The 63,829-nt window shown below is 37.6% G+C and overlaps 3 protein-coding genes and 2 pseudogenes across 5 annotated transcripts; 2 read left to right on the forward strand and 3 right to left on the reverse strand.

The window, feature by feature from the left end:
* The first annotated feature begins 11,478 nt into the window (after positions 1-11,478).
* Positions 11,479-12,994, forward strand: LOC148936252 (uncharacterized; annotated as a pseudogene).
* Positions 12,995-24,365: 11,371 nt separating this feature from the next.
* On the reverse strand, positions 24,366-59,303 carry LOC148936253 (uncharacterized). 3 transcript variants are annotated; one of them, XM_089078658.1, is made up of 3 exons: positions 58,004-59,303; positions 56,277-56,775; positions 55,637-56,061 (listed from the first exon to the last, which is right to left on the reverse strand). In XM_089078658.1, exon 1 carries the CDS (start codon positions 58,776-58,778, stop codon positions 58,221-58,223), a length of 558 nt encoding a protein of 185 aa, XP_088934784.1. In that variant the 5' UTR covers positions 58,779-59,303; the 3' UTR covers positions 55,637-56,061; positions 56,277-56,775; positions 58,004-58,220. The 3 variants fall into 3 exon arrangements, with proteins under 3 accessions (XP_088934787.1, XP_088934784.1, XP_088934786.1); XM_089078661.1 differs by lacking the exons at positions 55,637-56,061; positions 56,277-56,775 and adding an exon at positions 24,366-24,743; XM_089078660.1 differs by lacking the exon at positions 56,277-56,775.
* LOC148936254 (uncharacterized) lies at positions 33,348-41,333 on the reverse strand. Its single transcript, XM_089078657.1, has 2 exons — positions 41,070-41,333; positions 33,348-35,435 (listed from the first exon to the last, which is right to left on the reverse strand). Exons 1-2 carry the CDS (start codon positions 41,087-41,089, stop codon positions 33,677-33,679), a joined length of 1,779 nt encoding a protein of 592 aa, XP_088934783.1. The 5' UTR covers positions 41,090-41,333; the 3' UTR covers positions 33,348-33,676.
* On the reverse strand, positions 36,070-41,071 carry LOC148936255 (uncharacterized). Its single transcript, XM_089078662.1, is given in 3 exon segments — positions 36,070-36,075; positions 36,240-36,482; positions 36,816-41,071. Coding segments are annotated over 3 exon segments (4,446 nt in total). The 5' UTR covers positions 41,013-41,071.
* Positions 43,730-45,412, forward strand: LOC148936256 (uncharacterized; annotated as a pseudogene).
* Positions 59,304-63,829: the final 4,526 nt, after the last annotated feature.

Consider the following 63,829-nt stretch of genomic DNA (forward strand, 5'->3'; position numbering starts at 1 on the left):
TATTATATATGTCATATTATAATATTGTTTCCCACCTTGTTCACTTTATGTTTTCACTTATTTATCCTTATTTAATTTTAATAAAATATTACAATTTTATATTTACATTTTAACATGCTCGCGCATATGTCAAAAAAGATGTGTAAACCATGGTGTAAACCAGCACTTGGAATTAGTTGAACATTTCGATCCGATTTCAAAGACGCCTATAGTTCCCTTACCATCGCTCGAGTCTCAGAGGCCGAGTTGCCGAACGGCTGTGTCTCAGGAGCGTCGCCCTGTGGAAAACATACTCGTACCTTTTATCTAAACTTTTATCTAAACTAAAAACTTTTATCTAAAATGTTTTTCCATTTTTTTATATTTTTTGAGATATTTGACATATTACGTTTGAAAAAAGAACACCCATAAATAAAGAACAATATTGAAAGATATTTATTAGATTCGGAAAAATAAACGGAGACCGACTGGATTTGAACTGGGGATCCCTCGTTTACTAATCTGACACTTAGTCTGCACGACTACGACGGCTCCTCTCTGTTAGCTGTTTATATTCAGAATCTCTTTCATGACCGCTTACGGTCACCCAAATAAGAAGGGAGGGTGTGCGTCACGACGGGGCCCGACCACGAACCAGTCGTGAAAACTCGTAATTATTTTGCGAAAAAATACCACCTCAGCCAGGAATCGAACCTGGATCTCCTGCTTACCGGGCAGGCATCTTATCCTTTCGACTAACGAGGCATGTGATGATGTTTATCGCAAATAACGTGTTTAGAATAACACGTCAACAATACTACAATGATACACACACACACACATATATATATATATATATATATATATATATATATATATTACAATATACATATATACATGTATTCTTTCGAATCCCCACGACCGGTACTCTAGAGAGATGATAGTCCTATTCTCTCGATGGATGCAGGTCGGACTGCAGCGGCGACACCCTCCAACGCCATTGGCAAATATACAAATAATCCTCTTGGAGCACGACAGGAGAGATTGCATCAAGCATGGCTCGAGCCCCCGAATAAGAAGGGAGAGATCTAATTCTTACAATATAATATATTAATAATAGAAAATTCGACGTGTTGTTTATTTATAAAAATAAAAATAATTTAGCAAAGAAGATAGTTTGAGGCGAAAAGCGTACGCATGTTTTTTACAGGGCGACACTCCTGGGAGTCAATCATGTAACTTTACGTGAAATTTTTCATTTTTCATTTTTTACTTTTTATTTTTCATTTTTCACACCTTGACATTTCACGTGAAATTTTTCATGTACAGCGATTATGTATGTAGTTTGGATGCGTGGAAAGTGAAATCATGAAACATAGTTTCATAGATTTTATAGATGAAAATTATTTTATTATAGTACAGTATTACATCTTTTAATAACCAATTATATATGTACTACGTACACTTAATCCTAACGCAGCCCTAATCTTCTCTAATTCCGAAGCATATTTAATTCCCTAGATTTCCATCTTTCTGCCACCAAGGTACATGGCGAAAAGTTCACATGAAAAATTTCACATTTTTATGTTTGAGAGAATTAAATATATGATTCCGCAAAATCATACATGATCGTAAATTCACGTGAAACTTTTCACTTTTCATGTTTCCGCTCTAGGAGAAAAGTTATATGATCGACTCCCTGAGGCACAGCCGTTCGGCGACTCGGCTGAGACTCGAGTGGTAGGGAAATTGTAGACGTTGCCTTCGAAATCGGACCGAAATTTTCAACTAATTCCGAGCGCTTGTGTAAACAGATTGCTGAACAGATTATTTAAACAGTGCTAATCCATAGAAATTAAAATTATATCGTTCAGAGGATTTCATTGGTACCAACATTATCCCTTCCATTTTACGGGAAATATCGTATAACCGCCAATGTCCACGATCGTAGACATTGAACTACATAGCTATGTCCACGAAATTGGTCGGTAGATAACACGTGGCTATGTCCACGATTTTGGTTTTGGTTTCCGTACTACGTCCGCGAAGTGTCGATACAAATCTTCAACTAATGTAAAATATATCTGTAACAAATATGTAAAAAATAAAAAATATATAAAATAAATTTATAATATACATACGTTGCGTTAATTATGTTTGCCTCTTTCGAGTTTATTCAAATTTTTATATATTGTGTTTCATTAACAATTATGTAATAAAAGATCATTGTCTGAATACATTGTTAAAACAATCAGTTTTGAAATTAATTCATAGAAACAACGATATTCATTAAACACCGAGTAACAATGACAATACATCAATAATGATTTATATACAAATAATGATTTCCTATTTAACAATATAACTAGTACAACATGCATTATATGTATATCAGAGATATACTATTGAGTAGAAAATTATTAATATTAATGTGATATCACTGATACTTAATGTTTAGCAAATAATAATCCTTTATAATTTTAAATATTAATGTGTGTGTGTGTGTGTGTGTGTGTGTGTGTGTGTGTGTGTGTGTGTGTGTGTGTGTGTGTATCTATTACTTATTTGATTATAATTATATGTTTTGACGTTATTATATAACCCAAACAGCATAAAGTCGATTATTAATCGACTATAAGTCGGCAGAAGAAGTCTAAAGTTGACTTAGTTAGACTAAATATCAACTTATACCGATTAATAATCGACAGATGTTCCAACTACAGTCGGTTACAAATCAATCATATCAGTCGACTTAACGTTGACTTTATGACAACTATAAGCCGATATTTTTACATGGTTATGGCGACTAGGCTAACTTTTACATAAAAGACATTTAGTCAGCTAAACATCGACTTTACAAGTCGACTTGAAGTCAACTAAAAAAATCGACAATTAGTCGGCAAATAGTCATTTGTGCTATGTGGGAAGATACAGTTTTTTAAAATAATTTCTCAAGGTACAATTCATTAAGTAAGACACAGACATATAAAAAACATAAATATATTAACAAATGTAATGTAATATTTAAAAAATTAAAAATAATGAAATGAAATATTCTTCCCCCCTCTCTCTTTTTTTCTCTCTCTGTCTCTACTATCTTTTTATTTATCTATTTATGCATTCAAGTTTATATTTTTAAATTTATATAAATTTATTTGTATTCTTTTATACACATGCACATCCATGCACACGCATGTTATATATAAAAAAAACGTTCTTCATTTAAAATTTATATCTTTCATTTATTTCGTTGTTGTAATTATAAATGATTTTCCTTATTCTTAATCTATTTTTATCTTTTGCTAATACAATTTTTTATCTTTATTATGTAACGCTTTATGTAAGTCAGATTTTTATTAATCTTTATTTTGATCTTACAATAAAATCATGTTTATTTATAATTTGAATTGATCATTTGTTAATTTCATAAAAATAATTAATATGTCAGTATCTATCTGTTTATACTGTCTATATTTTCTATAAATGGAATGTGTATATAATTTAACCATATTGAAGGTATGCTTCAAATATCATACAAATTGAAATGATGAAAATAAAATCAACAAATTAATCGCTACTTTATACATTTGTATTTTTTATCTTTTATCATGATTATTTATTTAGATATTATATTAATAACTTTATATTAATTCTTTTATCCGTTTGATTCTATTCTTCTTTTAATTATACATTTCTTTCTGATATTCTATTTTTTTTTAACAATTTTTATTTTAATTTATGACTTTACATAATGCTTGTAATAATGCTTGTAATATTTTATATATTATTATAATATAAATGAATTTTATATTTGTTCTATTTAATTTTTACATTTTATCTTACTACTCGAGAGAATAGGACCATCATCTCTCTGGAGTACCGGTCGTGGAGATTCGAGAGAATACATGTATATACGAGGATAGTCTGAAAAGTATTGAGCCTTAACATGAAGATGATGTTACTCGTCAAAATCATTCTAATACTACAATAGTATTAGGTGTACAAAAAAGTTCTGAGCTTTAGGTTTCATACAACCGATATAACAATTTAAATTTTATATATCTTCCCACCTTTTTGCGATTTTAAAGCGTTGACATTTGGCCTTCTAAAATGCCATACGCTTTGGCGTTTGATGCACATAACCTTAAAAATCAGTAGTGTTCACGATGGCAATAACAAAAGAGCATATTCGATTTTCCATCCACTTCGCGTTTCATCTGAAGAAAAATGCTGCTGAAGCACTGCAATGATTTGTGCTGCATACGGAGAGAATGCTGTAAGTCATACTACAAAAGATGGTATCAAAAATTTTGCCAAGGAGATTTCAGTCTTGAAGATGAGGGCACATGCTGGACACCCTCAAAAGATTGAAACGGACGAATTGCAAGCACTGCTGGATATAAACTCTGCAAACTGAAAAGGAGCTTGCAGAATAGCTTGGCGTTACGCAGCAAACTATTTCCGTACGTTTACATACGATGGGAAAGGAAGGCAGATGGGTTCCGCATGAATTGTCCGAAGACAACAAAAATCGTCGGCGTGACACTGCACTCATTTTGCTTTCAAAGTTCCGGAAAAAAGATTTTCTGCACAAAATCATTACAGGCGATGAAAAGTGGATTTTTTATGATAACTCTAAACGTAGAAAATCATGGGTTGACCCTGGTCAACCTTCGACATCGACGTCAAAGCCCAATATCCACGCCAAGAAGATTCTGCTCTGTATCTGGTGGGATTGGAAAGGTGTGTTGTATTACGAGTTGTTACAACCGGGTGAAACAATCACGGCAGATCGCTACCAACAACAATTGACCAATTTGAGCGATGCATTAGAAGGAAAGAGGCCATTTACTGGCCAAGGACGTCGCAAAGTGATCTTGCTTCATGACAATGCTTGATCACATGTTGCGAAAGCGACTCAGGACCATATCTTTGCGTTAGGCTGGGAACTTTTCTCGCACGCGGCGTATAGCCCAGACATGGCGCTTTCCAATTACTACCTATTCCGGTCGCTGCAGCATCATTTGGCTGATACACATTTCGTGAGATTTGAAGAGATACGAAAATGCATTGATGACTTTACCGCTTCGAAGTCGGTGAGCTTCTATCGTGAAGGAATTCGCAAGCTACCCGAAAGATGGCAAAAGGGGAATATTTCGCTAATTAATATTTTTTTGTTTGTTTTTGAATAAAGATTGAATTTTACAAAAAAAAGCTCAGAACTTTTTTGTACACCTAATATAATTTTATTATATAACTCTATTTTATTATATAACTCTTGACCTTTGGCTTGTTTTTTATTTTCAATTCAATTCCTTTCACATCACGGTTTTTTCGATTTTACTCAGTACTGTCTTTTGACTGATACGTTTTTAATAATTGTACCGTTGGTTTTAACATCTTTGTAACGTTTCTAACTTTATTGTGCTTATATGATTTACCATGTATAGCTTGGCTTTAATGTGGTGAGTAAAGAAATTTTATACTACTTATATTATCAGAATCTGATTCCAACTATATTCGTGTGTCGCTTTGTCAGGGACAAGACGGAAAGATTTGCTCCCTCACACGACTTGGCAACCGTCGTGAGCGACACACTTTTGATTAAATCACATTAGAGTTCGGCGTCTACTGACCAATATTATTTATCACTGAAGATGCTCAATATGAGAGCCAAAACATTTGATTTTTAATAAAGAAGATTTCTTAATCAAGAAGAATTATAGCGCACTGTTTACCGCGCGTTTTCTCATTGTCCTTTGATTGTTAATTTTTTATATTGATTTATCACAATTAATTAATTTATAATTATACTTTGCAATTTTAGTATCTCTATTATTTAATAATATATTATCACGCTTTCCACGTGTTTAATACACATACACAATACACTTAAATCAATGCACATGCAAAGTAAAAAATATCGCTATTAGTTAGAGTGAGATGATGTATATTCCTTTCTTTCGTAAGATTTAGCCAAAACATGACGGATCAGAGTCTCTGATTAGCGGGTAAGAGTCGTGGCCTGTCTCTGATTATAGTGTCTCTACTACGTCACAGTCTTTTATGCACTCTAGTGAACATGTTTAATAACTTATGTGTTCCAATTAAACTTTATAACTGTGTCTTACAGTGCCTTTCTGTGTCACACTGTATAACACCAAACACTCTCCTTGTTGGATAGCACCCTATAGCTCAATAGCGCGAAGAGATAGGTAGGAATCATGGACCTAAGAATATATGGACGGAGCATATACTGGGCTAGTTAGGGCCAGGGAGGCAGTGAGATTAGCGATAAGGGGGAACTATATGCAATTGGGTCGATTCGGATTGACTCGGAAGTATTCGGCTCTCGAATCCCAGCTATTCGCTTTGGCTATTCGACTACATCAGATACGAGCAAACAAACTGGAATGGAGGTGAAAATTGATTGGTTAATTAGAACAGTGAGGGAGATAAAAGATGAAGTAGCATGTAAGAATGAAATTAAGACGATGATTGCAAAAATCATTCGGGAAGAGTTGGAAACTTTTAGGCATGAACTTGAAGAAGTGAAGAGAAATATGCAGGAGAAAACTACTGGAATAACAGGACATGGATTAGGAAGTTATAGTGCGGCAGTAAAAATAAGAAGAAAGAAAGCATCTTAATTGTCCAACCATTAAAGGAACAAGAGAGTGAAACTACCAAGAAATTGGTAAAAGAAAAAGTAGATATAAAGAAGATGGAGGTAGGAATAACAAAGCTGAGGAAAGGAAGTAAAGGTTCAGTCATTCTGGGACGTGAGAGCGAGAGAGAAATGGAAAAACTGAAAGATACAGTACGCGAGAAGTTAGGTGAAGACTTCAAGATCACAGAACCGAAAAAAATAAGACCGAAAATAAAAGTTGTAAATGTTGGAGAAGAAAAAATATAGTTGAAAGATGAAATCTTAATTGATACGATCAAGAAGCAGAATACAATCGATGGCAGAGAAGATGAAGAATTTGGCATAAAAATTGTAAAGAGAAATGTTGTTGAGGGCGATTCTTTAATACTAGAAGTAGATGAAATGACTCATGAGCTAATGCTAAGAAGAGAGAAAATAAATCGGATGGAAGAAGTGTCTTGTGTTCAATCATTACAGTGTTAAGAGATGTTTTAAATGGTAGGGTTATTATTACCATATTACCAAAAATTGTAAGCGGAAACATGTCATAAATGTATTGAGAATCACAGAGCAGGCGAGTGTAAGGCAAAAAAGATGAGATGTATAAATTGTATGCACAAGAGTAAAACATACAATTTAAAGATAAATGACGAACACGATGCTTTAAGTAAAAAATGTCTGACTTTCATCAGAGCGCTGGAGGAGAAGAAGAAGAGAACTGGTTGGGAGTCTATTAAATAGCAATCACGGAAGGAGTCAATTGTATACACGAATACGCAAAGTCTTATGGCGCACAAAGACGAAATTCAAGATTACATGAAGTGGATGAATCTGACAATCGTGGTGTTATCGGAGATCAGACCCGGAAATCGAAGATAGTGAATTAAATGTGCCGAGATATGATTTAGTTAGATGCGATGGAGAAAACAGAACACAGGAGGCATTGTGATTTATATAAGAAAGGATATCAAATATCAGGTAATAGCGAAGAAGAAGATATAATCTAACTGCTGGTGCGTTGCAGTTGAGATGAGAGATAATATATACAAAGGCGTGATTATAGTCGTGTACCATTCACTGAGTGCTTCAAATGGCGATTTTATAAAATTTCTAGAGGATATAGTGGATTTTCTAGTAATGAAAGGTCAATGCATTATGCTAGGTGACTTTAATATAGATTTAATGACGGATATGTTTTACGCAAAAAAACTAATAAACTAAATAAATGAAATGTTATGCTTGGGCATGAAGCAATATGTAGATAAGTCGACGAGAATCACAAAAAACATTGTCAAACTTTGATAGATTTAGTTTTCGCAAATACCAAGATAAACTGTAAAGTATATGATAAGCCAAAAGTATCAGATCATTCATGGATAAGCGTTGAAATTAATATAAGTAATAATAAGGTAAAATATAGAGAATTTATTAGTAGGGATTTCAGCAAATTTCAAATAAATGAATTTTTATACGAAATAAGAAAAAGATTAGAACAAAGAGATAATTTAGAGGTAAATGAAAGAGCAGAGAAGTTTGTTCAGAATATGGTAGCGGCGTTAGATATCATAGCACCAAAGAAAAAATTTAAAATCCAAAGTTATGGGAAGGGAAAAAATGATATTCGGATGATATAAGATTAGCTACAAATAAAAGAGATGAAGCATATATAAGGGCGATATATACGTGCAATGAACAAGATTAGTTGCAGTTCAAAATTGAAAAAAATAAGGTAGTTAAATTAATTAGAAATAAAAAAAGAATACTATGAAAAAATGATAAATAATAATAAAAATGATCCTGTTCTAATGTGGAAAACCTTAAAAGAAGTCATAAGAGGAGAGACTACGAGTTCAAGAGAAATTAATAATATAGATTTTGAAATATTAGAGAATGTAGGAGAATGTACTTTAGCGAATAAATTTAATATATTTTATATACAGAGTATTAAGGAAATAATAGAATCTATAAGAAAAAATGACAGTAAAAGTACAAAAATTATCTTTGTTATAGAAAGCAGGGGCATAATTGAAAATTTTGAATGCATAAATGTACAGAAATTAGAAAAAATTGTTATGGCATTGCCACAGAAGAACGAAACAGATGAGGGGATATCTAGCGATATATTGAAAATAAGTTTTCAAGTAATAAAAGATGAACTATTAAGAGTAATAAATGAATCATTAACAAATGGTATATGTCCGGAGGGATGAAAAACATCTACGATAATACCGATTCCTAAGATAGAAAAATTAAAGAAAGCCTATGAATATAGACCAATTAATATATTACCAATTTATGAGAAAGTTTTAGAATTAGTTGTAAAGGAACAAATTGAAAAGTACTTGCATAGCGATACGATATTATTGCGTAACGATATTATAACAGAACATCAGTTGGGATTTAGAAAATATCATTCGTGCGAAACAGCGATACAAAGTGTCATTGATGATTAGAAGTTGATAATTGGTGAGGGGAAAATGATAGGAGTAATATTCTTGGACTTAAAACAGGCATTTGAAACAATAGATAGAAAAAGATTACTGGGAAAATTAGATCAATATGGAATGAGAGAGATGATATTAGAGTGGTTTAAATCATATCTAAGCAATAGAACACAACAAGTTAGATTTAATAGTCAATGGTCAAAGTGTATCAAAACGGAATATGGAATTCTGCAAGGATCAGTACTAGGGCCTTTGCTGTTTATAATTTATATAAATTTAGTAGAATTTTGTCCAGAAGAATGCAATATAAAAATGTTTGCAGATGATACATTAGTATATGTAAGTAGGGAAAGTAGTACAGAATTGGAAAATGAACATGGTACTTAGCTTAGTAGAAGAGTGGATGAGTGTAAATAAGTTGAAAATGAATGCAAATAAAACAAAATACGTGATAATCAGAAATGTAAGAAAGGAGCAAAAAGGTAATATTATATTGAGATGCTCGGACGGAATTAAGTTGGAACGCGTCGAAAAAATAAAATATCTTGGCGTAATTATCAATGATAAGCTCCAATTTAAAGATCACTGTGATTATATGCTAAAGAAAATAGGAAAAAAGACTAGTTTTTTAAACAGAATAGGTAACTTCGTATCAGCGTACACTAAATGTATTGTACATAAGTCAATCATAGCACCTCACTTTGAGTACTGTGCTACGTTATTAGTTGGAATGGGAGAAACGCAATTGAGCAGATTTCAAGTAGCTTAAAACCGTGCCATGAGAGTTATTTTGCAATGCAATAGATATACCAAAATTGAGGAATGCTGCAGGCACTGTAGTTTATGTCCGTAAAGCAAGGATTATATTATAATGTGGGGGTATTTATTTTTAAAATTTTAAATAATGGCATCGATGGCGTTAAGTAATAGATTAGAAATAGTGAAAAGTGAATGTGATAGACAAACGAGACAGGCCGGAAACATTGTATTAATATTTCGTAAAACTAGAAGTGTGCAAAAGAGTCTGTTTTACGAAGGAATTAAAATGTACAATTCTTTGCCAACCGAGATAAAGTAGTGCGTAAAAATTGAATCGTTTAAGAGAATGTTGAAAGTATATGTGGTAAATAGTGTATAATAATTATGTATATGTATATGAAATAGTTGAGAAAGCTAATAAAGTTCAATCAATCTCTCTCTCTCTCTCTCTCTCTCTCTCTCTCTCTCTCTCTCTCTTTCTGAATTGCAGAGAAGACGTGTGAAACATCGTTCCGTAGAAATCTCAATTTTTTAGTGGTTCATTAGAGAGAACAATAAAGAGTTGTTTAGGTTATAGCGCCATAGACCGGGAGTAACTATGAGTGTTATCTAGCCGGGATATGTCAATTAGTGAATAGCGAGAAGTGTATTTCTTATTTGAGACATCGTAGTCTCGCAAGGCAAGTAGACATTAAACGTGGACACAAAAGTGCTGACGTGTGAAAGTGGATCGTAGATGACGTTGATATTAACAATGTCGTTAATTATCGATATGGACGATGATTATGCAGAATATCGATGCTCGGTATGTAAGAAGACAATAAAGAGCAAAGTTGTCAAATGCAAGTCTTGTGTCAAACTTTTTTACTATCCAGAATGTGTATGTAAACATAAAATTTATGAATATATATAGAAACCAAGAATATATGCAGTGTGCTGATCCATTTGAAGAGTTTATGATTGAAAGTGATCAAGAAATAAATATGAAGAAAGCGCCGACAACGGCGGGGAGCAGCAGAGATAGGGCGGATCTTCAGGATCTACAAGATTTATAGGATTGCTCACGACAATGAGCAGTGGAAATAAAATATCAGGAATGAGTGGATCATCTAGTATTGAAGTAAAGATAGATTGGCTTATAAGAACTGTGAAAGAAATCAAAGAAACAGCCTGTAAGAGAGAAATTAAAACGATTAAAGAAGTAGTTCAAGAAGAATTGGAAAATGTTAAACAAGAGTTAGAAGATTTGAAGAGAATGATTCAAAGAGTAGCAGTTGGATTAACGGGTAGAATGCAAAGAAGCTACAGTGAAGCGACTAAAGAGAAGAAAGAAAACATTATAATTGTTAAGCCGAAGATGCAATAAGAGAGTGAAGCTACAAAAAAATCGATAAAAGATAAAGTGAATATTAAGAGTATGGCATTGGGAATAACGAAATTAAAAAAAGGAAGCAAAGGAATAGTAATTATGGATTGTGAAATCGGTGAAGAAGTGGAAAAATTGAAGAAAACAATGCAAGCCAAATTAGGTGATAATTACAAAATAGTGGAGTCACATCAGACACCGAAAATAAAAATGGTTAATATAGAATAAGATGAGATGAAGTTAGACGATGATGAGCTTATAACTACAATAATAAAATAGAATAAAATGGATGCGATAAAAATGCGAATAGTTAAAGAAAATAGTTAGAAGAGAATAGTTAAAGAGAAGAAAAATAATAATAATAAAGCGAGAGGAAGAGGAAATGAAGGATCAATAATAATAGAAACAGATGAAAAAACGCATGAACTGGTGTTGAAAAAAACGAAGTTAAATATAGGATGGAAGAAATGTCCTGTGTTTAATCACGTTAGTGTTAAAAGATGTTTCAAATGTTGGGGATACTATCATATTGCAAAAAATTGTACAAGAGGCGAAACATATCATAAATGTGCAGGAAATCATAATTCGATGGACTGTACGGCAACAAAGAAGAAATGTATAAATTGTATGTTTTATATTCGGACATACAATCTGAAGATAAATGACGAACATGATACCCTTAGTATGAAATGTCCGACTTTTAAGAAAGCGATAGGAGGAGAAGAGGAGAGTTGGTTGGGAGAACACTAAATAGCAACTACAGAAGGAAGCGGAGCTAATACTATATGAATGCGCAAAGTTTAATGGCGCATAGAGATGAGATACAGCACCAGGTTTTGAAGAAATTAAATCCTGCGTTCTTGACACTATCCGAAACCAGATTGACTGAAGAAATCGAAGACAATGAAGTGAATGTGTCGGGTTATAATATAATTAGATGTAATGCTGAGAATAGAAATACAGGAGAGGTAGTTCTATATATAAGAGACGATATGAAATATGAAATAATATTAACGAAAAAATTAGAATCGAATTGTTGGTGTGTTGCGGTAGAAGTTAAAGAAAAAATGTATAAAGGGATAATAATGATAATATATCATTCACCGAGCGCATCGCATGGAGAATTTTTGAGATTTTTAGAGGACACAGTAGAGGAAGTAATAATAAAAGGAGAATGTATGATATGAGGAGACTTTAATATAGATCTTATGATAGATTCGTTCTATGCGAAGAAGTTGCAAACGACAATGTTAAATTTAGGTATGAAACAATACGTTAACAAACCGACGAGAATTGCGAAAGATAGTCAGACAGTTATAGATTTAATTTTCGCTAATAATAATGAAATAGCAGTACAGGTAATTCATGAACCTAAAATTACGGACCATGCGTGGCTAAAAGTTGAGTTGAGTGCGAATAAAGTTGAAATAAATATAGGGAATTTAGTGCTAGAAATTATAAAGAGTTCGATGTAAATGAATTTACCAGATTGGAAGGTAAGGTACAAAAAAATCAAGATATGGATGTTAGTGAGAGAGCGACAAAATTTGTCGATAGTATAGTAGATGCGTTAGACGACGGCGCCGAAAAAAATTTAGAATTCCGAAAGTATGGGATGGGAAAAAGTAGTATTCTGATGAAATAAGAGAAGTAGCGGATAGAAAGGATAAGGCATATAGGAAAGTATTGTATGATGATACGGAACAAAAGGTCGCAGTTTAAAATTGAAAAAAATGCAGTAGTAAAATTAATTAGAAAAAAGAAGAGAGAGTATTATGAAAATATGATAGATCTTAATAAAATCCCATGACTATATGGAAAACCTTAAAAGAAATAATTAGAGGCGAGTCAATAGGCGTGAAGCAAATAGAAAATATAGACTTTGAGATTCTAGATGATAAGTTAGCGAATAAATTTAATTTATATTATATACAAAATATCAATGGTATAGTAGACTCTATAAATATAAATAGGCGCGGCGACACAAGTAAGAAAATTATTTATGTTATCGAAGATAAAGGAATTATGGAAAATTTTGAGACAATAAGGTTAGAGCAGTTACAGAAAGTTGTTATGGAATTGCCAAAAAAGAAAGGTACGGAAGAGGAGATAACTATAGCGATATATTGAAAACAGTCTTTTACGTAATAAAAGAAGAATTTGTGGATATAATTAACAATTCTCTGAGAGTAGAATGCTTCCCGGAAGGTTGGAAAACTTAACGATAATACCGATACCAAAGATAGAAAAAGCCAAAAAAGCAAGCGAATACAGACCTATCAATATGTTACCAATATTTGAGAAAGTGTTAGAATTAATATTTATATAACTTTGAAATATATTTGGAAAATAATGGTATTATAACAGAACATTAATTGAGATTTAGAAAACATTATTCATGCGAAACTGCGATTCAAACTATCATCAATGATTGGAAATTAATAGTGAGCGAAAGGAAAGTGGTGGGAGTAATTTTCATGGATCTTAAGAGAGCGTTTAAGACAATAGACAGAAAAAGATTATTAGAAAAAATGTTTTATTATGAGATTAGAGGAAAGGTATTTGAATGGTTTAATCATACTTAAATAATAGAAAACAATGGGTACGATTTAATTATAAATGATCCAAACTTCTGACAACAAAATATGGAGTGCCACAAGGCTCCGTATTAGGACCTCTATTATTTATAATATACATAAATGATATAATCAAAATTTGTCCAGAGGGGTGCAATATAAAAATGTTTGCAGATGACACGCTTATATATATATAAGTGGAGAAAGTAGCGCGGATTTAGAAATAAAGATGAACACAGTATTCAATGTAGTTGAAACATGGATGAATATAAATAAGCTAAAAATGAATGCAGGAAAAACGAAATATATGATAGTTAGAGGTATAAGAAAGGAAGTGAAAGGTAATATTATATTAAATTGCTTGGATGGAACTATAATAGAGCGTATGGAAGTAATAAAATATTTGAGTATAATTATAGATGATAGACTTAAATTTGATAGTCATTGCGACTAAATGTTAAAAAAGATAGGGAAGAAAACAAGCTTCTTGAATAGAATAGATAATTCGATATCAATGTATACTAGATGTATGATATATAAGGCAATTATAGCGCCGCACTTCGAGTATTGTGCTACATTATTGATAGCAATGGGAGAAATTTATGTAATTTACAAAAAGCACAGAATCGGGCTATGAGAGTTATTTTACAATAGGTATATTAAAGTAAGGGATATGTTGCAGGCGTTACAATTTATGTCGATAAAACAGAGATTACGTAGGCATTACGATAATGTAGGCATATTTGTTTTTAAAATACTAAATAACTTATTACCGGAACAGTTAAGAGGTAAGTGTAGAGTAGTAGGAAGTGAAGGAAGAATGTCAACACGACAAGCAGACAATATTGAAATTCAATTTAGAAGAACAGGTAGTGCACAAAAAAGCATGTTTTATGAGGCATTAAAATTGTATAATGCATTACCAGCAGATGTAAGGCGATGTACAGGATTGATAAATGTTAAGTGAAAGCTAAAGAATTATGTGGTAAATGAAATAGAATAGTTACTTTTTTTACATTGTTTTGTTTTGTTTTGGCATTAATTTTAATTTTCAATTTCAATTACATCATATTATATTATTATATATTATATTATATGTTGTATTAGTTATTAGCATTAATATTTGTATTAGTTTTTGTTTTGTTTGTTAAGTAGCCGAGAAGACTAATAAAGATTAATCAATTAATCTCTCTTTCTCTCTCTCTCTCTCCCTCACTCTCTTTCTCTCTTTCCTTTCTTTCCCCCTCCCACTCTCCTTCTCCTCCTCTTCCTACTTCTCCCTCCCTTTCTGCCCTTCTTACACCTGCCTCTCTTTTTTCTCGTCCTCCAACCTAAAATTCTCCAACTTCCTTAGCCATTCCTCTCCATCCCCTCCCTTCCTCAAAATTATCTCTTCCATCTCCTGTCAACTTCCTTCCCCCTATCTTCCACACATTCTTCCACACATGCCCCCACGACTCCCTATCCCTCCCACACATCCTACACATTCTGTTCTCCTCCCTTCCCCAATATATGCCTTCCCTTACTCCCTCCCCCAGCCTGAACCTTGTCACTCTCATCCACCTGTTTTCCCCCATCCCTTTTTTAAATATCCCGGTCTCCCTTTACCTTCCCGTATCACTTATTATATTTCGATTCCCTAATCCTCCGCCACCTCTCCTCCCTTTGCAGACTTCTGTCTCTTTCCACCAAAGTACTAAAGTCCATGGAACCTTCCTTCGTTTCCTCTTCCATCATCCACATTTCCTTCCCTCTTTTCCTAAAGAATTCCCCTCTCTCTTCTTCTCAGTCTAATAGCCTTCCCCCGCTTTTATTCCTTCCCCTCATTTCCTCCCAACATTTCCTTGCCACCCCACTTTCCCTGCCACTTGCTAATCTCTCCTCAAATCCCCACGCTCTCCTTGCCGCCTAATTCTTAATTTATTTCTCTGCAATTCTTCTCTCAGATATCCTGAAGTTTTCCAATTCACCCCCAACAGTCACCTTAAATACCTTTCCCGCAATCTTTCAATTCCCTCCCTCTCCCTCCATCCCCAAACCTCCATCCTGTACGAAATCATCGCCCACACCAATGCGTCGAATAACCACATCCTTTTCCCCCAGTCCTCTCCGAACCTCCTCTTTCCAATCCCCCACACTTGCCCCACACACCCGCTCTCTATTTACTTTACCCCTGATTTGCGCCTCCTTACCTCCATTTTTTGGAATACGTATCCCAGGTATTTATAAGTCTTAATCTCACCGCTCTTCCCTCCTAATATCAATTTATCTTCTTTCTTTTCCCTCTTCCCTTCCGAAACCTCAAAATTTTCGGCTTTCCCACGTTCACAATCAAACACTTCCCCTCCATATATCCTTCCAGCCTCGCCATCATTGACCCCATCCCCTCCTCCTCCTCTGATAACAACACCAGATCGTCTGCGTACGAGAGAGTACACTTTCTCATCCTTCAGCCTCACCCTTCCCTAGTCCCTCTTTCTCATGTCCTCCACATCCGCTATCAGCAGATTAAACATTTTACCCCGGACTCAACGGGCAGCTCTGCTTCACTCCCCTGCCCGTCCAGAACGCCTTACTTATTTTGTCCCCTATTCTTACCCTATTCCTTGTTTCCCGAAATACATCCTCGCACCTTCTCACCAGTTCTTCCCTCACCCCTCTCTTTCTCATCTCTCTGCCCAGAATCTCCCTAGCCACAGAATCAAACGCAGCCTTCAGGTCAATAAAAAACGCCATCAATTTCCCTTTTCCCCTTAACTGTCTGTTCATCAGGTAATTAAGCGCATTATTTATTCCCTTCCTGAAAAAACCCGTTTGATTCTGCAGAATCAGGTTTTTCTCTTCCACCTTTCTCTCTATTCTTTTCCCTAATATTATGACGTAGATCTTATATAGCGCTGGCGCCAGAGTCACCCCTCTAATCCTCCATCTCCTCTCTCTCTCCCCTTTTTTTTACTGGAACTATTATCCCGTCATTCCAATCTTTTAGCCATTCTGTCCCTACTCTTCCCCACCCTCTTGCATAATCCCCATACCCAATTCATCAACTTTTTCCCTCCATACTTCCACACTTCCCCCGGGATCCCATTCACTCTTACTGCCTTGTCCTCCTTCAACTTTCTCACTGCCCTCACTATCTCTTCTCTCGATATTTCTGACTCGTCATCCCCCTCCCCTCTATCCCTCCTAATCCCACTCACTACTCTGCTCACCACTCCTCCTAACAATCCCTTAACAGGAGTTGACAAAATACTGAAATTGGGCACGGACGCTCGCGAGCGCCCGCGAGTTGTGTACATCTCAGAAGCATATCTAATATATTTTTAGTACCTTGATAAAGTTCCGCATTTCCAAATGAAACTTAATTTATGGATTAATTAATTTCAATCTCGACAGTTTGCATTTTTCAAAGTTATTATTTGTTGCCATGCACATTCAAGATAAGCAATAGAAATGAAGTATATATAAATTCACTTCAATTATTACATAATGAATTCGATTGATTGTCGGTTTAGGGAAATGCATGTTTTAGAAGAAGACTTATTTATTTTTATAACACCTTTTATTATTGATATTAATATTGTTCCCGCAAATATACAATTAGAATTAATAGATTTAAAATGCTCTTAAAAATCGTTTTTTTATACAATGACTGACATCGTACAATTTTATTCATATATATCTCAAGAACGTTTTCCTCGACTACATGCTTGTGCTGCAAAAATAATGAGTATGTTCGGTTTTATATATTCATGTGAACAATTACTTTCTATTATGAAATTAAATAAATCGCAGTTACGCGAACAGTTAACAGATTCACATTTGAATTTTGCAATAATTCGTTTAAGTTGCCAAAACGATAACACCTGATATATCGTATATAATATCGGAAAACTATGAATCAAATACTAATTAAATGTTATAAAAGTTGTTTATTTAATATTATTGTAAGAATTGTTTATTTAAAATATAGATAGTTATTAATTTATGCTAATTCTGGGTCTGAATTTGTGCAACACAATATTTTTTTACTCCTTGAACAGCACGTTCATTGAACAGACCTGCTATCCCCTCTTCTCACTTTATTGCGCCTAGCCGCCTAACGTTAGCCCCAGCGTGCTCGATTGTTGTCCGCGGGCATTGGGCCGCGAGCAATGCCCACTTGCCGACCCCTGCCTTAAAGTACCCAACCCAATCCTTCATCACAATTTCCTCATTTATTTCCCCTTCCTCTTCCTCTCCTTGTTTATCACCTCCCATACCTGCCCTTCAGGCTTTGCCTGCTTCGCTATCTTCAGCCATTTCTCGCTCTCTTCCCTCTTCTTCTTTTCGCATAATTTATTATACCTTCTCCTCCATTTTTTATATCTCTCGCTCTCTCCTTTACCCTTCTTCCACCTTTTATGTGCCTCCCTAACCCTTTTTTTATACTTCCTGCATTCCTCATCTCACCATCCCCCTTTTCCCTTCCCGCTCCTGTCTATCTCTCAGCACTCCCTTTATCCCTTCTAAGCCTTTCCCAACTTATTTTCCCTTCTTTCTCTCCATCTTTCAAAAGCATTTCGATTTTCTCTTTAAAGAGCCCCTTACCTTCCTCCGTCCATTTCCACCTAATTCTCTCCCCATCCCTTCTTTCCCTTGTCCCTCTACCACCTTTTATCCAAACCGCCACCGGGAAATGATCCGAATCCACTCTCTCCTCTTTAGCCTCTCTACCTCCTCTTACACTTCCCTATTCCTTATTACATAATCTAATAATCCGAATCCCCCCGCCTTCTAGAATATGTCCAAGCTCCCTCCCTATCCTCCTTCCCGCATCCATTGAAAATATACCACCCTACTTCTCCCAACTTGCCTATCAGCTACCTACCCTCTTTACTTATCTTCCTATTTATCGATCTTCTTCCCTTCTCCCCCTCTCCTCTCTCCTCTCCCTTCCACCATCCCCCCATCGCTCCTGCTTCTCGCGTTAAAATCCCCCTTCCACTTGTCCTTATTCCCATTGTAATCCTCCGTCCATGTACTCATTCTTTCTCCCATTTCTCCTCCAAGTCCCCGTTCACATAGACCTCCACAATTCTCCACTCCTTTCCCCCCAACCTTATTACCTTCGACATCAGACTCCATTTCAGACTCCATTTCCACCTTCTCTACAATCTCGATCCCCCTCCTCACCCCCATCACCATCGCCCTACTTTTTTGCTCCTCCTCTTTGCCAATTGTACCTCCCAATTATATCCCTTCGGCAGCTTTCCTTTCACTTTCCCCCATCCCTTCTCCTCCATCTACGTCTCCGATAGACATATCATATCCCAGTCCGTTAAACCGCTCCAGAAATCCCCATCCTTATTCTTCTCTATATCCATCACATTCCAGAATACCACTTTACAACATACAACACAATCCTCACCTCTATTCCCCTCTTTTCCTCCGCATCTCTCCTCTTCCCTTCCACTTCTCTCCCCATCGCTTCCCCCATCCATACGCCTCCGCCTCTTCCTCCATCCATCTAACCCTTCGCTCCACTATGTCCTCTTTCCCCCTTTCCCCGAATTCCTCTTCTTCTTCTCCTGATCACCTCTTTTTCTTTCTGCTCTATCTTTCAATATCTCTTCCCTCTCATTCCAGAACTACCACTTTCCTTCTATTAGGTGTAATAAAAAAGTTCTGAACTTTTTTTTATAAAATTCAATCTTTATTCAAAAACAAACAAAAAAATATTAATCAGCGAAATATTCCCCGTTTGCATCAACGACCTTTTGCCATCTTTCGGTAGCTTGCTAATTTCTTGACGATGAAAGCTCATCGGCTTCGAAGCGATAGTCATCAATACATTTTCGTATCTCTTCAAATCTCACGAAATGTGTATCAGCCAAATGATGCTGCAGCGACCGGAATAGGTAGTAATCGGAAGGCGCCATGTCTGAGCTATACGCCGCGTGCGGGAGAAGTTCCCAACCTAACGCAAAGATATGGTCCTGAGTCGCTTTCTCAACATGTGGTCGAGCAGTGTCATGAAGCAAGATCACTTTACGACGTCCTTGGCCAGTAAATGGCCTCTTTCCTTCTAATGCATCGCTTAAATTGGTCAATTGTTGTTGGTAGCGATCTGCCGTGATTGTTTCACCCGGTTGTAACAACTCGTAATACAACACACCTTTCCAATCCCACCAGATACAGAGCAGAATCTTCTTGGCGTGGATATTGGGCTTTGACGTCGATGTCGAAGGTTGACCAGGGTCAACCCATGATTTTCTACGTTTAGAGTTATCATAAAGAATCCACTTTTCATCGCCTGTAATGATTTTTGTGCAGAAAATCTTTTTTCCGGAACTTTGAAAGCAAAGTGAGTGCAGTGTCACGCCGACGATTTTTGTTGTCTTCGGACAATTCATGCGGAACTCATCTGCCTTCCTTCTAAATCTTTCCCATATGTAAACGTACGGAAATGGTTTGCTGCGTAACGCCAAGCTGTTCTGCAAGCTCCTTTTCAGTTTGCGCAAAGTTTATATCCAGCAGTGCTTGCAATTCGTCCGTTTCAATCTTTTGAGGGCGCGCCCTCATCTTCAAGACTGAAATCTCCTTGGCGAAATTTTTGATACCATCTTTTACATGTAGTATGACTTACAGCGTTCTCTCCATATGCAGCACAAATCATTGCAGTGGCTTCAGCAGCATTTTTCTTCAGATGAAACGCGAAGTGGATGGAAAATCGAATATGCTCTTTTGTTATTGCCATCGTGAACACTACTGATTTTTGAGGTTATATGCATCAAACGCCAAACCGTATGGCATTTTAGAAGGCCAAATGTCAACGCTTTAAAACCGCAAAAGGGCGGGAAGATATATAAAATTTAAATTGTTATTTCGGTTGTATGAAATCTAAAGCTTAGAACTTTTTTGTACACCTAATATTTAATATTTTATTTTATAATATATTTAATATATTTTATTTTAATACTATTTAATTATGAGTAAATTCTCTTTCTTTCTCTCTCCTTTTCCCTATTTTAATTTTTAATATATACTTTATAATTTATTTGAAGTTTTGTACAAATTTATAAAATAACTTCATTTTTTTATAAATATTTTTTAAAATGTAACTTTTACAAACTTTAAGATTAAATATTATTTGCTTTTACAGAAAAAGTTTACATTTTATTATCTTTAAAAATAGATGTAGATAATAATAATAATAATAAAAGTAACAATACAGAATATTTCATATAGATTCTTTTTAATAAGAATTCTTAGTTTGAGAATCATTGGTTCGTATATATATATATATATATATAAAACAGTCTACATGTAAAACCGAATATATCCGAATATATCCGAAGAACACCGGTAGTAGCCGAAGTGCATGTAATCCCCCTTACCGCTAATCTCACCTATTCCGCGCAACAAGCTCCATTTATATATTTTTAGATCCATGGGTCTCTTTCACCAATCTTCGGTTAAGCTAACTGACGGTTAACTCGATCATCACGATTGCCAACAACTGAGAACTAAACTGTTTATTGTAGATAAGTGTTAAAATTTTTATTTAAGCGAATGATTGTTTAATAATTTTTATTTACATTAATTATCGGATATTACTTACAATTTCATCTATCTAAGATATCTACAATACGAAAAAAATATTAGGTTAAAGAACACACTACTTTCTGAGCATTGGAATTATAGTTGGCACTCTTGTGGGTTAACCGTCAGTTAACTTAACCGAAAATTGATAAAAGAGACCCTAATGCCCATTTCCTCCAACCTGGTTCAATTCAGAGTTCCTGTAATTCAATTTTGAACGCAGTTTAATCTTCGATCAACTTTGTTTTCCTTCAACTTTATCTTGGTTCCGATCAACTGAATAATATCTAATGTCTGCTAATTCCAACTAAATTTCTATCAAGTAATGTAATTAATGAGCATAACAAAAAGGATGAAAAATTTGACGATAAAAATATCGAGATGATTAAGCAAAAAAAAAATAATCTTCAACTCATGACAAAACTCGAAAGGGTATAAAAAAAAAGTTGATTAATTTGTTAGTGGATAATAAAAATAGAGTTAATAAATATAATGATGAATAATGAAAAAGAAAAACATGAAATTTCAATTACGAGAAATTTTAAAAATGCAGTTGCAAAAAGGAAAGTTGCAAATTGAAATATTACAGAAAGAATTAGAGTTAAAAACTTTTATTTTAGAAAAAGAACAGCGAAGATTAAAAATGTTACAAATATATCTGTTATAAATATAAAATACTTTAAAAAATAATTCTTAAAAAGTTCTTAAATTTTTATTTTTATTTTCGTAAATTAAAGCAAAATTTAATTTTATTTACAGTTATTTTTATTTATTTTCAAAAAATGTGTATTTTAATTTTCCTATTATCATAAGTATATTTTTAAATAACCAAAAATAAAAACCAAGATAACTTACATTTATTATAAACTATTATTACTTGCATTTATTATAAATTACTGTTGTACTTATAGTCTTATATAATTATCAAATAAAAATTTTAATTTTTACTCGTTTTGCGATAGAAATATGATCAAAAGGAAGTTTTATTTATTTGTCATAAATAAATAATAAATTAATTTGTCATAAATGTTATTTTATTTATTTACTGTACTAACTTTTAATTATTCAACAATGAATATAGTGTTTTATCACCTGGTTTTGATGAATTATGAACGACTATTTAAATAAATGAGCAATTTTATTAACAACAAACGTTTTCACGTTACATCTTAACATCGGAATAATTCCACGAACTATACCCCCCAGCTTGGCCAACTTAATAGAACGTCAGATCACTGAAAAGGGATAATGCTACTTAATTCACGTAACAGATACTAGACGCGCCCCGAACATATAGTTTGTTTAATAAAATAATATACTGAATATATTCTCAAATATTGATATATTCATATACGTTTTGCGTTGTCTTCTGCTTAAACGCCGTTCAAACTTGTTAACCGGCCAAAAATAGGCGTTCAGAATGAACATCGTTTAATTGACTTGAACTTGTACAAAAAACTTGGTGGAACACAAAATGTCATTGATCGGAGTTTAAATTCGATTCAAATTTTGAATCACGTTGGAGGAAACGGGCATAAGTCAAATAGATGCGAACCTAATCTGTGTGTGAATGTATTCAGAAGTCGTCATGGACCCTGACCTGTATGTTAATAATAATAATAATAATAATAATAATAATAATAATAATAATAATAATATTTATTATTAATTAATTCGATATGAAATTATTTAATTAATTGTTATTATATTAATTAACTTATTTTGATTTGATCTTTATTCATTTTGCCGAAAAGCTTCTTCTGATTATTCATTATGTGTATGTATTATGTGTATGTATCTTATGTGTATGTATCGCAAAAAATTAGATTCAACATAACAATAATAGCGTAAACAGCGTAAAATAACTAGGCAGAATCTGATGTTCAAGTGAAACAATGTGATTGGTCGGCGTAAGTTACGCTTCACTGTGACGGTGTGACTGTACCTTGACACGTAAAAAAATTTTCATTGAAATTTTTCGGTCGCCATTCGTTTTCACCGGATAAACGAAAAGATCATTATACGTTGTTCATGCGAACGCGACGTTAACTCTCGCACACGCGTAGTATTTAATTTGAATCGTCATGGCTATATTTTAATGACTAATTAGATTTCACGCGAAATTCATGAATCGCGTATTTTGTAATGTTCACGGTTTTATCGTTTATTGAATTTTAGAAAGTGAGTTTAACGGCATATTATTAGATTCGAATAATAATGTAGATATCTATTTGAAATGATTATGTCATCCGACCTTTTGATGCTTTTCAGATTCTCCCTTTTCCTTTTAGGTATCTCTCGGACGTCGATGGATTGCTGAATCTCCTGGTCAGAAATTCTACTGGATCAAGTAATGTAATTCGACGTCTTTCCAGGAATGATAGGGATGTATGACACCAATATCGCATTTTACTTTTAAAGTTAACAAAGTATATTATAAATGTCGTTTCTTCCAGAATACACAAAATTTTGCACTGTGCCGCAATAACAAATTATAATGTTCCACAATATGCGTCTGTATCTTGTTCACAAACAAATAAAACGATAAAGAAACTCGTCCCGCTATTGTGATTATCACAATTCGTTGTAACTGCCGTTCGTTCGCGAGTCACTTAACTAATTCGCACACATTATCGCGCCTTTTCACGAATTAATAAACTTCTGTGTCGCACGTGATCGCTTACTAGAACGATATTTTTTACGCGTCGCACTATTTTCTTCCGACTCGCTACTTTATTACTCGACGCTATCGAAACTCAACTCAAATTCGCAAAGCCTCTCGTTTCGTACACGCGGTGGATTTTATACCTTGCCCCACGCTACGAATTGTTCTCATTGGTCGTTTATCTCTTCTGGGACTCACTCGCTTCGCTCACTGGCCTGTTATTTAGTTACTATGAGTCTATTCTTAAAATCGCTTTTGCGAAACTTATAAATTGAACATAAATGATAAAATGATATCTCGAACAAACTATCTTAACAATGTGCATCTATCTTTTAATTTTTAATCTTTAATATATAATTATTTAACGAACACAATAATTGAATAAACTTTTTTATATAAACTTAACAGGCAATCTAATATCATTATGCTCTATCACTATAATATAATGAAAATACATGCACAATCTTATCTAACTAGTTTTGTATATTACATTTTTTCTTTTTTGCTGTAGTCACTCACTGACAATTTTCCTTTTTTTGTTGCAGATTATTGGCTGTCTGCGGAATTGAGGGTTGTTCGAGAAGCTCTTTCACGATGCTCCTTTGTCCTTCTTTTTGCGGTGCGTTCTCCTTTTCCAATAACACTACTGGTTGTTGCTCTCGGTGTGTTTCGGGGAGTTGTAGTGTGTCATGCGAGTCGGCCGGAACTGTCGGTCGGCATCCTTAGCATATTACGTGTATTACAAATATGTATATGTCAGTGTTTTTTCTTGAGTTTATGAAATGTATATTTTTGTAAAAAATATACATATATATTATAAAAATATATATATATATATATAAAATATAAGAAAAAATATATATATATATAAGAATAAAAATAAAAATATACATATATTTTTGCAAATTTCCAAACGTGTGTTTGTAGGTATTCGGCATTCGAATACATTTCTGTTTCGCTACAAGTCGTCCCACAAAGTTAACAGGTCTTAATATATTTCCATATCCATATGAAACTAATTAAAAAATGTATTGTCATTGCGAAATTATAATACTTTCACAAAATTATCACTTGCTCCTTGATGTAAGCGATTTTCATAGGAAAATATAGGATAAACTCAATATTTACGTATGGTTGCTTGTTAATTTTGTTTATTTTTTTTTATTAAAAACCAAATAGTTATTAATTTTTTTAATTTCAGCTGAACAATGAAAAACGTATTAATAAATTTGTCGACATAATGCACAAATATATACCAATATATCATTTGAATTTATACTTATAAATTATACGGAAGTTATGATTAAATACGTTGTAAATGGTTAGATGACAATTTCCCAAAAAATGGAGGGGATAATGTTGATACCAACGAAATCCTCTAAACAAAATAATTTTAATTTCTATGGATTAGTAGTACTGTTCAAGTAGTAATCTATTGGTTTGCACATCCTTTTTGACATATGCAGGCATGTACATACGTAATAAGTATTATAAGCAAATATCATAATAAATGAGAACATAAAGTGAATAAGGTAAAAAACAATGATAAATATTACATACATTAATGTTATTTAATAATATACTATTATTATATAACATTAATGTGTATAATATTGTAAGAATTAGACGACCATAAGCGGTCATGAAAAAGATTCGGAATATAAACATCTAACAGAGAGGAGTCGTCGTGGTCGTGCAGACTAAGTGTCGGATTGGTAGACGAAGGATCCCGAGTTCAAATCCAGTCGGCCTCTGTTAATTTTTTCCGAATCTAATAGATATCTTTCAATATTTATCATTGTTTTTCACCTTATTCATTTTATGTTCTCACTTATTATGTTTTCACTTATTTGTCTTTATTTAATTTTATTTTAATAAAATACTATAATGTATTTTATATTTACATTCTGATATATAATATTTATAATACTTACTAATCCATAGAAACTAAAATTATTTTGTTTAGAGGATTTTGTTAATACCAACTTATAGCACATTTTTATAAATAATGTAATCAATAAATTATAATATTTAGCATTCCGTTATAAAGCGCTACGAGAATAGACAAATATGATTGGTTACATATGTACGCAGGTTACTTTTTTACGTGCATGGGATAGAAGAGAATTTATTTACGCGTAGCGAAAAACGCAGATCGTTTCTGATTGGTTATGCAGTTACGCGGTACGCAGCAAATACGCCTCATGGGACTCCATTAGGATACCGTCACATGCGGCGTAACTTACGAAAGCGTAACTTGCATCGATCAATGATATCGTTTCCCTTGAACATCAGATTCCGCGTTTATGGCCGATATTCATAATTGATTCCTATTTTAAGACCATCTTAAGTAATGTCTTAAGATGCTAATACGGTTCTGTGATTAGTTGATAACCTCTTAAGACAATACTTGAGACAGTCTTAAATATAAGATTCGACTATGAATAGCGACCTTAATATGCTGTACTTTATGCTGTTTACGTTATTATTGTTACGCTGATCTAATTTTTTTGCAGAAGAAACACGTACACACAGTGAATTACCAGAATAATCAGAGCTTTTTAGCAAAATGAATAAAGATCAAATCAGGATAAGTTAATTAATTAATATAATAATAATTAACTAAATAGCTTCATATCAAATTAATTAATAATATATATATATAAATATATATATATATATATATATATATGTATATATATATATATGTATATATATGTATATATATATGTATATATATATATATATATATATATACATATATATGTGTGTATAATTTAATTTATAATATTTTTCAATGCATGACCCAACAATATCTAACAACTGATTTCTATGGACATTCTACAATAATTGTAGAACATTTTGTAATCTTCAAATTCCATTTCTTTGATCAGATTGTCACTGTCACCCTATAATAATTTTCGTCTTTTTTCGTTTTTCGCAAAATAATTACGAGTTTTCACGACTCACGGCCCTGCCGTGACGCACACTCTCCCTTCTTATTTGAGGGCTCGAGCCATGCTTGATGCAATCTCTCCTGCCCCGCTCCAGGAGGATTATTTGTATATTTGCCAATGGCGTTGGAGGGTGTCGCCGCTGCAGTCCGACTTGCATCCATCGAGAGAATAGGACCATCATCTCTCTGGAGTATCGGTTGTGGGGATTCGAGAGAATATATGTATATATGTATATTGTATAGAGAGAATATACATATATATGTGTATCATTGTATTGTTGACGTGTTATTCTAAACACGTTATTTGCGATAAATATCATCACATGCCTCGGTAGTTAAAGGGATAAGATGCCTGCTCGGTAAGCAGGAGATCCAGGTTCGATTCCTGGCTGAGGTGGTATTTTTTCGCAAAATAATTACGAGTTTTCACGACTAGTTCGTGGTCGGCCCCGCCATGACGCACACCCTCCCTTCTTATTTGGGAATATCGGACGTACTTACATTCTATGATGAGCTTTTTCCTGTTGATATATCAGTTTCCATATTCCAAATAGTTTTAGTATATTACATCGTCTAATTTTCTGATGTTGAGATTGTTTTATTTTCCATTTTTCCGTCCATTCTATTCTTCCATTCTTCCATTTTGCCATCGCTTCCATATTATTAATAACAATAAGTCAGAGTCCATGACTTCTGAATACATTTGCACAGGTTCCCCATGAAGCGTACTTTTCCAGATACGCAGATTACAAAAACCAATCACAAATTAGTTTAACATTTCTATTAGAGAGTACAACAGAAGTCCTAATCAGCAATTGGTTGTATTAATTACGCATTTCTCGAAATTCCGCGAAATACGCTTTATGTGAAAAAAGGCTTTCAGAATGGCGTAATATGTTTTAATAAAATACTAAAATACGCAGATTACACGTACGCAAGTTACGCCGCATGGCACCCTTACTATATTAAATCGTTTGTATTTCGTTTGAAGAGTTTTAAAGTGCAACTGAAAAGATTTGTGAGTCATTCAGTAATTAATTATTTATTTTTTCACTATAAATTTGACTAGATTAATTAGCCGGAGATAAATGAAACAATGATTTTGTATGGAATCGTTTGTATTTTGTATAAAGAGTTATGAAGTCATTAAAAACGTTTGTGAATCAAATAATTGTAATTAAATATTTAAGAGTCATGTAATTGATCGAAATATAAATTTTAGTCCAGTTTTGCCAGACGCCATCGGTAGTCCTTCTAGTATTCCGAAATCCCTAGTTCGTTTCAATCATAACAATAATAAATGAATCTTTCCGAGTTTTTCGGGCAGGATAAACGTATTTCTTGTAACATTTTTTGATACGTTTTTCAACTTTACATACTTATTTTCCAATTTATTGAACCAACCATTCCATATGAGTCTCGAATACATAATAATCCTAAACTTATAATCTAAGCAGCACCATCTTTCAATGCAACATGTATTGATTTTGTTATACATATTCATAACTGTAAACAAATTAATATCTATATAAAATGTTAGTTAACTAGGAGACTATTATTTAAAAAGAATATCAATATCACAATTAATATTGCAACTTACGTATTTATGATTGTAAGTACAATATTCCATCATTCTAAGCAAAAGTGTAGGATTATTATATACTTGTGTGGAATGGTTGGTTCAAAAAAAAATTGGAAATCACAAATTGGAAAATAATTATATAAAGTTTAAAAGCGTAATCGCCGTTTCAGAAAATATTACAAGAAATACGTTTATCTTGCTCGAAAAACTCGAGAAAACTCATTCATTATTGTTATGATTGAAAAGAACCAGGAGTTTTGAAATACTAAAGGGACTACCGATAGCGAAATTGGACTAAACTCTATATTTCGATTAATTACATGACTTTTAAATATAGATAGAATAATTGTTCCCCTCAGGGTTACAAAAGAAAAACATACATTATCCGCTACCTTACTAACTCAACCTAACTTACATCTAACTGCTACTTAGACTGCGTTCTAATATTCATTGCCAGTACTGAAAATATATAGTTTAGGTTACATATATTATAGCTTTCAGTAGAACTTCCGTTTCCGGAGCGAGTGTGCAGAGAGTCGTGTGTCAGCGTGGCAGTAGATTGAGGCAAAATGTGAGAGAGAAGCGAGTTTGGGTGAAGGAAGGTGTGCGAGGGCACAGAGAGAAGGAACGAGAAGTGTGGAAAGTGAGAGGAAAGGAGAGGAAAGAAGAGTGAGAGAGTGGAATGCTAGAAGTCGGAGGCAGAGGAGAGAGGTTAGGTGGTTTATTAAGTGAGCAAAGAGGAAGGGAGAAGGTATTTGGCGCGTAGAGGAGGGCTTGATTTTAATCAATCAAAGTGGGAAGATAGAGGGTCAATCGCTAGAGTGCGCGGCGCGTGGGCCTTAAGACGCGCATGCAAGAGGCACGGGCTACAAGGATAGTGTAGAGTAGAGCCGGAGGGCCTGAAAGAGGAAACATAGGATCGGAGTTGAGAAAGGAGGACAGTCTCAAAGAGGAATGGAGAGAGAGGAAATCAAAGAGGTAAGAGAGGAGGTAGTGAGGGAGAGGGGGCAAAAGGGAAAGGATGCGACGAGAAAAGAGAGAGAGAAAGGGAAAGAATGAATAGCGGGGGAATCATCGAGATGATGAAGAGGAAGGGGAGTTGGAGCAGAAAACAACAGAAGGATTAGGAAAGGAAAAAAGAGAAAAGAAAAAGCAAGGCTTCCAGAGAAGCAAAATAACTCCAAGGTCGCCGATGAGAGTCCAGAAGGAGAGGAAGGGGGCGCTATTCTGAAGGCATTAGAAGGCCTCCTGGAGGACTTCAAGGGGAAGTGGGAAAGGATGGAGGATAGTTTGGGGGGCATCAGGAGGGAGATAAGATGAAGAGAGGATGAATGGAGGATTGAAAGGGAAAGGATGAAAAAGAGAATGGAAGAGCTGGAGTTAAAGCTGGAAAAAGCTTAAAGGGAGGGGATGGAGAGAAGAAAATGAAAGAGTTGGAGGAAAGGATAAGATTATTATAATAGAAAAGGGAAATATGGGAGTAAAAAGATATATGGGAGGCGATGAGATGGAGGAGAGAGTAAAAATCTTGGAGAGGGAGAGGGAAAGAAGAAAAAAATATGAAAGAAGGAATAACATAGTGGTTAGGGGCCTTAGGGAGGAGGGAGGAGATGTAAGGAAGAAGTGCTTAAAAAAATAGGGGCAAATATGGTGGAGGAAATAAAAGTAGTGAAAACAGAGAAGGAGGAGAGGGGAGGGATGGTGGTGGTAAGGTTGAAAGAGGGAGATAAGAGGGAAGTAAGTGAAGAAAAAGAAGGGCTTAAAGAGAAAGAGAGAAAGGGTATGGATTGAAAATGATTTGATGTGAGTGGAGAGAAGATCCAGGTGGAAATTCAGGGAAGTAGTAATGGAGGAGGAGAGACAGGATGGCGATGGTATGGATAGGAAACAACAAAGTGATGATATTAGGTGTACAAAAAAGTTCTGAGCTTTAGATTTCATACAACCGAAATAACAATTTAAATTTTATATATCTTCCCGCCCTTTTGCGGTTTTAAAGCGTTGACATTTGGCCTTCTAAAATGCTATACGGTTTGGCGTTTGATGCATATAACCTCAAAAATCAGTAGTGTTCACGATGGCAATAACAAAAGAGTATATTCGATTTTCCATCCCTTCACTTCGCGTTTCATCTGAAGAAAAATGCTGCTGAAGCCACTGCAATGATTTGTGCTGCATATGGAGAGAACGCTGTAAGTCATACTACATGTAAAAGATGGTATCAAAAATTTCGCCAAGGAGATTTCAGTCTTGAAGATGAGGGCGCGTGCTGGACGCCCTCAAAAGATTGAAACGGACGAATTGTAAGCACTGCTGGATATAAACTTTATGCAAACTGAAAAGGAGCTTGCAGAATAGCTTGACGTTACGCAGCAAACCATTTCCGTACGTTTACATACGATGGGAAAGGTTCAGAAGGAAGGCAGATGGATTCCGCATGAATTGTCCGAAGACAACAAAAATCGTCGGCGTGATACTGCACTCACTTTGCTTTTAAAGTTCCGGAAAAAAGATTTTCTGCACAAAATCATTACAGACGATGAAAAGTGGATTCTTTATGATAACCCTGTGACGGTCACTGCCTCGCGACCGCATCGACACATTGTCGCGCGCAGTCCCGCGCAGCGGATGGTGGTTCGCGCGCCCGCCACTAGATGGTGAATCGACAAATCACTTTTTTGTGTCTGAAATGCCGCAGCGGAGCTATATAAGAGCGGCACTTGGCATCGCTCTTCGCCTCAGTCGCCTCCAACCAGTTTCTGGTTACGAGCTGCACTGCGACGCCCTCCGAGCTCTGAAGGCCAGCCCTGGCCTCATTGCTCCAGTACACGGCAGTTTTCCCTGCTGGAAATTACCGATCAGCCTTCGGTCGTACTCCCCGCGGCAGTTAACGCCGCGGCAATCCTTCCGGCCTTGCCTCTGACGGTCGTGAACGCCGCCATATCCTTCCGGCCTTACGTCTGACGGCTGTGAACGCCGCCATATCCATCTGGCCTCTCTCCTACGGACGTGCTCCTGTCAGCCGTGAACGCCGCAGATCCACCACATCCAGGAAGGGCTCTCGCGGCCAGCGACGCCGCCTAATCCGCCCGTGCCCGGGCGATCTGCTCCAGGCCGCGGTCTCAGCATGCCGATCTCAACCGACCGGGGAGCCGCTGCGCAGCATGAGGACCTCCGCCTCCTCTGTATGCATCCTCTGTAGGGGCCGCCCACGACGACTCGTCATCTCCGGGACGATCGACACTGCCGACTTCGTGGCCATCTACGCCGCCGCCTGAGCGCGCACCTCCTTCGCCGCACACCGACGAGGAGGAACGAGCTTCCGGACGACGAACCAGGCGCCCTTCCGGCCACTTGAAGCAACGGCCGCCGTGCCGTTACACTCGCCGCTTCTACACCGAAACCGCCACGCAGACCGCGGGACTGCCGCCGGCCCAGGTCGGCCACCAACACTCACCTCCCGGCCGCGCCGAGGAGGAGCCGGGACTCGTGAAAGGCACAGGGAGCGGCTACAAGAGCTTGCGCGCGCACGCGCGGAGACGCGACAGATTCGCCCACGCGTTATTCGCGCGGGACCCAAACTCAGTCCCGATAGCTTTTGTAACATTTATCTTTTGTTTGCGAGAATATAATGACTTTATATTAACTCGGAGTTCCTTGATTGTTAGCGTGCAACCTTCACATATCCTTCAGCTTGCGCTCGCGTTATTAAACGCTTAGCGACACTTGGCTGCTAAATTTTCCGCTTTGCCTGGTGCCGACACTCGTACCGTTGGTCTGCCACACAGCTAGTCGAGGACAGGCACTTCCCTCGGACTGAGAACCAGCTCTTACCAGCCATTTGCGGGCGACGCAGTGCCGCAGGCCACACATACTCGCTCGAGAGTGTGCAACACACGATCATCATCCACACCACCAAGCACAACAGCCTCATCAACAATACCAAACAACGTCCAATACATCAACACCATACTCACAACCCTAAACGTAGAAAATAGGTTGACCCTGGTCAACCTTCGACATCGACGCCAAAGTCCAACATCCACGCCAAAAAGGTTTTGCTCTGTATCTGTGGGATTGGAAAGGTGTGTTGTATTACGAGTTGTTACAACCGGGTGAAACAATCATGGCAGACCGCTACCAACAACAATTGATCAATTTGAGCGATGCATTAGAAGAAAAGAGGTCATTTACTGGCCAAGGACGTCGTAAAGTGATCTTGCTTCATGCTCGACCACATGTTGCGAAAGCGATTCAGGACCATATCTTTGCGTTAGGCTGGGAACTTCTCCCGCACGCGGCGTATAGCCCAGACATGGCGCCTTCCGATTACTACCTATTCCGGTCGCTGCAGCATCATTTGGCTGATACACATTTCGTGAGATTTGAAGAGATACGAAAATGCATTGATGACTTTATTGCTTCGGTGAGCTTCTATCGTCAAGGAATTCGCAAGCTACCCGAAAGATGGCAAAAGGTCGTTGATGCAAACGGGGAATATTTCGCTTGTTGTGCGGGTCGTTTCGAAGGATCGGTCCAGGAGTCGGCGGGGAGGAAGCACTTCACCACTTCTTGTTTATATCAATAAACTTTATTAAAACTCAATACAGGTTGTCTTTTCTAATTCGAACCGCGACAGACGTGACGGCACGCGGAGCTCGACGAGTCCTCTCCTCATATCGGTCTCCCGTTTTTATCCTGTTCCGGGCGGCCGGTCCTTGCCGTATCATCAACATGCTCGTCAGCGTTCGCGGTATATTTCTGGTCGCGCGGCGGTTTTCCGTAAGGGCCGCGCAACCCGGTTAACAGTTGCTTCATGTCGAACGATTACACCATATTTGCGCGATTAGCACAATTCGCTGTCGCTTGGTAAAATAATAATTCATCGGATAAAATATCGCTTGCCGCAATCCGCTTTGTCAGCGGTGGGCGCGATTGCATTCTCGGCGCTCGCGACATCCCTCCCCCTGTGATGGAAGGGAACCATGGGGGTTCGGCTTTCATGTGTCCCTTACTTGGCGCTCGCGGCATCCCTCCCCCCCTTCGATGGAAGGTGATCTTACTTGTTAGTTTACATATGTTGTCGCGTGACTGTAATATAATCGTGTGCTTATGACTAATATAACATAGCATCGTCGCGGCGCCTCTGTGCGGTCTCGCTTTTCTTCTGCTTTTTATTTTTGTTTTTGTTTATGCGCCATGTTATTAATCCTATTATAATTATTATTACTACGCAGGTGCCTGTTCCCATAGAGTATACAGTGTATTTATTTTTGAGTAAATTATAATCGCTATCTTCTAGAGTTTCTCTTATTTCTTCTAGACTTATGCTTAACTTGGTTAAATCTACGGGGTTCTTAATTATTTGTCGTAACGTGTCGGTTTTCGCTAGCTTGTTCTTATCGGTGTCCTTATTTTTTATTTCTAATGTTATATTGTATTCGGGGAGGTAGTTTTGAATATATTTTATTCCCTCAATTTTTCGTGTTTTTAATATTACATTTGGTGTGATTAGCTTGCAATTATCTTTTAGTTTTATTTTTCCGGTTCCTTCTAATATAATTTTCTCTTCTATTTGCTTTTCGCACTTAATGCTAATTTCTTGCTTGTGTGCCGTGGAGTAGAGCCACGCTTGCTCCTCCGTCAATGCTATCCACAACGGTGTGTTAGATATCATATGATTCTTTTCGCAGTAATTGAGCTGTCTCGGTGTATGTGTATATATTTGCACCTCGCATGGTGCTGTTGTTTCCGCATAATATGTCGCGAAGTTCTGTTCGCATGTGTATGTGTTTGTTTCTCGTATGCAGCGTTCTAACTCTGCTTCCTCTAGTAATTTGTAGTGGTGATTCTCTTTATCTATAGCTAACAAAGGGTGGTTTATTTTTATGTAGGCGAATACATTCGCATGATCGTGTACTGGTAGTGGTATTGCTTTAACTAATTTAAATGTAGGGTATGCTACTACCGGAAATCGCAAGATTGTGTATATGTATGGACCATCTGAATATGCGCTAAAAGTGATGTATGTGTGTATGGTCTGCCAGTGTTCAATCTGAATTTTAAAAGGAAAGTGTAATCCCATTTGTAATTGTGTAGCCGCTTCTTTAAGGGCTGTTATTATATGTTTGATAGGTAGTAGTCGTGTCGGTATCATTCCGTTTTTCCCGTATGTCAGGTAGTCTATTACATTTTCCGTGTCCTTCGTTAAATCGTTCATTATCGTTGTCAGGATTAATAAGTATTCGTCTACGTCTGCCTGTAGTGTTGACTCGGTCAATCGTTGTTCTAGTCGTTTCGTCGCACTCATTATCAGATTTTCATTATAATTTAGAGTATTTTCTAATTCGTCCAAGTGCGCTATTGTGGCGTTGATTACTTTTATTTGGTTTGCTACTGCGTGCTGCAGTACCTTGCCGTTTGTTCGTAACGTTTGCAGTTGTTCGTCTATTAGTTTCTGATCGTCGGCGTCCATCGTTCCGAATAATATTTTGCTGACCGACCCGATCGCATCTAGCAGTCCTCGTCGTTTGTCAGTCGTTTTGTATAGCGTTTCTACTTGTGTCAACAGCGTGATCAGTTTGGTGTTTTTTCTTTCTATTATTCTCATAATGTTTCGGCAACCTAACTGTGCGTTGCCTATTACTTTTCGGCACTGTATTTCGGTTTCCTCCATGTAGTCCTGCAATTGCTGATGTCTGATTTCTAATTCTTTTGCGCTCAGTTTTATCACTAATTTCCATGCCGATTCAGCCTGTCTCAGCTGACCGATTTCTTCGTAGTAGATTCCTGGCTGGTGCGAGAACAATTCCCAGTCAAGATTATGCTGAGAGTCAGGTGTCGCTTGTCCTGCTCTTCTCCACATAAGGAGCATCCTGCAAGTTTAGGTTCAGGTTACTTTTCCGTGAATCCTCGTCGTGCATTTTTTATGCGCTACGTTTAATATTATAAATTGTTCAGTCTGCCGTCGACCGTGGTTTATCGCGTGTCGTAGACGATTTTTTGTTTGTTAAGTGTGTTTCATCAAGTTTCCGTCATGCAGTGCACTAGGTGCGGGCGGGACCATGTCCCAATAATGTGTAGTGAGTGTGTGCGGCGGTCGTACCGCCTGGCGGCCCTACGGGTTGCTGTACGGATGTCGTCCAGGTGGCCGACTACGGTCGTCTGGACGGGGGAGCGTCGTCCCTGTCCTCGAACGTGCGTGGAGAGGTCTCCTGTGCCCCCTCAACCCGCCTGCGAGGAGCTCTACCCCCGCGACCCGTTGCGGGTGCGGGTTTGTGTTGCCACCGGGCAACGGTTCGTCGCTGTCCTTCGTGACTGGTGAGTCCTATATATATTTTTTTTTTTTTTTTTTTTTTTTTTTTCTATGCTATCTTTGTGATTACTATCTTTATTTTACTGCTTTTGCTTTTTGCTTGTTGCGGGTAATTATTCGTATGCGTTGTTTGCTAATCTTCGATGAATAATTTGAGTCGGTTCGCGTGCACCGTCGTAATTTTTCGTTTTTGTTTAATTCTGTAATTGACGTCAGAGGTTTTCTCAATTATCTGATATGGACCTATCCATGGTGCTTCCAATTTCTTCGAACGTCCTCTGCGCACTGCTTCGTCATGCAGGAGGACCTTATCTCCTACTTTGAAAATTTTAGTATTCGTATTTTTGTCTGTATAGTTTTTTGCCTTTTGTTTTGCTTCGCGGATATGTTCCTTTGCTACTCTTTGTGTGGCTCTGAGTCGTTCTCTTAATTCTTGCGCGTAGTTATCGTATGTGTAATATGGTTTCGGCGGCGCTGCCAGGGCTGTAGGTAATGTTGCTTGGTGCCCGTACATCAATTCGAAAGGTGTACAGCCCGTTGCTGTATGCGGTGTTGTGTTGTACGTGAACATTGCGTATGGGATCCATTCATCCCAGTTGGTTTGATCCTCATTTATATAATGCCTTAAGTATTCAATCAGAGTCCTGTGCGATCTCTCCAGGGCTCCGTTGCTTTCAGGATGGTACGCGGTTGTTTGAATTTTCGTTATTTTTAGGAGGGTGCATACATCCTTGAACATTTCACTGACGAAATTCGTTCCTTGATCTGTCAGTACTGTCTCCGGTATTCCGAATTCGCATATTATTTTTGTGGTGAACTCTTTGGCAATCGTGTTTGCTTCCTGATCTGATATCGGTATTGCCTTACTAAATTTTGTTAAGTCGTCTTGAAATGTTAGTAGGTATTTATTTCCTTTCATGGTGACCGTGAGTGGTCCTACGATGTCCAGGGCGCATTTTTGAAACGGTCTTTCTGCCGTGTCGGTCAGTACTAGAGGCATTTTGGTTTTCTTGCTTAGCTTGTTTTTCTGGCAGTATTCACATTTGGCGATGTATTCTTCCACATCTCGTATTAGTCCGTGCCAATTGTGCATTAGTCGTATTCGATTTACGGTACGTGTTACGCCTTGATGGCCGCCGAGGGGGGCATTATGATATTCGTACATTATTTGCTCCTTGTCTTCTTTATTATATTCGCGTTCTTCCTTGTCGCGCTTGATGCTGTTTATCTGTGTGTCAGGCGCGATCGGGTTTCTGCTGAGCGCGTCAGCATTTGTATTGCCTTTACCTGCCTTGTGTATCACCTCATAGTCGTACTCTTCTAATTTGAGCCTCCATCTGATTAATCGTGAACCAGGATCTGTTATACTAAATAGCCAGATCAATGGCTTGTGATCTGTAATTATTTGAAATTTTGTTCCATAGAGGTATGGTCGAAAATGTTTGACGGCCCATACTATGGCTAACAATTCTTTCTCCGTTGTATTATAGTTTTGTTCCGCTTTATTCAGAATTCTGCTTGCGTATGCAATTGGTCGATCTTGGCCTACTGGCCCTTGCGACAATACTGCTCCGATGGCATATCCGGATGCGTCTGTCGTTACTATAAATTGTTTAGTGAAGTCCGGATAAGCTAGAACTGGTGTGGTCGTTAATTTTTCTTTTAATGTTTCGAATGCGTTCTGTTGTTCCGCTGTCCAAACGAACTTCTCATTCTTTTTTGTTAGTTTTGTCAGGGGTTTTGCTATCTTCGAAAAATTCTCAATGAATCTTCTATAATATCCGGCTAATCCTATGAAGGATTGCACATCTTTTACCCGTTTTGGTATTGGAAAGTTTGCTACGGCCGTTATTTTCGCAGGATCTGGTATTATACCGTTTTCGGAGATAATGTGTCCTAAGTATGTCACTTCCTTTCTTAAGAATTCACATTTATTCGGTTGTAGTTTCAGATTGTAGTTTCTCAGTTTTTTGAACACTTCAATTAATCTTTTGTTATGCTCTTTCAAATTTGGTCCATATATTACGATATCATCTAGATAGACTAGGCATTTGAGGCCTTGTAATCCGGTTAATACGGAATTCATAAGTCTCTGGAATGTTGCAGGCGCATTTTTTAGTCCAAAAGGCATTCTATTAAATTCGTAGTGCCCGTAAGGTGTGGAGAATGCTGTTTTTTGTTTGTGTTCCTCATGCATGGGGATTTGATGGTATCCCGATGCTAAATCCAATGTTGTAAAATATTTCGCGTTTCCTAGTTGATCTAGTATGTCAGTGATATTCGGGAGCGAGAAAGAATCGCCGATTGTTAAGTCATTTAATTTCCGAAAGTCCACAACTATTCGTAATTTTCGCTCTCCAGATGCGTCTATTTTCTTTGGTACTACTAGTAAGGGTGCGTTCCACTGACTCGTGCTGGGACGGATTACCTCGTCGTCCAGCATTTTCGCTATCTGTTTATTTACTTCTGCCTTGTGCTTCTCTGGTAATCTATATGGTTGGACATTCACCGGCGCGCTATCTGCTCGCGTATTTATTTCATGTGCTACTGCATTAGTGTACGATAGGCGATCGTTTTCTAGGTGGAAGATATCACAGAAATCTTCGCAAATCTGGTGCAAGGTTTTCTTTTCTTCTTTATTTAAATGCTCGGTTCGCATTTGTCTGTGCAGTTTTTCTTTACGAGCTTGAATGGGCTCGTCGCTTGTTTCGTTACTTGACACCTCCATGGTATACATGTGTGCGGCGTCTTTTGTCCTTATCTCGTCCACCGTGACTAGCGGCGTTGTTATCTCCACGGATTCTCCTGTGGTGTTTATCACACTTATTGGACATACGTTTTCTTCCGGTATGACCAAACAATTTCCTATGAAGATTCCGGGTTTGGTTTCGACTGCATTTACTATTCCAATGCTATTCCGATCGGTTACTGCCTGAATTATGGTTTCACTGCGAGGCGTTAGCATGGTTTTCTTGTACGGATAGAGTTTGAACGTTGTGTTGCCAATACGGACTTGTTTTTTCCCATGATCGCATTTCGCTTGTTGTTTATTCAAAAAGTCTAGTCCCAGTATCCCTTCGTAATTTATTGGGAAGTCATCTCTTACTACGTACATAGTGTGTCGTATCTCTCGGTCTCCTAGCGTTATCGTTGCTCTTATCTTTCCGAGTGTGTGTATCTTGTGGCCCGTAACTCCGGTTAGGGCTAAACGTTCTTCGCGCATTAGTGTGTTTCCCTTTAGATTTCCCACTTTTATTAATGTCAAGGTAGCGCCTGTATCGAGGAGGAAACTTGTTTTTCCCTTTCTTATCTCTCGCATCGGCAGGGTAATCAAGTCTAACGTGGCGTTTGTGTGAGGCGTATTCACCTGTGTCACTTGATGCTCGCGTACGGTTCGCGTTATCTTTGTTCTCGGTTTCTCTTCTTCTTCGTCGTCGCCACTGCTTGTGAACGATAGGTCATCACTCTCCCTTTGCTGCTTTTTCTTTTTCATTATTACAGCGGTATTTATTTGTCGCTCTTTTTCATTATCTTGTCTCGTGCGTCTCGGTTGCCCCTTTCTCGGGCGGCCGTTCAGTGACCAGCATTCGTCGCGCTTATGACCTGCCTTTTTGCAGTACGAGCAGTATTTCTCAATATTATTTACGTTCGTCGGTCGTTCGGCTCGCGGTAGCGGATATTTATTTATGTATCGGCTTGAACGACAGTCGCGCGCCAAATGTCCTAGCCTACCGCATTTGTGGCACTCCAGTTTTTGATTTCGATTTCTATACTGTTCTTGGTTGCTTCTAGCTTTCTCGTTATTATACATTTTTATAGGTTGGCTACCTTTTAATTTTTCTTCGGCTGTCGCGCCTAGCATCGCGGCTGTTAAATTCGTATAGTTCCTGGATCGTACTATTGTTTGTATCTCGTCGCGTAATCCTAGTTGGAAATTTTCTAGGGCTAATTCTTGTATCGTATCTAGGATTGCCTTTCGTTGTTCCGCGGTGTGCTCGCGTCCTTCTACCATAGATTGATAGAGTTCCATGGCTAGTTTGTCAACGCGGAGTCCGTATTCTCGCGCGCTTTCCCCGGGTTTTTGACGGGTTATATTAAACTCTCGCTGAATGTGCGTAGTGCTACGCTTTGCCAAATAGCACATTTCGATCTCGCGCTTCAATTGCATGAACGTGCGTATATCCCTTGTTTGGAAATCGTGCATGGCTTTCCCTGTTAGTTTCGTGCACAGGATCGCTTTTAGTAATGATTTTTCGTCGGCAGGATTTATTTCGCTCATCGCGTACGTGCTTGCATTTAAAAATTTTTGAACTTGGTTCCGCGATGATCCGTCCATTTCCGGAATCATATCGCGGGCTTCTTTCAATTTCATAAACGTATGTGCGGGATCTCGCGAATTTCGGACATCGTCTCGTGTACGCCCGTATGTCATTTCTATCGGTTCGTCATTTTCTGCACTCCGATCGTAATTAACGACTTCTAGTTGGCTCATGCGGCCCTGTAGTGCTCGCATGCCTTCTATCAATTCGACCAACATTGCATCTCGCGCGTCGTGCGAAGATTCCGCCGGGTCAGGTTTTCAGTGCGCTTGGCTTAAAGTGGCTCTCATCCTTTTTACTTCGTCGTCCAATTCTTTGTTTACTACTTGTTGTTCTTCCGCGATCGATTTTAACGGTGTGCCCGAGGGTTGATTTGCCATTTCCGCTGGATTTATGTTTCGTGAAGCGGTGTAAAATTCGGTTGGATCGAACACGCTACTATCGTAAGATGTCAATGAGAATTCTCCGCGGCTAGGATTACTTGCGTTTGTGCCGTCGCTATGGTCAGATCTTGCGTCTGTTGGTTGTAATAGAGCGTCGTCGCGTCTCTCACTACTCGGTAGTAGGCTATTATCTATGTCACTAAGCGAAAACACGCGTTCAATTACAATGTTCGGATGTAATTCCGGTTGACTCGTCAGACTATCGTCCGAATAATAATTACTTAAATCGCGGCGTACGTTATCGCGCGGATCGCGTGAATTTTCCGTCTGCTCAAGGCTCGGAGGGCTCGGGCTGAGCGCTCGGCTGGCTGACGCACTATGTAGCCACGACGTGTTTCTTTGGGCAGGAGTTTGGTTAACTCCCTCGTTCGACATCTACCTACACGCTTTTTTCGCTATCTAATGCGCTTGGCTTAATTTTCTATAACTTACATTACGCTCGCAATTCGCATGTTTGTGACGCGGCGCTGGCTGTTGCGGTAGGTCGTGGCTTCTCCGGTGTCACTGATATGCTCTGCGTTGTGGCTCTACCGGCTCTTTCTCGCTGCAGGGATGTCGACTTCTTTTCCGGCCTTTTCCTTGATTTCCGATCGTTTGTTCCTTCCAGATGACTGGGTACAGCTGCGAAACGATCCCACCGCTGCCACCAGATATGTTGTGCGGGTCGTTTCGAAGGATCGGTCCAGGAGTCGGCGGGGAGGAAGCACTTCACCACTTCTTGTTTATATCAATAAACTTTATTAAAACTCAATACAGGTCTTTTCTAATTCGAACCGCGACAGACGTGACGGCACGCGGAGCTCGACGAGTCCTCTCCTCATATCGGTCTCCCGTTTTTATCCTGTTCCGGGCGGCCGGTCCTTGCCGTATCATCAACATGCTCGTCAGCGTTCGCGGTATATTTCTGGTCGCGCGGCGGTTTTCCGCGTAAGGGCCGCGCAACCCGGTTAACAGTTGCTTCATGTCGAACGATTACACCATATTTGCGCGATTAGCACAATTCGCTGTCGCTTGGTAAAATAATAATTCATCGGATAAAATATCGCTTGCCGCAATCCGCTTTGTCAGCGGTGGGCGCGATTGCATTCTCGGCGCTCGCGACACGCTGATTAATCTTTTTTTGTTTGTTTTTTAATAAAGATTGAATTTTACAAAAAAAAGCTCAAAACGTTTTGTACATCTAATATATAAAATATATAAAATATATAAAATATTAAATATACTATGAAATAAAATATATTATAAAATAAAATATATAGTTATATTAATATAAATACAAATATGTACAGATATACCTGTACATATATCTATATGTATTTACTACTTTAATATATACATAATAATTCTTTATAAAATTTGTAATTAGCGTAAGTTTTTATTTGTGGCCACACATGCATTTACTTTGAAAAGCTGCGTTCCAATATTCACTGCATGTACTGAAAATCTATAATATACGTGACCTGAACTATATATTTTCAGTACTGGCAGTGAAGTATCGAAACGCAGCCAAAGCGAATAGCTGGGACTCGGGAGCCGAATAAATCAATCCGAATCGACCTGATGTATGTAGTTCCCCCTTACCGTTAATCTCACTGCCCCCCTTGCTTTAACTGGCAGTATATGCTCCGTCACATATTTTTAGCTCTATGAAGAGGCCCTTATTCGTATACATACTCGTATGTAAAGTCTCGGTTTCCCATGAAATGTACTTTTGCAGATCACAAAAATCAATCACAAATTAGTTTAGCATTTCTGTTAGAAAGTACTTTCTGTTAGAAAGTACAACAGAAGCTCTAATCAGTAATTGGTTGTATTAATTACGCATTTCTCGAAATTCCGCGAAATACGCTCTATGTGAAAGAAGGCTTTCAGAATAGCGTAACGTGTTTTAGTAAAATACTAGAATATGCAGATTACGCTTACGCAAGTTATGCCACATGTAACGGCATCCTAAAAATAGAATTTCTCTACTTTGGCATAGTGGAAAACGCAGATCTGATTGGTTACGCGGTTACGCAGTACGCGGCAAATAGGGTGAATTCCCACTGAGCGCGTCACGCGTCATCCGTCGCGTCACGAATTGACCAATCAAAATACTTCATTTTATTATATCATTTGCCGCGCGACTCCTTGCACGACGTATCGATTACATTGCTCGACATTGTAACGTCTGCGAAAAATTAATTTCTGCGGACGTTTATCCGAAATGATGTAGATGCAGTAGAACGGCACCTTAGGTTAACGCATGCGCGAATTTAGATATTAGAGATATATAACTTTTATTATCTTATGGTTTTATTATTTTTATTTTATAACTTCCATTAAGTTAATTAAGTTAATAGAGCGAGAATTTATTTTCTTTCGTTCTATGATAAAAAATAGAATTTTATTATTATCATCATTATTATTATTATTATTATTGTGGCGATTACATCGTTGTATGCATTGTCATTCGAATCAGCTCATTAGAGTAGATATTAGCGATATTCTCGGGTTTTAATTTTTTTCCATTTTTATCATACATTTTACCATTGTATTAATTATTATTTGTAATGTCTAACGCTATTTTTTCTTTGTAACATAATTTAAACGTTTAACGACCTGAGACAAGTAACAATAACGAATAGATTCTTCTTCAATGGATTATTATTAAAAACTTGTTATTAGATATTTTGATATTAGATAACTTTAGATATTTTGTTTGTCAAAACCAAACTATTGATTGTCAAAAGAAAGATCTCAGAGAAGAAAGCGAAGACGAGCTGATTTGAAATAACAAACAGATAGAGAAGGATCAACCGACGGACATCGACGCGAACCGTGTAGCTCAAGGAAGAATAAAAGACTTTGTAAAAAATTCGGACTCGGTTTCTTTCGATACTTTAGCATATCCGATTTACACGCAATAAATCCTGGTGATTCCTAAAATAGTGATCCCGACGTGATCCACATCTATACCTTTCACCTCGAGTAGCAGATCAAACAACATCTCGTTTTTCTCCGAGATACAGCTGTGAAGAACAGTCCATTCTCTATGATCTTGCAAATTCGGATTAATCCCTGCTTGGAGTAATCTCGATCCGACTGCCAGCATGTTTTCTGTATTGTGTTTCGCCACCAGATGTAAAGCAATATAGAGTGCACAGCAGCCGTCAGCATTGACTCGGCCGCCGGGAGTAGATTCTTAGCCAGATTTTTTTATGCCTGACGCCGAGGTGAGTCGCGAATGTGAATGCCGGAGTTCACTTCGAATGACCCGAAACTATGGTTCAAGATAGTCGACCGTAGTTTTCAAGCCGCCGGTATAACCGGTTGATGCGACGAAATTTGGATACGTTCTGACGGCGATCGGGCCGCGATATACGGGTGAAGTCCGAGATATCATGAACCCGCCCGCGGAGCGCGCGTACGAGACGCTCAAGGTCGAGGTGAAAAGATTAAGTTGATCACAGGAACATAAGATTCGGAGGTTGCTGGAACACGAGGAAATCGGCGACACGAGGAAGCCGTCGCAATTTCTGTGGCATCTGCGCGATTTCGCGGTGCAGAACGTCGATACAATCGTGCGCGCGATCTGGCTGAGCCGTTTGCCTGCATATATTCAGCTTGGTGGCACGAACGCATGACACGTTGAATCAGTTGGCGGACATCGCGGACGCAATAGTCGAGGCAACTAACCAAGGAACTAATTTATCAAATCGCGAAGGCCGCACGACCGGTCATGGTTCCGACCACGGAGATGAATGCTATCGCGGCGATGGAAGCGAAATTTAATTTGCAACTCATGCAGTTGCGTCTGTCAATGCAGCAGGAGATGGTAGAACAGTTGATAGCCATTCAGAGATCTATCGAAGCGATTGGATTTGGTCATGACCGTGGTCGCCGGAATGGCCAACGTCGAGCCCGGAGCCGATCGCGTTCGCGGGATCGAGATCATCCGAACAATGAACTCTGCTGGCATCACTGGAGGTTCGGACCAGACGCAAGATGTTGCGAGCCACTTTGTTCCGAGCGGCAGACGGGAAACGTAGCGGCTCATCGCTGATGGCGACGAGCGATGCGGGCTATCGGACGCGTCGCTTTTTTGTAACGGATGCGCAAACGAAGCCTTTTTTTAATTGACACGGGTGCAGATTTGTACGTGTACATGAAGGATGATGAACGATCCACGAAAAAATCAGATACGAGCTTTCGGCGGCAAACGGATCGACGATCAATACATACGAGACAGTAACGTTGGAACTGAATTTCGGGTTGAGACAGTCTTTTACGTGGCGTTTTGTGATCGCGGATGTCAAGGCCAATCATCGGGACCGATTTTCTTGCACTATAGCCTTTTTGTCGACCTGTGAAATTCGTGACTCATTGACCAAATGATGAACTTCACGGCAATCAGACGGTGCGTACAATGCGATGCACCTAGTATTAAAACGTCGGGACAACGTCCGTATCATGATCTCCTGATGCGTTATCCAGAGACTACCAGGCCGGAGGGAAGATCCAGAGAATGCATGACACGCGTCATTTTATTGAAATGACGCGGGATCGCCCGTGGTATGCAAACCACGTAGACTTGCACTAGAGCGATTTAATTACAGCACGAAAGGAATCAAAAAATGGTGGAGCTGAGCACCGCATGTCCTTCGAAGAGCAATTGGGCTTCGCCCCTACATCTCATGCCGAAAAAGGGTGAGAAATGGCGACCCTGTAGCGACTATCGAACCCTCAACACGAGGATCGATCCCCGATAGCTATCCGATGCGACACATCGAAGATTTCACACAAGCCTTGCACGGAAAAACGATCTTTTCCACCATCGATCTTATCCGGGCATACCATCAGATCTCGGTGGCTCACGAGGACATCCCGAAGACGACGATTACCACACCATTTGCAATGTACGAGTTCCCGTACATGTCCTTCGGGCTGCGGAATGCGGCGCAAACTTTTCATCGCAAAGATTCATCGATAAGAGATCTACGCGGACTAGATTCTGTTACGCCTACATTGATGATATCTTGGTTGCATCATCATCAGCCGACGAGCATCTCGAATACCTACAGATACTGTTCGAGCGATTGCGAGCGTACGGGGTCGTGATCAATCCGACGAAGTGCGTGTTCAGAACAACAGAAAGTAGAATTCCTTGTTTATTCAATTACCAGTGAAAGAATGCGACCGTTGTCTGAGTGAGTACGAACGATTCGAGAATAGACGACAGCGAAAGATTTACGGAGATATCTCGGGATGCTCAACTTTTATAGGCGATTTTTACCAGGAGCCGCAGAAATGTTAGCACCACTTAATAATTTTTTGATAACATCAAGGGTAAGACGCCGATAACGTGGTCTACAGAGATTCAGCAAACATTCGAGAAATCAAAAGAAAGTTTCGCACAAGCAGCTTTGCTGACGCACCCAAAGATCAATGCTAGGCTCGCCTTATTTATCGACGCGTCTAATCATAGTGTCGGTGCCGCGCTACAACAGCAACACAGCAGTGGCTGGGAATCTCTGGCGTTTTTCTCCAGAAAATTAAGTCCAGCAGAACAAAAATACAGTGCGTTCGATTGAGAGTTGCTGGTCATATACACGGCAAATATTTTCGTCACATGCTCAAGGCACGCGGTTTCGTGATTTACACCGACCATAAACCGCTGATATTCGCGTTCCGCCAGAAATTCGACAAGTGCACGCCGCGGCAGTTCCGACATCTCGATTTTATCGGGCAATTTTCCACAAACATTCGACACGTCTCCGGACGACATGACACATGACAATGTTGTAACTGATTTCTCGCGCGTCGTGGAGTGCGAGGCAGCAATGGACTAGGCTGCACTCGCAGCATCGCAACTAGATGACAAAGAGTTAAGATTATTGTTGCAGGAACAATCCAGCCTTCAACTCAGAAAGATCGAGGCACCCGGAGCTGGAAATGTATTGCGACATGAGGACCACGGTTCCACGACCATTTTTGACAAAATCTTTCCGGCAGATGGCCTTCAATGCAGTACATGGTCTGGCGCATCCAGGAATAAACGGTAAGATTTGTGGCTCAGCGTTTCGTTTGGTCGACAATGAAAGTGGACTATCGAGAGTGGGTTCGAGCGTGCGTGGCGTGCCAGCGGTCAAAGATTTCCCGCCACGTTTGCGCACCCAGTGGAAGATTCGCAGCATCAACCAGAAGATTCGAGCATGTCCACTTGGACATTATCGTGATGCCAGTCTCGGAGGGCAAACGATATTACCTTACATGCGTGGACCGTTTTACGCGCTGGCCAGAGGCGTTCCTGTTGAGTGACCAAGAGGCCAAGACGGTGGCGAAGAGATTTTACGAGAGTTGGATCTGTCGTTTCGGAATGCCGCTCAGAGTAACTACGGATCAGGGGCGTCAGTTCGAGTCGCACCTCTTCCGTTAGTTGAATTGACGAAGACCACACACCTGAGGACGACGGCGTATCATCCACAAGCGAATGGTGGAACGGTTCCAGCTCAAATCAACGATCAAATGCCAGGAAAACCAGTAGACTAAAGTGCTGCCGACGGTATTGCTGGAAATTCGAACCGCCTGAAAGGAAGATTTACAGGCAACAGTAGCAACAGTAGCTGGTCTATGGCGAGACGCTGCGCCTTCCAGGATAGTTTCTGTGCCAGAATCTATTCTGCCAGAAACAATTACTCAAACGACGTCACTAGCTTCGCTGGGGAACTGCGCCGTCGTTTCGATGCTCTGCGGCCGATCGACGAGATCCGACACAGGGAACAAAAGACGTTTATTTTCAAAGATTTAAGAATGGCGGAGCGTGTTTTCGTGCGCCACGACGGACCATGCTGCAACCGCCGTATGACAAAACGGACCGTACAAAGTGGTCAACCGTATGACAAAACTTTTGGATTAGCAACAAGGACATTGCCGTCTCAATCGATCGCGTTAAACCTGTTTATATAGTTTCAGATCCCGCAGAGGATGAGAACGCAGATACGAAGTTGACAAACGGGATGTCGGTCCGAGATAAGGCGAGAGATACAGACGTAGAGGTGAGGAAAAATATGAACACGCCGCCTTGCCAATAACAGCCTAAGCCAATAACTCAGACAGGAGAGTTCGATTACCGACCGTTTTCAGGTTGGACTAAAATAAACTTGTAATTGTGGTATACTTATCAATTTATATTAATTTTGTGACGAAGTGTGATTTAATGACTCCGGTGTCCATAGTTAGTCTACCAGCACTTTATTTTAGGGTATTTTATATTATTTTTATCTTATTTTCTTTATTTCTTTTACTTTTGTTACGTCCAGGGGACTTCACGAATTTTTGTCTTTCGAAAAAAAATAACGGCTGCTAATCAGAAAATGAAGCGCTTCGAACGATCTAAAGAAACCCTAAATAAAACACAAAAATTCCTCTCGAGATACGTCTCACTATCTCTCTCACTATCAAAAAAAAGAATAATCCTTGCGATAAACAGCTTTGTCGGCACCGACAAGTTTATAACATATCAATAAAAATAAAAAATATTAACAAAAGCAAATTCCTAACGGATAAGAAACGCATCGGATCGTTCGAGAGTGACATTCCCTAAATTGGTGGGGAAACTAAAGGAAACGCCAAACAAGAAGAAACGATTAGCGACCGTTGGCGGCCATACCAATGAATGATTGAGGGTGTGGAATGGCGGGAAAATTTTCACTAACTAATTCCATCATTCGCTAGGAAATCTGGAAATATAAAAACAACTACAATTCACAGAACACCACTCTCCTCCTTCCTCTATACTCACAATTTTTCTAAACTATCATTCGACAAACCAACGGAAATCCATCATGCCCTCAGACATTCCCACTCCTCGGAACTCTTTAAAAACCGCGACTTAGAGCAGATCGCTCCTTCACGGACAGGGACCATCCGAGGTTGTCGAAAAATCTTTTTCTCAGTTAGAATCTGTGCGCCATTCTTTCATTTTCGTGTGATTCGATCCACGATCCAGCCTAGCCACCACATCTCTCGTCCATCACCAGCGCCCGCCACAACAAAAGTAAGTCCGTTTTTATCACTCTTTCCCGCGGTAGACTGGCTGTTTGGTTCGCGATCTCGACATTTGTTTCCTTAAAACACTCTAACATTCTAAATTGGCAAGCCGCCAATTAACTCGATAAAGCTGCCTTCCCCGATTTCTCCACACTCCGACTTGGCAAGCCGCCGATTAACTCGGTGAAGCTGCCTTCCCCGATTCCACAACATTCCAATCTGGCAAGCCGCCGATTGATTCGGTGAAGCTGCCTTATCACGATTCCTCAATTTCTTTTTTTTTTTACCACTCACCTCACACTCTCTCTCATCTAACTCTTATTTACATAGTGAACCAAACGAAACCATCTCGAACAAGCCAACGAAACGGGCATTGCGACCGTCGGGAGAAGTTAACTAAACGGATTCGTCGCGAAACCGGACACGCCGAGGAACTCGCGGAGCAGTTAATAGACATAGAACCGAGACTCGCTAACGTCTCTTACAACAATACGCCACTGCCCTCCGCTCCGCGGTAGATTTCGAGAAGCAATGTACTCCAGAGAACTTCGACGTGGAAAAGTTCTTCGATCTCGTCTGTCAATTTCCCCGCTCTCCCACCCATCCACCTCCTGGCACCTTTTTCATTAAAAGAAAATTTAAACCCGACAATCAATTTTGGGATAAAATCTCAAGACACCAAATTAACGATATCATCCCTATGTACATTTCCCGTGATCCTCTTCCCTACCTCATTCCAGTGAAGGCTTTCCGCAGTGCTCAGCCTGATCCCCCGCCACACCTGCAACCCGATCCCATCGATATGCTCGCGATCACCAATTTTTTGCCCCAATTGGAACAATTGGGTATATAAATACCAGATTTTTTGTTTGTTTTGTTATTTATTATTATTTGAAATTTACGTATAACATTTTTTTGTACCAGTACTTCTACACTTTAATATACACAGTAAAATTTGCGAATTAACATATTGTAATTCCTTTATTATTATTATTATTATTATTAAATCAATTAACTCAAATTCCGTCTCGATTTATTTACCCTAAAATTTAACCCCGAACCATTCATGGCTCCCTGAGGATCGCATGAGGTCCATCCCTGGTAAAAGAGATTCGGTTCTCTGACCAAAAAACGGACTATCGATAGCGCTGACGCAGGTAAGGGTTATAACGTCACCGACGCTGACCCGATTCCTGTCCCCTTAACGCGCGTTCGATTCGCGAATCGACCTCACGACTTCTCGTCGGTCTGTGAGAATAGAAAAGGTGCGTCCACCCGAGTTCTCTTCCTCCTGACGGAAGGTATTACCTTTCCTCCAGAACCTCGGACGTAACACTTTATTGTATCTATTTATTTATTTATCTATTTATTCAGTTATTTATTTATGTAGTTATTATTTTATTTTACTAACTTTACGCTATCTTATTCTATCTCATTGCATTTTAATTTAATTGACGTGGCTTTATTTTACTTTATTTTACATTATTTTATTTATTAATTTATTTGGTAATATTTAGTTTGATCCGCAATGGAATCCCCAAATTTGTTACATATTACTTATTATATTAAGTTATTATATCGTGAATATACCACTGGCAGGGGAGTATTGGTGGCAATTACATCGTTGCATGCACTGCCATTCGAATCAACTCATTAGAGTAGATACTAGCGATATTCTTGGGTTTTAATTTTTTTCCATTTTTATCATACATTTTACCATGTTTGTATTAATTATTATTACCTTTGTAATGTCTAACGCTATTTTTTTTGTAACATAATTTAAACGTTTAACGTTTAAATGTTTAACGACCCGAGACAAGTAACAATAACAAATAGACAATACATAGGTATAAGCCAAGTACATGTTAACAAACTACAACGCGAGACATGGCATTTACTCGGCAAGCAGGATCTTGGTTGCTAAAGTCTTTATAATATGAAAATAAATTCAATTAATTTTTATATTCCCAACTACGTGCCGCTTTTTTAGCAGACTTTCAACGTAGTGGTTCTATAATAATTCGATGATCAATATTATTGATATCGATTAAAATTCCTTTTATTATCCCCCCCATCAGAAATGTATAATAAAATATATAATAATATGTAAAAAATTCGGACTCGGTTCCTTCCGACACCTTAGCATGTCCGATCCACACGCAAAACCCTAAATTATTATTATTATTATCTTCTGGGGAATATAATTTTATAATGTAATTTTCTTTTTCTCGTACTGTCTCTTCTTCAATTTTCGATCCTGCAGCTGTAGAAGAAACAAAGGAACGTTCAATGATCTTAGTTTATACTAAAAGGGAGGCTTATTACACTCAAAATATTCCTAATATAAACTTTCCAACGAAAGACTAGCTCGGAAGGTCTTTCGTTGCGCAACGAAAATTTAACTGACAATAATGAAAACATTAAAATGAATTCTCGTTTTGCAATAATAAAATTTATTATTAAATATTAATATTTCCGAAAAATATTAGGTCTTAGCTTTGCTTTTTTTTCTTTTTTTTCTATTTATCTTTTCCTATTTTCGCGTAAATAAGTAATAAGTTCTTTTCCATGGCACGAAATAAACTGCTCAGTCGAGGAGTGCTTTGTTTGCCCCTCCCCATCGGGCCCTATCCTAGAGATACTACTTGGACGCAGACGCGGGGCAATCGTTACCAAATCGTCAGAGAGTGCAATCACTATCTCAAACCGCTGAATCTTATAATTATAAAGAAAAAGTTATACGGTCCGTCCTCGCCAGGCGTGTCGTGCGAGTTCGGGTGCCGGGCGCGGACGTTGTTCGTCGGTTGCCGGGTTCAGAAATTAATAAGTTATTTTGGTTCGGACTCGGATATTGGTAAAAAGAATATATTTATTTGAAGTAATTGATGTGGACACACAACGGTGTTGTCTCGCCTAGCTCGCTTGTTGGTAGGTGTTACGTGCTGTTCGCCATGGTACGCGCGAAGTGTACACGGTGTATTCGGAGTGCGCGGCGCGTGCATCGGAACGAAAGATTGGTTCATGTCGGGGCCTACTGATCGCATAGGCGCGCGATTGGTTGAGCGGTGGTTCGTCGGTAGCGCTGCATGCTCGCGGTGCATGCCGCGTTATTCGGTATTTTCGCGCGATGATGTGCGTTCGAATGCCAGGGGATCATGTAACTTTTCTAGGGCGGAAACGTAAAAAGTGAAAAGTTTCACGTGAATTTACGATCATGTACGATTTTTCGGGATCATGTAACTTTCAAACATGAAAATATGAAATTTTTCACGTGAACTTTTTCGCCATGTACCTTGGTGGCGGAAAGACGGAAATCTAGGGAATTAATAAATATGCTTCGGAATTAGAAAAGATTAGGGTTGCATTAGAATTAAATGTACGTAGTACATATACAATTGGTTATTAAAAAATGTATATAATACTGTACCAATAAAATAATTTTCATTTTTATATAAAATATATGAAACTATGTTTCATGATTTCACTTTCCAAGCTACATACATAATCGCTGTACGTGAAAAGTTTCACATGAAATGTTAAGGTGTGAAAAATGAAAAATAAAAAGTGAAAAATGAAAAGTGAAAAATTTCACGTAAAGTTACATGATTGACCCCCAGGAATGAGAATGCGCGCTCCTGTTCGAGGATTACACGAGAGACAAATATGCTTGTCGGAGACTGAGAATACTCCGTCCCATGTGCTCGTATACTGACGAGATTGATGAGATCGAGAATGCTCCGTCTCGGAGTGGAAGAGAGAAGGAACGAGTGATAAGTATGCTTGTCGGGGACTGAAAATGCTCTGTCCCAATTTTCTCACTTTTGCAGATGGATGATACTTGATGTTGAGTATGCTTGGCGGAGATCAGGAATGCCTGGTCTTAGTTTTTCAGTATCGGTCGGAGATGTGAACAAGTCGGAGAATCGGATTGGTCTGGTTCTTTTATCGTGGATCGGGCGGATTTATATACCCGGGTCTGTTATTTTGCAACTAACAAAATAGCGCGGGTCGTTGGCAGTGTTTGACACGCATGTGATGAGTGTGTGTTCGGTTGCGCGCGCAATAGTCGTTCAGTATCTCAGGCGCGCGCGTCGGTCGGTGTGTTCGGTAGCGGGCACAGAGTCCGATCGCACTTATGCTTAGAATAATGCGCGGGAGGCGTATCGTTACAAAGTAAAAGGAAAGGAAAAGGAAATTACTAGAATTCTAATACCTTTAATAATTTATTTCTAACAATTTAAGGTAATCATTGCTTTTAATATTTGCTTATATTATATTATTTGATTTTCTCATTATATTATATTGTTCGATTTGCTTATATCATATTACTGATTTTCTTATATTATATTATTATGACGGTGTTCCGCTCGACGTTACTCTCATAACGATTTCCAACCTGAAGATCGACGCAGTCGTCAAGCGGTTGTCAAGCGTTGTTGTGGCGAGAAAATCGACGGCGTGAGAATTTGAGTCATATCGCGGCGAATTCTGATTTTATTGTGAAAGCTCTTGTTATTACTTCCGTATAGTATATTTCCGTTTCAGTGTATAATAAAGTGTGTTTCTTTCTTAAACTGTTCTTCCTTTTCTGGCGCGAGTGTAACGCGAGTGAACCCGTCGCGAGTACGACAATATTATTTGATTTGCTTATATTATATTATTCGACCTGCTTATATTGTATTATTTTCTTATATTATATTATTTACTTTGCTTATATTATATTATTGATTTTCATTTCATTTTAATATCATTATTTATATAAATTTCAGAGATAACTTAGAATTTAATTATCATATTTATGTTACGTCCAGACCCCGGAATTATTAGTTAAAGGTTGAAGGGATATAGCAAGGAAGGACGCATCAAATATCCTCTCGCAGATAGTCGCTCTGGAGAGCTGCCTGCGAATCGAACGCACCGTACAAGTCAACCGATATGGGTCAACGTCTTGAAAAAAACGCTATGACTCCGACTGCGTGACGTACGTCCGTCGGTCAGTTAATTTAGACAAGAGAATTTAATCTCTTTTGTCTGGGATAGAGACCATATGCGATCCCCGAGAGCGGGCGGGAACGAGCGTGACGAGAGGGTTAAATTATTAATGAATAAATTGATTTTATCGTTAAAGTAAGTCATTTAAATAAGTCATTTAATTAATTAAAATGAAACGAACAAAGTACAAAATTAAAACACAAAATACTTAACATAAAGGAAAAATGGTACGCATAATGATTACTCGGTAGATAATGATAACGGTTAATATCATTTCGAATGAGTGCATAAGAGTGGAATAAAATTGCATGTAAGTGTAGCACGCGGATATTACAAGTGCGGAGGTCGTTGGGCATGGCAGTTCGGGGTAAGGCTCTACGTTAAAATATTTAGGGCCATGCCCGGTTTTTACAATATAAATAAATGAACAAAAAAAAAATAATAGAATATTTTAAACAAACAATTATGTAAGTGTAAAAATGTTAAACCTTAAGCACGGTAGGCTCAGAGAGGTAAATAAGGGGGAGGAGAGCAAGGGGGAACAATTGATATTTAAGTGGTGATGGATAGATCATATTAATCCATGCGACTTACTACTGCGATGATTATAAAGAAATGTCGTTGCAGATTGATCGGCTAGAGGCAAGCGGGGGTCGGGATCAGTGGCCAGTGGTTCTCTGCTTCAGAAGAAACAAGGGGCGCACGAAAAAAACACTCCCGTTTAGAAATAAACAACAATTTAAAGAAATTACAAGTTTATTTTAATTCGCCTGTCTCGATATTAGTACTTGAATAAGATTCGATATTAATATTGAATCTGCGATTATTTCGGCGAGAACCGACAAAACCGAGAGTTAAAAGCGAATGCGAACGGACGGGCAAGTACACGAATGTCCAAAAAAAAGATTTAAGGTTGCTCGAAAAAAAACTAATGGAACAGAGCGCGTGAAGACTGTCGGTCAAAAAACAAGTGCGAAGTGTGTTTCCTCTAGGGAAGATAAAAAGCTATCGCGGGATGGGGCTTCGGTTCGGAAATTAAGAAGAACTCGTAGGTCTTTAACGAATAGGAATTAGCGAGTCATTAGGGATGTGGGGGGAGTTGGCCTATCATAATTCAGAATTTTGGAAAAAAAGTCTGATTAGTACGGGGAGAATTTTTAGGGATGATAATTAAGTAGTGAACCTAAGCCTTTATCAATATATGGCATTTTCTAAATATTTATGGTCGAATGGTGGTCGGCGGATTAAATAACTGACGCCACGAAGGCGGCTATTCGAATACGCAGCCTCCTATGAGAGAAGCCTATGAGAGAAAACAGACACCTACTCTGACGATTTATGATTTTCCGTCGTCGCCAGTGTACTAAGGGTTTCTTTGCGTTCGGCATATGGCTCAAATGTTATTTTAGCTTGGTTGCAATAGGATTTTATAGTTTATTTGTTAGTTCGAAAAGCGAGCCCTCAACAGTGAGGTTCACGTGTTTGGCAGACTGACGTCCACGGAGTTAGAGCTCGTAAAAATTATCTTAGTTTACAGAATGATTTTTTTTATGCTGTATCGGAGCTCGTTCGCTCCGAAAAGAGAAAAGAATCGTGAAGTCCGCCGGACGTAATTTACATCGTATCTCATTATTACTATTTGGTATTTTTATATTAGTTGAGTTGTATATCATTTATATTATTATTAAATCTACGTCAATCTATGTTCAATGTCAATATCTCTGTTTACTTTTATATATATATATATATATATATATATATATAAATATTCTTTAATCGTATATCTTTGAATTTATATATTATTTTCTTGTCATTCCTATTTAATATTTTCTGATTTGCATTTCCATTTCGCATATAATTAAGTTTATACCACCCTCATCTTTTGCATCAAATATTCACATATATGTAAACCTGTATTTCCGATATGGCATTATTTTATTCATCATTATAATTCACGATATAATTCTCATTAATACTTTTATTATTATTATTATTTTCTTTATTATTATTATTTTAATGTAACTATTTATTCGTGTTACATTTAATATTTTACAATAATCCAAGAAATCATTTCTTTTTATTTGTCATATTAAATAACTTTGAATCATAATTTCACAACCAATTACACCAACCATCATAACTTTATAATACAATATCATATCTCGATTATTATATTAACAAAACATTATTTCCTCGCAATTTCCGCTCAGTCGAGGATTCCAATCCGAAAATATAGTTTGTAATCGCATCCAGTATCGTCATTGAACATAAATACACTAGATATCCCTTTCCCAATTTTTATTAACCGTTCTACGCCATCTCGAGTCGTAACAACATTCTAGGGACAAAAGGATTCCCAACAAGAAGAAGAAAATGGATCCCAAATCGAGCGTTTATAATTCTACAAACACAAATTAAAAAAACACTTGAATTAAAATAATATATATATAAATATATGTATATATATATATATATATATATATATATATATACATATATTTTTAAGGGTGCTTCCAATCCTAAGATACTTATTTCGCACATATTAATATATATATATATATATATATATATATATATATACAGAGATAGAGAGGTTATGTTTATGTATGATTTTACTTTGATATTAGATTATGTGCTCGCTTATGTGTTGCATTGATTTGTGGCGATGCGGCGGCAGCGACGCATTCAGTGTGAATAAGAACGACGACTATCTTTGAGTGCATTCGTTTACGCAGTCACTATCGCAGATATCGTTCATTTACTCCGTCTGCGAAAGCGTCCGATTGCAGCGCAGTTTATCCACAGTGGATGCTTTCCATTTAGTGACACAAGTCGACACAAGTCGTTCTATCTTTCTTGGCTTTCAATGATTAACAAGGACGAAATGATACTTGTGTCGACTTATGTTACTAAATGGAAAGCACCCGATATATACAGTAGCGTAACTCTTCCGATTTTAGCGTATACAAATTGAACTGCACATGCGCGAGCTAAGTAGGTAACCAATTACGTAACTAATTTTCTGTCACATTTCTTCTCAGGTTTTTCTATAGCGTTCTCTGTCATTTAAATATTCAACATACTAGCGGGAACAAACGTCTGACATATAAAGAATCTGAAATCATAAAGAGTTTATTCTTAAGGCGTGTTAAAGAAAATAAATAGGAGTGTTCAGTATTGAATATTGAATATTGATTAATGAATTGTTCAGTGAATAGTGATTAATGAGAGAAAATAAAACTAAGAACGAAAAGTTATTTTCTCTTTGAAGAATAATTAATCTTTATAAAGATTTATGGAGATTAATTATTCTCTATTTTTTTATTATTCGATTTTTTTATTATAAATTTAGAATATTGAAAATTTAAAAAAATGTTATTTCTTTTGACAATTATTATTTGTTTTTATTCTAAAAGTAAATGGACATTATATTTAACATAATTGTAATTGCATATACGTATAAATATATTTATAATACTTTTAAAATTGAAAGATATCTATTAGATTCGGAAAAAATTAACGGAGACCGACTGGATTTGAACTTGGGATCCCTCGTCTACCAATCCGACACTTAGTCTGCACGATCACGACGGCTCCTCTCTGTTAGCTGTTTATATTCCGAATCTCTTTCATGACCGCTTACAGTCGTTTAATTCTTACAAAATAAATTATTTTTTCTTTATACAAACATATTTTTTTACTATTGTATAGTAACTTATTATTATATACTTATAACTTATTATAAATATGTAATAAATTATAAGTACATAATAATAAGTTATATATAAATAATAAGTTAGAAGAAGAAAAATAGTGTATATAATTCAATGTATTTAAGATGAAATAGATATATATTTAAAACTTAGTGAAAACAAGATAAAACATTTTAGTGCATCTAGTACAGCACCGAAGAGCAGATTTATGATTGGTTACCTACTTAGCTCGCGCATATGCAGTTCAATTTCGTATACGCTACATCAAAGGATGCTGACAGAGAGTTGCGTTACTGTATGTACTGTGGTTCGTCGTTCGTTTATGCAGGGATGTATCTTATCTGTATGCCTATTCTCTAACTTCGTAACAATAATGTCGTTATCGTTACGTAGCGACAATCGTCGCTTGTGTTGATGATATTATAATGACAAAGCTATTCTATAACACAAGCTAACGAAACGATATCGATACAAAATGTGATTTCGATGTCATTATCGTAACAAGTATACTCGGTTTCAATACTTTTTTACTCGTTGTAATATCCAACCAATGAAATCTCTTTTCTAATATCCTTTTCCGATGATTTAGGAATGTGAAAATAAATTATCGATGAAAGGTTATAAACTTACAGTAAAGTATATATGCCATTAACTCGAAGTCGAGTATTTATCACTATTGCACGTAAGTTCTTCGGTGACTAAAGAGTCCTATTTTCGAGGATATGACTCGTCCACAATCAGGACAGGTGAAGCTGTCCTGAGGGGGAATGTGTCTCCTAACTTCCCTTGGCCCTGAATAGCTTGTCACAATGCTACGCCACTCTAGTCTGCTTTTTGCAGCTTCCTCCTACCTGTCAGCGACATTGACACTTTTTAATGCCTCGTGGAGACTGTCCTTATAACGCCGTCTTTGTCCACCCAGCTTTCGCGCACCAACAAGAAGCTCACCGTAAATGATGCTTTTCACGGTTCGGTTATCATCCATTCTAAAGATCTGCCATCTTAATTTGCTTCTGGAGATAAGGACTTCTATTGGAGGGCAATTCGCGCGACTTAATACCGTAGAGTTTGAGATGCGGTGATACCATCGTATGCGCATAATTTGTCCTAAGTGCCTTTGTAGCGTCCATTCTAGAGTCTTAATGTGTCGAGCGTAGGAGATCCACGTTTCGCAACTATACAAGAGCGATGGAATAACGATGATCTTGTAAACATTCACTTTTATCTTGACAGAAAGATTGCGGTTTTGAAAGATTCTATCCTGTAGTTTCCAGAAGACACCCGATGCTGCACTTATGCGATTTCGAACTTCCGTGTCTATGATAGCATTGGTATCGAAAATACTGCCAAGATAGTTGAAGAAGTCCACATGCTCCAATTGCTGTTCGAGTATGTTGATGGTCATATCCTATTCAATTACTCTGGATGTGGAGAGGATCTTCGATTTTCCCACATTAACCTTAAAACCAAGAGCACCGTAAGCTATGTATAAGTGTCCAGTGCTGGAGTTGTTCTTGTGTATGTGACAGAGCACAATCATCGGCGTACATAAGTTCAATAATATATTGCATTCTTGTTTTGTATTTGGCGCGGAGACGGCTCAGATTGAATAGAGCTCCATCATAACGAAATCTAATTCCCACGTTCCTCTCATTTAGCTTTTTATCAACTATGATAGAGAGAGCAGCCATAAATATATTGAAAAGAAGTGGAGAGCGAGAATGCATCCTTGACGAACGCCAATGCGAGTTTGAAAATGGACCATCAATTTACCATTATGCAATAATTGTGCCCAATTGTTTTCGTGCAGGTTTTCACATACTTTAATGAACCCATTGAATATGCCGAACTTGGACATGATTTTCCACAAAAAGCTTCGATCTACAGAATCAAACGCTTTAGTTATGTCTATAAAGGCGACGAAGAGTGACTTCTGCTGTTCTATAGTTTTCTCTTGTAGTTGACGAAGTGCAAAAATCACGTGTATTGTGGACCGGTTCGGTCTAAAGCCGTTTTAAGATTGTGGGAGAAGTTTATCTAAGTACGGTAAGAGTCTGTTGGACATGACTCGGGTCAGCACCTTCCCCTTCCATTACCAAAAAAGATATTCCGCGATAATTTCCGCAGTCAGTAGGGTCATCTTTCTTCTTAAAAATATTCACTATCACGGCGTCGCGAAAGTCCTGCGGGACTTGTTGGTTAAGTCAAATTTTGGAAAAAAGAGTCTCTAGTAATGGAGTGAATTCGTCTCCAAACATTTCAATATTTCCGCAGGAATTCCATCTTTTCCAAAAGCCTTGTTATTTTTTAACTGACCAAGTGCGAACGAGATTTCTTCGGTAGATGGAGTTTGATCCAGGGATGCACCGACACAGTGGGGGATAAGAGTGAACTTCTGGCCCACGGTGCTTTCCTGATTAAGAATAGGTTCTTTCGTAGTGTTCTTTCTAGTGATTACCGATTTCATTGGCGTCTTTTAGCAGTTGGCCAGTATTATCTCGAATAATGTTTAAGTTTCTTGCGGGGCCATATACTTTTTTAATCGAATCAAAAAAGGCACGCGTGTTGTGCTGATCTGCAAAAGACTGTATTTCGTTTGCCTTATCATACCATCATTTATTTTTTATTGCTCGAATCTCTTTTTGTGTTCTAGCTTTTTCGCTCTTAAACCTTTCTTGCAGAGTTGTGCTGTTGGGATTGTTTACTAGAGCCTGAAATGCACGATTTTTACTCTGAAGCAACTGCTCAATTTCGTTTTTGTTGTCATTGAACTAATCCTCCTTTTTCCTAGCTTTGTCAAAGCCCAGGACTTCTGTGCAGCTACAGGAAATTGCATCTCGGATTAGCGGCCAGCAAGCATCAGGTCCGGCTACGGAGATAAGATGTTCCGCTGATTCTACCTGAGAGTTAAATCTTTCCTGCAGTTCTGCAGTTATTCGGGGATCCGACAACTTTTTGATGTTTAGTCGCTGAGCCTTGATGTTTTCGGCTCTGCGGAAACTGCATTTAGTACGCAAAGAGAACATCATTTTTGATACAACGAGACGGTGGTCTGTCCAACAGTCAATATCGATATGTGCTTTGGTGCTATGGACTTCATTTACGTTTTTCCTCCTATTATATAGTCCAGGAAGTGCCAATGCCTCGACCGTGGATGACACCATGTACCTTTAAACTTGTCGTTTTGTCTAAAGATCGTGTTGGTTAAATTGTTAAGGTTAAATTGTGTTCAGCACAAGTCGAGAGCAGTAGGCCGTTCGAATTCACATTTCCTGACCGTACTTTCCAATGGTGCCCGGCCAGAGAGCAGATTCCCCACCAACGCGTGCGTTAAAATCGCCTAGAATGACAAGCCTTTCTTGGGCAGGAATTTTGGAGAGTTCTTGATCAAATGCTTGGTAGAATATATCTTTTTCTTCAGGTGACGAGTCTAAAGTTGGGGCGTAGACGCTCATGATGTTCAGCGTTTCATTAGGATTTAAGAGGTATTTTAGGACCATGATTCTTTCCGAGACTCCCTGAGGGATTTGTGCGGGATTAGCTAACAGACTGTTTTTAATAGCAAAACCTCCATGTATTTTCTGACGGAGATTTTCTCTGAATATCCTTTCCAAAAGAAGGTATATTCTTTCTCTCTTATGCAGCCCTCATCTGCTAGCCGAGTCTCACTAAGCGCCACAATATCAAATTTAAGTTTGTCCAAAGTTTGCGATAGAATCGCTGTTCTTCGTTCAGGGTGTTGGACTCTAGAGTTATCGCATAAGGTTCTGACGTTCCATAATTCGAAATTGAAATTTTGCGATAAACCACTCGCGAAGGCACCCTTCCCCGGAGATCCGACTGGAAGAGTAGTTTACCTCCGGATGACGATTTTGTCCCTCGAGATATTCATAAATATGCGCACAGAAAGTGGCTGCGTGTATTAGAGCTGATCACAGTTACGCTACTGAACCAGCTTTGGTGCAACAACGGGAAGATTGTCCAATGGCACGGAGGATCCGCGACGACTGGGTCCTCTTCGTTATTTGGGCACCGAACCCTAGGAGTGCCATTTGCTGCACTCCTTCTCATAACCTAATGGAAATCGGCTACGGTTAGAGTTATCCCGCTCATAATCGGTCATCAGAGTCTCGTTTGCAAAATCAAAGTAGACCATGTGAGGTTGACAATCAAGGTAGACCATGTGAGTTGACCATGTGAGGTTATTGCTTTATCAACATTAAGGCAATTAGGATTAATGATAATTATTTTAAGATTTGGATATTTTGAGTTAGCTTTTTTTCATTTGTTAATTCATGCAGTTTTTAAATCTATATTATTTATGTGTGCAGGAATTATTATTCATTCTATAGGCAATTGCCAGGATATTCGTTTAATTGGAAATTTAAATAATATTATTCCTTTTACTATAATAAGATTTTTAATTTCAAGATTAGCATTATGTGGATTTCCATTTATAGCAGGATTTTATTCAAAAGATTTGCTTATAGAAATTATTTATATTTTGAAAAATAATGTTTTGAGTAGGATAAGCTGTTAGAAGGGCCATGAGTTACGCATGCCCCATTACTACCCCATACAATAAAGTGATAAATAGTAGAAAAGATAAATAAAGCCTGTGCAAAGTCAGAGTAAGTATATATAAATAATTTAAATAATATATGAAAAAATATTGATTGAAATTACATGTGAAATTGATATTAATTATTAGCAATTTAATTGGCCAATGATTAATTATTTATTTTGAATGTTAAAAGCACTGTTGTTAGTGTTATATACAACAAGTTACATAGAAAATTAATACATAATTTTTTAAAATTATTAAATATAATAAATAATAATAATAATAATAATAAATTATTAATTATTATTAATTATTATTAATAATAATTAATAATAATTAATAATAATAATTAATAATTATATTTAATGTATAATAAGTTAATGTTATTAAATAATTATTTAAATTATTTGTTTAAATTTCTTTTTTTTTACATAATTAAAAAAATTTTTTTTAAGTAATATATTCCATGCCAAATATCCTTCAGCCATTTTACCTTAAAAATAAGAGAAAATCTTAATTTTTTATCTAAAATTTTTTATGAAAAACATCTCATTTACGTTGCATATAATTCAAGTAAAATATAATCTATATCCATTTATTTATTTATTTTAATATTCTTAGATATAATATTGATAATACATTGCTTTTAATTAAAATATTTTATTGTAATATTACTTTTTGCGTGCTCTTCCTAATATTTGATATGTTTAAAATAAGTTCATATATTTAAAATATAAAATTATATTATACTTGCACACTTCCGTACTACTATTCAGAGCCGCTATTGAAGGAACGTTGCTATTGAGTGATATGTCTGAATTATGTTGTCGTTATGGTTTATCGAGGGGTCCGATACCCTTCGATATCTTAACGGCAAGATTCGGTATTTTATCGATACTTTTAACGACATTTGTCGTTACGTTAAATTACAGAATACCATTTTTCATTATAGTGTCGTTAAATCTGCGCAACGACATCCCTAGCTAATGAAACTGTCGTTAAGAAGTTAGAAAATAGGTCTACTGTGCAGCTTTCGGAAGTTCTGCTTTGGATACTCTGCTTGCAATACTGCGTAAACGAACATCAAAATGAATTTTATTAGAATAAGAAGCGAAAAGGGTCAGAAACAAATAATTGATCCAAGTAAAATAAGAATAATAAGATATAATTAAAATAAAAATAAGATAAAATAAAAAAAATTTTTAAAAATTAGAATAAAAAATAAGAATAAAATAAAAAAAAATAAGAAGAAATAAGAAAAAATAAGAATAAAATATAATTCACAAAAAATTAATATCTAACTTTTAAATAAAATTCATAGATTAAATATTTTTTATAATATCCATTATTTATATCAATTAAATTTAATATCAATAAAATATTATCTTTTATACAATAAAAGTTTTATTATATTTTAATTATTCGAATATAAATGTATAAAATTGTCTCTTTATTTATCATTCAAACAATCGGCTCAATTTCTATTGAAAGGTACGATTCAGTTATTCACGCAGTTATCCGTTCGGTAAATTTCGATTACGTGACAAGCAGATGAGAAAGCAGTGGATGCACAAAACATTACGTAAGTGTCGGTCCACAATAGGTGATTTAAGCTTTAAGAAGTAAGAAATTGACCAATTATAATCGAATATGAAAAGAATAATCGACTATGATTGGTCAATTTCTTACGACTTAAAGATTAAATACTTATTGTGGACCGACACTAAACGAATGCACTTTTTAAATTTATCTCGCATCACGTCGTAACGCAATAGATGACACGACGCGTGACGCGCTCAGTGGGAATTCACCCATACGTCTCAGTGTCGGTCCATAATAGGTGATTTAAGCTTTAAGAAGTAGGAAATTGACCAATTATAATCGAATATGGA

This window comes from Pogonomyrmex barbatus, unplaced genomic scaffold, assembly GCF_055798465.1.
Source record: "Pogonomyrmex barbatus isolate J1 unplaced genomic scaffold, ASM5579846v1 scaffold26, whole genome shotgun sequence".
Classification (NCBI taxonomy): domain Eukaryota; kingdom Metazoa; phylum Arthropoda; class Insecta; order Hymenoptera; family Formicidae; genus Pogonomyrmex; species Pogonomyrmex barbatus.

Excerpts from the sequence above, each read along its gene's own strand:
- LOC148936254 (XM_089078657.1), bottom strand. The coding sequence starts at position 41,089 with ATGCGAATTGCGAGCGTAAT. Across the intron at positions 35,436-41,069 it reads ATGCGAATTGCGAGCGTAAT|GATGCTCCTTATGTGGAGAA; the intron begins GTAAGTTATAGA and ends CTAAACTTGCAG.
- LOC148936253 (XM_089078661.1), bottom strand. The coding sequence starts at position 58,778 with ATGACCATCAACATACTCGAACAGCAATTGGAGCATGTGGACTTCTTC.